Source organism: Cinclus cinclus, chromosome 2, assembly GCF_963662255.1.
Source record: "Cinclus cinclus chromosome 2, bCinCin1.1, whole genome shotgun sequence".
NCBI lineage: Eukaryota > Metazoa > Chordata > Aves > Passeriformes > Cinclidae > Cinclus > Cinclus cinclus.
Window position 1 is genome coordinate 88,466,111 of NC_085047.1, and position 72,089 is coordinate 88,538,199.

General features: G+C 38.6%; 2 protein-coding genes across 2 annotated transcripts; both read left to right on the plus strand.

The window, feature by feature from the left end:
- The first annotated feature begins 10,182 nt into the window (after positions 1-10,182).
- Positions 10,183-26,334, plus strand: LOC134057994 (interleukin-1 receptor-like 1). Its single transcript, XM_062515043.1, has 10 exons — positions 10,183-10,252; positions 12,449-12,650; positions 12,917-13,085; positions 13,166-13,328; positions 15,522-15,590; positions 17,461-17,593; positions 17,686-17,843; positions 21,915-22,058; positions 24,058-24,216; positions 25,988-26,334. Exons 1-10 carry the CDS (start codon positions 10,186-10,188, stop codon positions 26,332-26,334), a joined length of 1,611 nt encoding a protein of 536 aa, XP_062371027.1. The 5' UTR covers positions 10,183-10,185.
- Positions 26,335-37,074: 10,740 nt separating this feature from the next.
- Positions 37,075-52,407, plus strand: LOC134057995 (interleukin-18 receptor 1-like). The gene is made up of 10 exons (XM_062515044.1): positions 37,075-37,123; positions 38,154-38,394; positions 44,051-44,228; positions 45,144-45,297; positions 45,806-45,868; positions 47,829-47,985; positions 48,164-48,297; positions 49,159-49,320; positions 50,267-50,425; positions 52,040-52,407. The coding sequence occupies exons 1-10, from the start codon at positions 37,075-37,077 to the stop codon at positions 52,405-52,407; spliced, it is 1,665 nt and encodes a 554-aa protein (XP_062371028.1).
- Positions 52,408-72,089: the final 19,682 nt, after the last annotated feature.

Consider the following 72,089-nt stretch of genomic DNA (forward strand, 5'->3'; position numbering starts at 1 on the left):
TATTGTAATGCCTACATCCTATGGGGAAAGCACATGGGGTCGAGTTTCTACTGTGTCTTTCCTTCAATGTCTGCTTCTTACTGGCAGGACAAATTTTTGAACAAAGACTCACAGATCTGTGAAGTAGTCCTGGTGAAGACCTGCCTATGTTTGTAACAAGCCATAGCTACATATAGGTTCTTTTCCATGTAGAATCCTACAGAAATTAGGATTTTGGCTTGGTTGACAGTGGCAAAGTGAGTAATTGATACACCAAGACCATGTTATGCAGTGGTAGTAGCATGGTGACTATGGATAAGAATAAATAGCACATTTTATATTGATGGGAAAAGAAGATTGGCTCCTGGAACAGCTCATCTCCCAAGAAAACTTGCAGTAAATCACATGGAAAACTGTAAGAAGGCTTTTGATAAATTAAGGATTTTTGGATAGTGAGGGAGAGCAAAACAGATTGAGTTTCTATTCTCATGATGGAGAAACAAGCCTGAAATTTGGGGTAATGGGTGCTTAAAGGCACTCTGCATGCTATTTGGTTTGGTCTTCTGTTTGCAGAGGTAGGCAACAGTCTATATTCTCAGAATTTCCTAAAGCTGGCAAAACTGGGAACATAGAGTACAATCAACAGCCCATTTTCTGACATAGTCTATCCTAATTTTCATGTGAATAGCTGCTGAGAGCCAGGCCCAGAGAAAGCTTTCAAGTTTATACCCCTCCCTGTCTTGACAGGTACTCTAAGCTCTAAGAATTAAGTGCCCTAAGAATTTCTGAACTCTAACAGAGTCCTTGGTGTTTGGTTGTCTGGCTCTTCAACTGTAGAAAAACTAACAAATACACTGATTTTTTGATTATAGAAACAAATAACTTGGGTGATCTTTCACTTTTATGAGAAGGCATTTTTTCTTTCCAAAGTACTTTAAACTTTCAGGGAATGCAAATTCCAAGTTGCAGCCAGATCTGATAAATGCAGTAAGATAATATTAAAGAGAAAAATGTTCTTCCAAAAACCCAGTTCATAGCCTAGAGAAAAAAAAAAGACATTTTCCTAATTAGTGGTATCATAATGGGTTTTTATAACTAAAGCTCTGCTTTTGCATGCTGTCAGTATGTCATGACCCTCTTTATTGGTAAGACATTAACTTGCAGTGATTCATAACATTATGGAACAAGCAAGACTATTTAGTAAGAAGTTTTTATAAACAATATAATTTCTCAACAGATTATCTTCAGTGACTCTCCAGAGAACAGAAATTCATTTTAGTTGTGTAAATTAATAAGAATTGTGTCTTATGCATCCAGGTTATGATTTCCAGAATGCTGTGTATTTGCACATGTATCTTCCTAAGAAATTGTGTAGAAAAAAACTTCTTTGTTTTCAGGGAAGAAGTCAGATAGGAGCAACAATGATATGCTAAATAATTGTTTCCAGGGTGAAAAAAAAAAAAAAAAGGAGTGGGGCTGCGTGGAAGGAAGTTACCTTTCCATTCCCTCTGAAGGGAGTGTTGGCTGTAAGGACCTGGGATGTCTGGAATGAGTCTATGATGCTGCACCAAGAGCTGGCCTCTTTAAGTTAAAATTTGGAAGATTTCACTTAGGATGTCTTTCTGCCCTGAAGTTATTCAGACATGAGAGTGGTGGTTACTTCAGTGTTTTTTTTGTATATAAACTTAGGATAGGATTGTTGTCCAAAGATAATTGCCTGTTCAGACTCATCCTCACCACTGTACTGTAAGGCATTCTCGTATCTAAGGACAGGGCCACCTGTGGGAATGGAAGATTCTGGAGACTCAGCAAAGTGTTTTAATTTCTGTAAGAGCAACAGATGTGCTGCACAGATCCTCTCTCTGGTGGGCTTTGTGGTCTCCCCGTGGGGATCCTGCTGGTGGCCTGGTGACATTCAGCCATGCAGAACAGCTGCTGTTTTCATTCTGGCTGGCTGGCTGTATCCAGACCCTGTGGGATGGCAGTGCAGCTGCTTTCCTTTTGGGGTAAGGCATGGAGCAGAGAAATTTAGAATTTCTTTAGAAAGGGAAACTTGTTTTAAGATACAAAGGCTTTGTTAGTGATGTTATGGTTTTTTGTTTGAATACTGTCCTTGTCCTGACAAGCATAACTATCACTGTTAGATCTTCTATAAATTGCTGGTGATAAAGGAAATATTTGCCATCCACATAAAGTGCAGATATGATTCTGGTTACTTTAGCTGATTGCTTCCTTCAAGATAATCACCTCTACACTATCTGGCATTTACAGTGGATTTGAAAACCTTATAATATACTTAATATTTCTGGCTTTGTGGGATGAAAGAGCGAGATGAGTAGGGTGAAAATACTGATGGCTGTGTAAAACTTAAATTCTTATTAATCCTTTGCTGTCTACATGCATGCCCTCACTGCTGTGTGGGAGCCTGCCATGTCAGTTGACCTTGCCTGGCCACGATGGCCCCACCAAGCTGCTCTATTGCCTCCCTCAATAGGACGGGGGAGGAAATACTAAGAAAAGTCCATGGGTTGAGAAAAGGACAGGTGGATGACTTACCAATTACCATAACAGGCAAATCAGACTCAACTTGGGGAAATTATTTTAATTTGACAATTATTAACAGAGTAGGATAGTGAGAAGAAACCCCAAACTAATCCCATCCTCTCCCAGCCCCTACCTTCTTCACAGGCTCAATTTCTCTCCCAAGTCTCTTACCTCCTCCTCCCAAGTGACACGGGAGGGATGGAGAACAGGGGTTGCAGTCAGTTCATAACATTTTGTTTCTGTTTCTTCTTCCTTCTCACACTATTCCCCTACTGCAAAGGAGGTGTCCCTCTCTTAGGAGACATTTTACAAATTTCTCCAGTGTGGGCCTTCCCATGGGTTAGAGTTCTTCACAAACAGCTCTAGTGTGGGTCTTTACATGGGCTGCAGCCCTCAGGAACAGACTGCTCCAGTGTGTGTCACTTTCCAGAAAACCTGCTCTTACATCGGCTCGCCTGTGGCCTCAGTTCCTGCCAGGAACCTGCTCCAGCATGAACTCTCCATGGACTACAGCTTCCTTCAGGTCATATCCACCTGCTCCAGTATAGCATCCTCCATGGGCTGCAGGAGGACAAACTGTGTCATGATGATTTTTCCCACGGTCTGAAAGAGAATCTTTGCTCCAGCACCTGGAGCACCTCCTCTCCCTCCTTGTTCACTATAGGCTTGTCTCAGCCCTCACTCACAGTTGCTGTGGAGCAGTTTTTACCTTTTCTTAAATATGTTCCCATGGAGTATTTGCCAGTGTTGCAGATGAGCTCAGCTGTGGCCAGCATGGGTCTCTTCTGGAGCTGGCTGGAACTGGCTCTGTTCAACGTGGGGGCAGCTCCTGGTGTCTTCTCACAGAAGTCACCTCTGTACCCTCCGAAGTTTTGCCAAACCCAATACACTCTGGTTAGGAATGTGTCCACCAACAGTGTCTTCTCGGAGTAACTGTCTCAAACTCCTCAATGAAAGGAACCATCAGAACTATTTGGGGACCAGCCCCTTCCTCAACCACAATGTGAGTGGTACTAGGGCTGCGTGATCAATGATAAAGACTAGGGAAAATTTTTTCCTTGGAAAAAGTCCCTCTGTATTAGAATACTATAGACCTTGAAATTTTTTTCTGATTTCCCTTTTACACAATCCATGAGATGCCTTTGCTAGCCACAAGAAGGGCACCATGACACAGAGGAACGGGAAGAACACTGCAGCCTCAGAAGGGTGGATCCCCACCAGCTAAAAAACATTAGACCTAACACAGATGCAGGCACACCCATCAACAGCTTCCCCTGCCATCCCACCATTTGCCAATTCCATCAGAGTTCCATGGGTTGGCCTCGATATATGTAGATAGTGAAACCTTTCCTGGAAGGGTCACTTTTGTCTGAATGTTTCCCTACTGTGTCCACTGTCAGTCTGCAAGGAGGGTGCAAAAATGGTACCCAGCAAATATTTCCTAGCTAATAGAGTGAGGTATTAGGAAAGCAGGGCTAATGTGCTGCTAGTCCAAGCACTGCTTCTTGGAGCAAAGTGAACTCTGATGTTGCAAAATTTCTGTTTCCCTATCTCTGCTTTTTATCTCAGGACTTTAATTGTCATCATTTTTCCTCTTGCATGCTTGAACTCCTAACTCTTAAGATATCAGTAACTTCATTCAGTCTGGGTTTTCATTTTTTGCATCTGGTGTGGCTTTAGCTTGTATATTTTTCACAGCCTAGAAGTAGTTTTGCAGCATATTTGAGTTAAGTTCATGCACTCATGCTGTGCCAAAACAGTCATTGAATCCCTGATGATTGAATCTCTGGATCATTGACTCCTAGGACCTGTGGGGCCAGCTACTTTATCTTGATGCCAATACTAAATTGTTCTTTAACACTGAGTGGCAGCTCCACTAGGTTCCCAGCATATTTTCAGTGCTTCACTACCTTACCTTTTAAAAAGATTTTTCTGCTGTCTTCTTTAACTATTCCCTGCTTCAGTTGAAACCTATTACTTATCTCTTTGCTTTGAGAACAGATGATTGCCTTGCTTACTGTAGTGCTATGCATACAGGCTGCCAAGGGAGCAATTAACCCCTCAAAGAAATCTTTTGAGGTATTTCTGTAAGCTCTTTCTTTACATGAACTTATCAGTGGGATTTTGTTTTAGAAGATGGGCCCAGGGTTATGAGGCATTCAGCATTGATTTTAGTTTCTTACGAAAGCTGAAGAATGGCTTTTGCTCAGCTGGCAACTATCCTCTTTAGCCAGGAGCTGTTTCCTATCTGCACCATGACCTTGGAACAGCCTGGGCATGGGGAACAGACTACAGGATTAAGGGCTCTTCTGAGGTATGGGGCAACACTATGAGCACCTCTGATCTAAGTTTCAGTGGACTTTGTGATAGAATTACCTTTCATGTGTCCAGGCTTTAGAAGTTAGCTTTACCTGAATATATTTAATTTTCCCTAGGTGAACTTGCTTGTCCTGGTTAGAGGATACTGAACCCACCACTGAATGAAGAAAATTACTCCAGAATTTTTCTTCAGTCTCTCACATCAGGAAATGAGGAAGACCTTGAATCTGATGAAAAACAAACTTGAACAGGGAGCTCTAATTTGTGAACTTTTGAAGGTAGGAGTCTCAACTGTTCGACCAAACATACTGCAATTTTGTTGTTGCAGGTTGGTTGGCTTATTTTTTAAGCTCTTTTTTTTTTTTTTTTTTTTTTTGTTCATATGGGAAGTGCAACCCCCAGACCACTTCAAAGGAAGTGTTACACCAAGACCTGGGAAGATGATGGGTATGACACAGGTAAGGTTTTTGCATACTGGCATATGATTGCTGCAACTTTGTGTATTGATGTGGACTTACTGCATGCTGACATTAGAGTCCCAGGAACACTGTAAGGAACAAATGGGATTCACAACTCTGCCAGGGAAGGGAAACAAAAGTTTGAATGGCCATAGGATAAAATCTTCTTTCACTCAGAGACTTAATTTAACTGATGGTGCAGGTAACTGGTTTTTCAGCACCTTCTTTGATCAGCTTAGCTTCAGTGAAGCAGTTTCCTTCATTAAAAACTGTTCCTGATTCTCTAGAGACTTTTCAAGCTATTCTCAGGGAGCTGCTGCTTTCCTAGACCACGCAAGGCTCTTACTTGTTTTCAAGAAATATCTGTTTCAAATTGCCTTCTGCCATCTGAATGTCCTCTCTCTGTGCTCCCCAGCCAGTAGATTTATTGCACTATAATTGTGCTAAAAAGGAGTAACTTGCAACAAAGGAAAATCTTGCTAGTGGTAAAAGATGTCTGATTAACTGGAATTATAAGATGATATCTCTTTTAGGTACTTAAAGTAAATTGCTACAGTAATTTCCATGTTCTGCTCTATTCAGTGGGAGGTGTCTCAGAATGAAGTTGTGTAGCTTGCTGCTACAGATATGAACTGCCCAAGCCAGATAAGAAGAGCTCACAGTAATATCTGGTACAAGCTAAGCACAGAAATCTCTGCAAAAGACCCATCCACAGAGAACAAGCCACTTTTCTGATTTCTACATTTTCCAAATGGTAGGTCAAATTTTTATATTGTCATTTAACCAGAAATAATAGAAGCATTTGATAAGAAAGTTTACTTCAGTTGACTTATGTTCTTCTTTTTCTTGAGAAATAATAATAGATTAAAATAGTGGGTATGCTTCCATGATAGACAAATAGTGTAGGGACTAACATAAAAATTTACCTTGTAGTGAAGTGTATTTAGAAATGGATTTTGCCATCAGTTTCCTGGCATGTATTTTTACCATTTAGTCAAAGACAGAGAAAATCTTTACTCTGCAGTTGATTTTTCAGAGTTTAGCATATTTATGTATTTTTTGTTTAAAAATATTTTTTAATAATAATGTGTACATCAATTCTAGAAATTCCATGCTTTAATACTATGATTCCTAAATTTTACACCTACACTTGTAATTAGTGTAATTGTTACCTCTTGTGAATGCTATTTCTGGAGTAAGTTCAGTTTTACTGTTGCAGTTTTAATAGGATATTTTCAATCAGAATGGATTTTATGTTTTGATAGAAGAACGAAAATCACTTCCAAAAAGTGTGTGGGTTGAATATATCAATTAAAAAATCCCATTAAACTGCTCTTTCGTGATATGTTTACATTGTGAAGTCTGTTAAGTTTTTTGGACAGAAATTGCAGTACTATTTCCAGATTTTGTTAGTGTGTTAGAGGTAATATTTGTCACTTATGTAAACAGTATTATAAACTTCTTGTTGGAAAATAAAATTTTTGAAAGAAAATCAGAAATATGTTACAAACACAGTTGCCTCCAGAGAAGTAATGTGTTAAGCCCCACAGACCATTGCTTTTGTAATATGCACAGTGGGTTCCCTCTTCTCTCACCTTACCTTGGTAGTGGATCATTAGGAACTAGGTTTTGACCTACTCAGATAGTTATCCCAAATTTTGGATCCAGTGCTTTTTCAGCACCACACTGAAGTTTTTGTTTACAGAGCTTAGGCTTACACTCGTACCATGCAGTCCTTCTAAGCTATAGGAAGAAGCTGTAAGGCACTGCAGAACCGGTCCTTCTCTTGCTGTTTTCTGTCTGGACCTGCCACCACTATTTCCCTTCATATTGGGGTAGTTTGATGTTTACTGCTGACTTTGGAAAATGCAAACAGAATCACACTTTAATTGCATGAGCTCTTTGAATTTTCAGGAAGCATTCCTCTTTTATTAGAACCCTCTATATTGCATACATTCACACACACAAGCCCCAAACCCTACTTGAACTGCTGCTGGTACACCACAACTTAATAATGGAGGGAAAATCAGTAAAGTAATAATCAAATTTGGTGGGGATCATCTCAGCTCAAATATTTTGCATTCTTTTGGTGCAGGTTGGTAGCCCAGTATGTGTAAGGTCTCTAAAAGGCATTTTTTTTTTCAGTAATCAGAAGGCTAATTGCAACAACTGCCAAGTATGAAGATAGGAAATTATGAATTTCTTACTCCTGAATCATTCTGGCACTTGTTAGAAAAGTTGGTGAGAGTAAGTAATTTGCTATCTCCCTTCCTGGACAAAGTTGTATCTCAAAAATGGTGAAATCACATCTTGAAACTTTCTGGTGATCACCAGTCTTTCATTTCTAGGGCTGCAATAGCACTGTCAATAAGTGGTATTACCTGTGGCTAAACTCTTAACAAACACTTACAAGTAAAATATCAAATGAGGAAAAACCCCTTCATTTCAGAAAGACTCCAAACTTAGTCTGTGACGTGATTTTTCTTTAAAAATCAATCAGTTTAGTTTCTGTCATCTTGCTGCATTATCACTCACTTAAACAAGAGAGGTCTAAAAAACAGAAGGTCAAGGGACTTGACTTGAGGGGGAAACACTCCCAGTAGAGAAGGAATATTCTGGATATTTTTGCTCCCTGCTAGTGATGCCTTGAGAGGCTACCTGGAAGAGAGGATAGACAGTGTTAAAGGAATAAAGTAGGTATTTATTAAAAGGCCTTCAAAGGATACACCCTGGGCAGTAAAAGAGCCTGGCTGTGGCTCCACCCAAGATGGATGCCAGGTCATGAGTTTTCACACTTTTATAAGTTTTGGTCCATTCACATATTGGGGTTAATTGTCCAGTTACAGCTTCAGGTTATGAAGTCCCATCCTCCCAGTTTGCTCTCTTCAATTCACTGTTGTTTACACTTTTTGGGCCTGATTCTGCAATGGTGTCCTTGATTCTCAGGCTGGAAAAGGATTGTTTTGTCCAACTAAACCGCGAAGAGAGCTTGCTAACACTCTGTGAAATTCAGAGTTATATACTAATACAGTACAGAATCTGAAAAATATGAAAGCTAAAACTTAAGGCATCACTAGTGTTAGAAATAACATCTAGGAACAAGCCTCATGTTCTAAATGATGAACAAAGCTGGATGCTTTGCTGTGCTAGTGCTGTGAATTTCATTGTGCCATTTTGTGAGGTATCTTCTTCTCCTAAGGGTCTGTCCAGTCCCAGGTCACTCATGAACCCTGTTCTGGGCCACCTTCTTCTTTCCTTCCAGGGCAAAACTGTTGAGGTTAGTGTTGGAAAGTACCCCCTAAAAATCTGTTCAGCTGGCCTAAGGTTTCCTTAAAATTAAAGATGTCAATAGATTTGCATTTGTATGAGGTGCTTTCCTCCAACAATAATGAAAGCAAGTAGATCCTCACAAATAATATTTCTCCAGACTGGTCACTCCCTGTAGAAGTCATGGCATCAGCTTTGTTGTGACATTAATGCTGAGATGCTGCTTTTTTGGTCTAAACCTCATCTTTCCTGTGATTTGTGAATATCCCTGCACAATTAAATTCTCACACTTTTCTAACACTAAATTTTGTTATTGTTTCTTCAGAGTTTAAGAATAAACCTCTGGATAATATTAAACCTTCTAAAAGAGGAAACTTTCCATATCGATACAAAGTTGATGGTATTTCTGAAAGCTCAAAACTGAATTTACTCTGAATTTCAGACTTGGCAAAAATGTAGGACTTGAAAATTCTTGTCAATGTTTATTTAGTCTGGAAGTTTTTGGCACTGAAATAAAAGTTCCTTGCAGTAAGTGTGACGACAGCACTTACATTTTTGCCTGTTTTTCACTTCTCCCCTTGTGCTCACTATCTGCAAGATAGATTATATTTCCTTTCTAATTTGATTTCACTTGAAAACAACTTGTCTACAGTCTGTAGGACCCTGTGACTGCTGCTTACTCATACACCACAACAGAACCCACTGCTCTGTGATCTGCAGTGAAGAAGTGCGTTCAAAGCTTCTTAATGGTAAGTAGAATGCTTATGGCCATGTATTATAGCTGGATTGCATGCCTGCTGTCTTCTGAGATATTCCTGGATTAGGTCAATTTACTGCCCAAGATCAAAAGGTCAGTTTTCTTAAATGAAGGGGTTTTCTGGAGGGTTCTCAAGCCACACCATGTGGTGTGAATTTCAGCGGGTGTGTATCAGTTAGACATAAATGAAAACAGTGAGATACAGGATCTGCCCTGCTGCTGTTAGCTAAGTAAAAGACTACGCTCCTTTATCTAGCTTACCAGTCCATTTCTTCAGTTCCCCTTCAGCACTGTTTGTGACGCCAATCTGGTTTTGGTCTTACTGCTAAACACTTAGCTAAAGAATGTGTTAGTGAAGATAACTCCCCTTTCATAAAAAGATAAAAAAGTATTGTGCTCCTAAGCAATTGATTGGATGTAACCTTGATTCAAAACCAGAGTATACATTTTCAAACCCAGGATCTGTCCTTTTCTAAGTTGAGGTACAGTTTCTCTGCGCTTAGAAAAAAGAGCGAAGAGAATGTGAAGAGGATGCCAATGTACATTTATCTTCCTTTAAAAAAAAGCAAGCAAGTTAAAGAGGCTTCTGCCTGAGGAGCACCATGACAGAGGAATTAATGACTCCCACTAAACTAAGTCATAACTGTAGTTTCAATGATGATAGAACAAATAAAATCACGTCAAAGCTGTGAAACCACTGCTATGTACACACACACAGTGTACAGAGAAGCTCACGTGATGCAGTTTATCACTGCATAATATAATTTTCTGTTCAATTGACTAATGTACACTGATACAGCATTTCTGGTCCACTTAGAGTGTGTTCTAAGATATCAACGTTTTTCTTCTTAGTTTAGAAATATGATGTGGAGTATAGATTTGATCTTCCTTTCTACCTTCCTCTCTGTTTCCATGACATCTGAAACATGTAAGTAATGTTTTAAAAATACTTTCTGATAAGGTTTGTTCTGTAGAAATGCGTAGGCTGTTTCCAAATTGGTGGTTTTATTTTAAGCCTAAAGTTAGTGAGTTCACCTCAAGCCAAAATTCACAACATAAAATCTAGTTTTTAATGTATATTAAAATGCACCAAACACTGTCCATTTCTATGACAGCAAGTTTAGGTTCAGCTTCTGCCACTTGGCACCTCTGCAAGCAGAAGGAAAATAATCTTCTTGAAAGAATTTGAGAGTAGCTGGTGCTCCATGTCCCAGCTGGGTACAAACTCCCAGAGCATGCTTTAATTGCACTGAGCAGTGTATATGCATATACACCCTGCTGAGTCAGGGTTGTAAATGGGTGCTGTCCTCCATAGAAATGCTCTTCAATGTCCTGAATTTGGGGGTGTTAATTGAAAAATGCAGTGTAACAGTGATGTTTCCCCACACAGGGGGGATGTCCAGAACAGTAAACTATTTGTGATGGACCAGGTCTACTGACTCAGCTATATAATGCTGACCAGTGACACAGTGTGGCACAGAACTCATGTACTTCTGTTCTCTAGCTGAGATGCTAATTTGTCTGAAAAATTCTGGAAGATGTAATCTCTAAATATTTGTCCATATTGTCAATTTTACAATAGGAGTGCTAAGATTCAAGCAAATTAGATTTATTAAGATGCCAAATTTTGCTGAAGAATTTGCAAAGATGATTTTAATGGATGCCATTGAATATAGATGAGGCTTTTCTTTTTCAATATCTTTCCCCTCCACACTGTTTTTACTCAAAGAAATCTGTATTTCCAATGTGTTCCACCTTTGGTGGGGCAATACTGCCTTTTCTGACCCCCCGATATGTCCCAGTGTCTTTGCAAGGCTTGTGGGTGGGAAAACTGTTAAAATGATGGGGTTGGGGTTACTCATACTCATACCTGACTTATTTAGGAGTCCCAAATTACTAAGCAAGATGACAATATCAGTGGAGATGGACTACTTCTTTAGAAAGAACCAGAGCAGAAGTGTTCATCATGTGGAGACTCTCACCTCCTGATTTGTGCACCTACATGCCTAAAGCCATTGCTGCAAAGTGTCATTTTTGATAGACACTGTCTATTTTGGTTAGTTGTTTGGTTATCTACTCTCGAATTCATGCTCCTTTATCTATTGCAATTCCTCTGCCAATCTCTGTCCTGTCACCATCCTTACTCATACTCCATCTTTTTTTTCATTGAATGCAATTTAATTTTCAGATCCATGTTTGTTTTCTGTGGCCAGTGCACTATTCAGGTACCTGAGCACTTAAGTATTTATCAAAATTACTTGATTCTAGTTTCTCTGGACCAATTTCAGTATTCAAAAGTAGAAGTAAACTCAGTTAAAAAAAAAATAAAATGCAGTATTTTACTCCCAAATTTTCTTATGTGTGACCATATGTGGTTTATTTTTCTAAGCTTCTTATTTGTCTCAATTATTTTTGGTATCTTTTCACCTTCCCACTTTCTCATCAGATTCTTCTTTTCAGGCTATCACATTACTTTCATTATTTCCCACCCCATTTTAATGAAATTCAGAGAGAAGCTGTTTTATTTTATTTTATTCTTCCTAAGGATCTCATCTACAGATTTCCTTCTTCTGTGATTTTTTTATTCCAGGAAAAATAAAAATAATTTTCATTTCTCTATATTAGAAAGGCAGAAAAAAAGCACTCATCTATTGCATAAATAAATATTCATTATACTGAAGTAAGGGAAGATAACTACATTAAAGTCAGTATTTTTCTCTGTGTTTTAATTCATGATTTGAATAGAAACAGTATTTGAGACAAAGATTTACATAATAGGCTCATTGTAAGAAATCCTTATTTTTTAAATTAAGTCCTCTTGTTTTTTACCATGTGTCTGCTTAGAACATAGGGATTTATTTATTTATTTGTTTGTTTGTTTGTTTGTCCCCCCCATTAGTCCATTAGTTACTGGTTTTGGAAACAAATGGCTCTATAACGCAAGGTAAACACAATTTTTATTGAAAAACAGTCTAGTGAAAATAAGCTTGCTGTGTATCATCTCTGAAAGCTCAAGGAGGCTAGAGGGATGTGATTGGCCTACTGATCCAGGAACGCCAAGTTCTCTGTCTCAGTGGACAAAGGCTTAATTTATCTGAGATTTTAATATTTTGCTCATTTGCAGTTCATCCTGTGGAAGGTGAGGCTTTAGTCATAAAATGTCCCAAATGGAGTTCATCTGTCAAAGTCACCTGGTATCACATGGAAACTCACAAAATAATTCCTGTGGAAGAGGAGGGATCACGAGTGTTCTCAATAGAAAAATTTCTTTGGTTTCTGCCGACTTCTAGAGAGGATTCTGGAAACTACACTTGTGTAACACATTTGTAAGTGCCACATGGAAAGTGGAAGTTGTAAGACTGGCAAGAATATGTATTTTGATAATATATTCTAATGATAATTTGTGGAAATGATGACTTTTTCATAAGTTTTCACCCTGCAACTGATATTTTTATTGCAGATCATTAAAATCAAGCTGTGACTGAAATAACAATAATCATCCACATTTATAGAATGACACACATTTGTTATAAGCATTAATATATTCAGTATAAAAATGCAATCACTGACATACCTTATTCCATTTTTAAAGTTCAAGTAATCGCACAAAGTCATACAATGTGAGTGTGCAAGTGCATTCATTCAGGCCAGGAGGATGTTTCCCAAGTCGGACTCATTACCCAAATGACACTGGAAGAGGAAGAGTTACTTGTCCTACCATTGATAACTATAAGAATGCTACTATTGTCCAGTGGTATAAGGTAAATAAAACCCTGATGATGCCAGTGTAGGTCAGAATACTGAAAAGCTCTTTGCAACAAAACACATTTTTCTTTTCCAGGACTGCAAACCTCTTCAGGGACAGAGATACTTGAAGAAAGAAAAATATATTTATATTGAGAATCCAAGAAGGGAGGATGATGGTTATTATACTTGTCAATTTATTTATACCCATAAAGGAAATGTGTTTAATGTATCAGCAACGAGAATTTTCATAAGTGAGGGTAAGACAGTAATTATGTATCTTGTTAAGATAAAAAAGACTAAGGTCAACTTAGAGCAAAGGAAATGCCTTTTGTACATTAAAAAGAGTTTTGGTTGGTTTGTTTTATCATCTTATTTAAGATTTAGATCAGCTTTATTAGATTAATTTTTTGGATGGTCATCCACATAGAGCAAGATGGGATAAAATCAGACCTGCTCTCATTCAGTTCTTTGTTTAAAATATTCTGATAATTCTGGTTAGGTGCTGTGGTAGGTAGAGCTCTCTGATAGCACATTTCTGAAATGAAAGGTCTCCTCAGTGGGATTCCACAATGCTCTGCTTTCTATTTTTTAAGGGCAGCAGAATTTGTGGCTAGTGAGGATTGTCTGGTGATCATTAGATCAATCATGTGTTGGTGGTCTACAGCTTAATGCCTCTTGGTCCATGCCAACATCTAACATTTATTTGATAGTAGGACTGAAAAAAACTTCAAAATTTGTCTTGAATGAGACAGAATGAACTATATATATATATATATAAATAGAAGATGGATGGATCTCAGTGATTACCATGTCTCTGTGATTTCAAACACTGCCTATATGACTGAGGAGTGGATCTGGGGTTACCTCTAGGATGCAGTCTCCTCAGGGAGGCTTTGTATTTGGATGGTGGTCAGGAAAGGTCACACAGCAATTTGCAGTTTCAGATTGCATCAACTTGCAAAACTTCAAAATGAGTCTCCAGTTCTGCAATCAGATCAGTAGAAAAATAGTCAGCAATGTCTTTTCTTGAGGGGTGGTAGAGGGCTTGAATTTGGCTCATGTGGTTGTTTTGTTGCTGTTTAGTTAGTTAGTTAGTTAGTAAGTTTGTTTGTTTCTTTGTTTTTAAAAATTAATGTCTATTTGCAGACTGAACATCAGGCCTTTTTGATCTGGGGAGGCACACAGCTTGTGAGCAGAATGCAGACTTGGAGCATGGGAGCCTTGGATGCAGTTTTTGCTTCTGTGCCCAGATCTCAGTAGCAGAGTTTGTTCTGATTATTCTGAGCAGGACAGAAGACAGATTTGAGCATACACCTAGTTCAGTAGCTGAGAAATGTGCTTTTCCTCCTTTTCTGCCTGTTGCTCTACATGATCATGATCATGCTTTGCATGATACTTCTCTGCCTAACAATTTTTGTTTGAATGTACTTCCATCAAAACATCTCTAACTGTTCTGGAATACTGTTCTTCCTGGGTTACAACAAAAATTTCTGGATTTTATTTGGCCCAAAGGCGTTCAAATTTACAAAAGACTTTGTTACATCCAGGCAGATCTTGAAGTTATCTAACTTTCTTTTGAAATCTGTGCAGAAAGAAGAGATTGCAACCTAACGTGAAATCTGGGCTGGGTCTGGTATGTCTGCTCCAGGCTTTGCTAAACTGAAAGTACTTAATGACAACTTCTTTGATTTTTTTATAAGACCTTATCAGATGAGTGGAGCCGTTCTGTTTTGTTTATATTAGAGCACTATGATATACATTCCTGTTGCCTTGCAGATCCACACTGATCCAGAGAATGCTGGCAGCTAAGAACTTAGCATAGTCAGATAGCTGGGAAGTTACTGGCTCTCTCCTGACTTCTAGTTTATCATATCCAGTCAGTCTGGGAAGCAGGGACTGAAATGTGTTCCTACAGATTTTTCTGGGTTTCACAGAGGTGCCTTGACATGGAAAAGCTTAATGAGGAAAGGGTTAGAAAGCAATATATTTGGAGTTCAGATACTGCATAAAACCACATATTAGCTATTTAATATAATGGATATGAGTATTTTCTCAAATGTCACTTAAAAAAACCCCAAAACAGCTGGGAAAACACACAAGCTTATAATAGCATTTGCTTTTCTCTCCCCCTCAGCTATAACAGTACTTCAAAAACTTTCCCCCCTTACTTTGTATGTACAAAGGTAAAAATTGCATAGATAGGGAGAAAATACTGAAAATATTGACAGTATATTGACATATATTGACAGTATATTGACATATACTCCCCAGAGATATTTGGTTGTAGTAATAAAAGCAGATGATCCCAACAGGTATGTGAAACACTGTTAGTTTGCAATTCTGTTTTGTGATCATAAAATATTAATTGAACAGATTACAAACCTTATCTTACAAAATGCATTTTCACAACTTGCTAATGCATGCTTTATTTTCCTCTTTAATTTCTAAAGTGAAATACTCACCTCTACCACCTCAAATCATATTTCCAAAGAATAAAGATGTAGTAGAAGCAGAGCTTGGTGAGTACAAATTTAAATTTGTTTTTAAGTTAACATCTTGTAATATCTAGGAAACATGGGCATTTTCAAGAAGATATAATGATTGAACTTTTCATCACAGTTTTGCACCATAATATTTACCAGGTTTAATTCCCTCCAGGCCCAGGGGTGTGAAGTTAAATATAACTGATGGGTTATTTAGACATTAAGTGAAGTTTAAGGAGATTTAAATAACTTGTTCTACTCTCACTGGGATAGGCTAGGATTATTCACAAAGTGAATCATTACATCTCAGATGAGAGGTGACAGCTTCCATCCACTTCAAAAAGGGCTGTGACTAAATTCCTGGAAACTGCTTGATGATATTCCTGAGGGAAGGATGGACTATTCTTGTGGCTAGAGCTACTCCTTGCTGCTTTCAGTCCCCATGTGAAGACAGTGCCTGTGTCTCTGCTGAGGGTTGAAGGAGAGCAAGGAACTGGCTGCTGGCCCTGAGACTGAGGAGCACTGCCTGTCTCATACCCATGTTGGCTAGCAGTGGTCAGACCAGTCTGCTTAGAAGATACTGGGAGGGCTGAAGGACAGGACCAAGCAGTGAATTTAGACAGAGCTGGTTGGATGGCTCCTGATGTGGAGCTTGTTCCTGGCTCTCCTCTGTTCAGGGCTATAGATGTTCTCAGGGATTCAGGTTCATTCTGGGTAACTTGCACCATCAGGACAAGGTGTTTCTGGTAGGAGTGATAGTTGTCTGGGGTTTGTGTGTAGTCAGTGGAGAAAGGTGGAGCTCTCCAGCAAGAAACTAAACTCATCTGAAATCTAAATAGGTAATCCAGGATGCCTGTCTCCCAGGGCAAGTGGGATGAAGCTGGCCCAGTGGGAGAAGGGATTGGAGCTACCACTCCTCTGTTTCTGTCCTACAGCAAGCCTGCCCTTGCAGTACCAGATACTGCAGGGGTCCACAGCCCTCTTTGTGCCACATGCTGGGGATCAGAGACTTGTTAGTTGACTCACATTCCCATTATTTTTTTCCTCTTTCCCCCAGCTGTCTTGTTGCTCAGAAATTATATGGTCTCAGCTTGAGGACAAGCTTTCTCTAGTAAGATGGTCAGTTCCTAGTGCTCTGTGAGCTCTGCCTATCACTCTGGCACTGCTTACATGGAACAAATTCACTTTACATTTAAAACCCAATTGCTGCACAGGTTCTATTTTCTCTCGTTTGCAGAAATGAAGGCATTTCTCCAAGCCTCCTAATACCAGTTCATGATCTAACTGTAAGATTTGATTATCTTATCCAAGACCTGCTTAGATGCAGACTTACATGGAAACAATTTTACATGTTTTAATTATGCTTTCTTTTGGTGCAATGGTGACCCTTACTTTGGAAGAAATATTTCCTAATGGGAAATATTTAATAAGTAATTTCCTGGTTTAGTTTTGCTTGGACTGGTTTACTTTACTTTTGTCCAACTTGAATAAAATCCAAGATAAGGCTGCACACGAGTCTTAAGCAAAATAATATATACTGAAATTTAATTAGGTTATTTCTGTGTACATTTGTGTGTCAACCACCATATCCTTTCTGTGTTCCTCACTAGCTGATTACATGTGTCAAGCATCGCATATAAAGGGTACATTGCCTTCATCATAATAAATATAAATAATTCCTTTTGTAATCCCTGGTGTGTTATTAGCTCATTTGTTGAAAAATTAATTTTACTATTTCTTTTTGTCCCTTCTGTGTATCATTTTGTCAGCAGTAGTTCAGAAAATATGTCAAAATTGTTAGGACAAATTACACAAGTTTTATGAAGATTTGTAGAAAAAGATGTGATGAGGAGAATAAAATTATATTTTTCATCAAAGAGTGTTTATATCTCTGTATCTTGATTAGGTGCTCCTTTGTCTCTGAAATGTCAGGCCCGCCTGGGGATTAAGAAAGAGCCACTGGCTGCTGTCAGATGGGATGTGGATAACATCCCTGTGGAAAGCCTTGTTTTTTCAAGATTTCATGAAGAAACTAATTTGTAAGTGCACATAACACAGAACAATCTTTCTTCTATGCAAACTGTGCCTAGCTAGTGAAACTAATGGTGCCAGCTCTTTCTCTTTCTATTAGTTTTGATGGACATGAGCAAGTATACTATGAAGAGACGACTTTGAATATTACTGAAGTAACAAAGGAGGATCTGCAGTCAAATTTCACATGTATCGCCTTGAACACAATGTACAACACAAGAGTCACGGTGACATTACAACTCAAAGTGCAATCTGAGAGTAGGACTTTTTGATTCTTTATACTTTGCACTTAGTTTGAAATATGTTGGTGAGTTTATTATTTGTTTCAGATAGTAAAAGAGTTTTAGTTAATAAGAAGCAAAACCAGCCTACTTCTTCACTACATGTTCAAGTAAATTGCAAAATTCTCATGGCCAAGTCCTTGGGGTTGGGGAGAGGGGGGACATTATTCAACAGTAGGAGCAAGAGATGAAATATGCAGACCGTGACTGTATCACCCCTGTGATAAGAGTATCCTGTTTCTAGGATATTTCTCCACTGTGACAAATCAAACCATTTGATTTGTTTCTATTGTAAAAGCATGGCAGAAAATAGGTGAGCTTTAAAAACAAGGGTTTCAGCTGCTGGTTTGCCAGTTTGTTTGCCTTCCTTACTGTACTGCATCCATTGTAGTGCCCTTTTTGGACTGAATGTTTTGTGAATCACCTCTTCAAAATCCCTCTTCCTCTTCTCTGAGTGCCACTGTGCTCCATCTATGTGCCACACAGAGGTGTGAGTAGTGCTTCAAAGGCTTTCCCTTTTTTTTTTTTTAAATTCCTGGTTCTAGTAGTACCTGAAAGAGAAGGAAAATTCAGGGCAGTAAATGATGAGGACAGGAATAATCCTTAGCTCATATAGGAATTTTCTTTTTTTACAGGAATAGCCAGATCCCTAGGCACTGTTCCCAGCACCTTTGAATCAGATTCCTATGGCAGAAAATGCTGTTTTGTCTATAAAGGCTCAGGAAGCAGCTGTGATCAATCATTTCCTTTTTCATCCCTTCACATATGCTGAACTGCCAAGAATCATGGAATCACAGAATGGTTTGGGTTGGAAGGGACCTTAAAGATTATTTAGTTCCAAACCCCCGGCCAAGAACAGGGACACCTTCCATTAGACCAGGTTGCCAGAGCTCCGTCCGTCCAACCTGGCTTTGAACACTTCCAGGGATGGGGCATCCACAATTTCTCTGGGCAACTTGTGCCAGTGCCTCACTGCCCTCACAGGAAAAAAATTCTTCCTAATATTCTTCCTAATATATCTTCCCAATGTAATCTAAAACTACGATCTTTTCTCAAGGACTTTGGAAGCAAATGTCAAGAACTTTAACGAGGATTGGTTTTCTATGAAAGAGTGGTGGGAAGAGTAAAATCAAATTTACTATGATCATAGGGTGTGCACAGACCCAAGTCCTGCTGGGTTCTTGACTGCTCATTACTTTCTCCAGGATCATGGTGTAAAAGCCTAAACAAATTTCCTTGCTTGTAGCTTAAACTAGAAGGGATGTAGGTGAATTGTAACAGCAGAATGGCACCCAGCAGGAAGATGGCAGGAGATGATTTGGTTGGATAAGTGAGTTTGTGTGCAACATCACTCAGGACACTGGAAGCACCCTAGCTCTGAACTGAAGTACTTGAGTGTGGGAGTGTATTTGCAATAAGAAGGAATGAAGCTGAATAACAGTCTCTGCTCACTAGTTTATCAATACAAGTCCCTTGTTGGCCCCATATTACAGACTAGATGAAGGAGAGCACGTAGCATTTCCTGTATTCATCCCTTGAATCATTGAATATAATTTCTGTTATAAACAAATCTTACTTCGCTTTTTATTCATAGGTCTTCAGTAAATGTGCATGGAAGCTCTTGTCTGTGACCCTGCTTTCACTGCTGCCTTTTTTGTATGGATATCTGTGCCCTTGTCCTTGTTGCTGCTGTTGACAAGGTGCCTGCTTCTGTTCCTCAGCACTGTTGGTGTCAGCAATGCTATGTCCAGAAGTGGCTGTGCTCTGTCTGCTTTAGTTTTCTTCGCTCAGTCCTCACGCAGCTCTGCAATATTTCTGCTAAAGCAATGGTGCGTGTTTCTCAGAATAATAGAAGTTCTATAGGATTTGCTTGTGCCTCTCATACTGTAAATATGTAATTAACATAGGCACACTTTTTTGTGTTTTGTTTGTGTGTTTGTATTTAATAGGAAAAAAATTTCCAAATATATGATTGCTCCTTATTGTTTCCCACAGCACAATTTGTGTCTGCTGGCTTTTATCCTGTTAATGTTTTTTTTACACAGTCATTTAAAGTAAAGTTCAGCCCAAAGCATCAGCTCTTCCTCAAAGATGTTTAATGCTAAAGCTAACATTTTGGGTCATGTTTTGTAGATTGACGTGGACAGGAATTCTAGACCCAGATCTCTGCCTTCATTGTCTGGAAGTACATCCACCTTAGAAACCAGAAAAGATAGAAAAAACTCCTGCTCTTCTGCAGTTTGTCTGGAGCTCCTTCAAAAGTTGTTTTCTGACATGTTTTCTCTGGCTTTTCCAATAGTAATCCTTGTGAGCTAATACTTGTCTTCCCATTACTCTTGAATATAAGTAGAAGATGGCTTACTCATGAGCTCAGCTGCTAAATGGTGCAATAAAGTTAAATGGAACAACAGTATCTATTCAACCTAGTTCAGGGGCTTGTGGCACCTGCCCCCATTGTGCTGAATGTTCACTAGCAAGTAAAATTAGTGAAAATTCATTAGTTTATTCCAGAGAAATGAGAGGCTAAACCAGCATTACTGGGAATTGAACCTGCTCTTCCAGGAAGGCACCTGTGTGGAGCTCTTGTCTGTACATTACAAGCTGCACAGGCACATGGTTTATTTTCCAGCCTTGGTCTAATCAGTGCAAACCGAAATATAAGCAGCGTTTTTTAGGTTTTAGGTAATTGCAAAAGTTGATGTTGAAACCTGTTTCTTCTCTGGATGTATATAGAGACATAATGTAATACACCAGTAATTGTAATGTTATAATGAGCATGCTGTCAGCAAATGCATCAGTAAGAAACAACATTGCACTGATGCTTAGGTCAGCCCCTCTGTGTAGGGAAAGGGATTTCCTTACTTTGTGTGTGTTTGTGTACTGACCAGGAAAATGGATCAAATACTAAAATTTGAAGGGGTAAACAAGGATGAAGTTCCTGCATAGGCATCTTGTGACACTGTTAAAAATATCGTGTAACTTCACTTTAGAATGAACTGGTTGCTTTCTTGCCCTATCTTATTGGAAGGTGTTTCTTCCTGGTCTAGTTCTGGTGAGGTAGGCTTCATCACAAGCCTAATATTTCTTTTTCCCTTTAAATGACAAAGAAAGAAATGTAAAGAGTGTGCAAATCTTAAGAAGTTTACGTCACATCCTACCAGAGGAAAGGGAAAATGTATTTGTAAACTCTTCATTTATATACCTTTTCAGCAGAATTTCTCAGGCACACCATCCACTAGACCAAATCTCTCCACACTCCATCCAAGCTGTTCTGGAAGACTTCCAGGGATGGAGCATGCACAGTTTTTCTGGGCAATCTGTTCCAGTGTTTTACCACCCTCAATGTAAAAAATGTCTTCCATATATCTAGCCTTAATCTATTATCTTTGATAAGTCTTAATCTCTGAGGTAAAGGTGGACAGATTCCAGAGCTCTTCTGTGAGGGAAACTGGAACTAAAGTGGGTGGCTCCTTTCTATCCCAATTTTTGTTACTTATCATTGCTATTACGTGCTCCTTGACCCTCTTGAATGGAAAAGGCAGGAGAAAACATCATCTGGCTTCAGCTTAGTTTATTTTATTTTTGTGACTGGTACATGTTCTGTTTTCCTGCTTGTCTAATGCTATCTTAGTTCTTATCTTGCAGATCTCATTACTTGCACATGCTCTTTGTATCCTATTTGTGCAATCATGCCAGAAGCCTCCATGTGTCCTTCTGTGGATTTTCATGCATAGGCTTAGATGTTTCACGAAATGGTTGTGTTGTTACCAGTTTTCAAAAGTTACAAAATACTTAAACATCATTGTCAGCTATGGTTTTTAGCAGAAGTAGGTCTGGATTCAACAAAGTGAATATTAATGATATACTGCATAATATGCTTCTAGTTCAGGGGTCTATGTGTTGGCTATGCCAGGCTGGAGAAGGAAGAAGCTTTGTCATATCTGTTTTGAGTTCCTGAAAGCTGTAACAGAATTAAGAAGATGAGGCTAGAGCTTCAGTACACGGGTTAAGTTCTCTGTGGCTAACAATATATTCTTCTACTTTACAGAGGTTCTTCCTAATGTCCTCCTGATCACAGGATCTCTGGTTCTGCTAGGTGTAATAGCAATCTCAGTTATCCTTTACCAGTCTTTCCGAGTTGATATCGTCCTGTTGTATCGGGAGATATTCCAGCCCCACTCAGTCAAGGATGGTAAGTAAGATTTGAGAAAGAAAATTTTAAAAAAGGAAAATAACAAATCATAGAGAAAATAATTTATTTGATAGCTGCTAACTCATAACACCTGAGCCTGATTCTTCTCTTTCTTACACCTCTGGTAAAAAGAAATCATACATGGCTCTACAAGTGCTTTACATCCCCTTGTTTCCTGCGTTTTGTAGTGCTGAATTACATAAAAGAGAGATTCAGTCCTGGTTTTGTAGATTTTAAAATGAACGTATTTGCCATAAAGTACTGAATGATGTTGACAATCTGACTAACAGTTCTATTAACTATATTTATTATGTGCTCTCTAATGCAAAGGAACAAACCTGATGGCTAACATGTTAAAAGCGCATGTTAGAGCAACACAGTTTTTGTAGGCCAAAAAGAAAGATACCAATAGTGTGGAAGACATTTCTGGAGGAATATATCCCATCTAACTTTATTGCTTGCTTTCAGCTCAAAATTCACACCTCTGCATTTAGTTGTATGAGTTCAAAGTGCACACATGCAAGGTTCCATCTTAGACATGAAACCTGGAGATCTGTGGCCAGATCCAGCCGTATAACCATAAGCAGTTGGTGCTGTTGGGGCTGCCTTAGGGCTTAAGTGAGACCTGAACCCCTCTGCAGGGGGCAGCTGAAGGGCAGGCAGTGCCTAATGACAGGATGAGGTACATGTTTTTAAGAGACCAACTCTAGATAAATGGACAATTCTATGATCTGAAGCTGACTCTTACCCCAGATGTCTGCATGGTAGATATCTACAGCTAATCTAGTTTCTTACCTCCCCATTAAAGAGGAAAGAAATATGCTTTTTAGGACAGTTTCCATAATAAGTATATTTTATGATGAAATTAATCAAACTCTGGAAATGGACATTCATTATTATTACAGAATCACAAAGCCACAGATTCACAGAATCAATGAGGACCTCTGTGATCATTGAGTCCAATCTATGACCAAACACAACCATTGTCAGCTAGACCATGGCATTCAGCACCATTTCCAACCTTTCCTTAAACACCTCCAGGGATGGTGACTCCAACACCACCCTGGGCAGCCCATTCCAATCCCTAGTCATCTTTTCTACAAAGAAATTCTTCCTAATGTCCAGCCTAAACCTACCCTGGTCCAGTTTAGCACTGTGTCCTCTTGTCCTGTCACTGGTTGCCTGGGGGAAGATGCTGAACCCCCCACCCCCACCGCTGGCTACAACCTCCTTTTGGGTCATTATGGAGAGCAATAGGGTCAAACCTGAGCCTTCTCTTCTCCAGGCTAGATAACCCCAGCTTCCTCAGCTGCTCCTCATAAGATCTGTTTTTAGAATGCTTTGAGCAAGAACCTCAGCAGCAAAAGAAAGGATATGGTCATTTCCACCAGGAAGAAAGAAACATTTGGGATTAGAATAAAAATGCTGTAATGGAAAACTTACTTTAGAGAAACGAAACAAGGGATTAAATAAATACTTGACTTTGTACTTGGTTCTGATTGTAAGAGTTTTTCCTAAGTAGTGGGATTTTCACTCAGGAGTGCAATATGTTGTGGGAATGATGAATAAAATCTTCAAGATGGAAGAATTTAAATGGAATATCTTGTATTGAGAGACAAAGCCTGTTAATAGTGAATTGTATCACTGAAATAACAAATGCTGAGCTTCATCACTATATCCTGCTAATATGCATCAATCAGTTGAAATCTTACTGCATATACTTTGGAATACAGCCTTCACAATACAGAGGCCAGGTTCTCCAAAGCTACAAACACACAGGACAAAACAATTGAACATGGAAAACACCAAATATGCAGTCTTTACTTTCCAAACACATGCTAGATGATATATGTCATTCAGATTGGCCAGAACTTTTTCTTAGATCCATTTCAATGACTGATATTTTTTATTTCTCTCCTACTTTTTGCAATAAGCTTTTTTTGCAATAAGCTCTAATCCATGTTAACACAATACTCCTTCCTCTTGTTTTGCCTTATAGATGAAAAGATATACGATGCATATGTTATCTACCCCAAAAACCACACCAGTGAAGCAAATTTTGTGGAATATTTTGTTTACCAAGTCATGCCAGATATTCTAGAAAATAAATGTGGATATAAATTGTGTATTTATGGGAGAGATATATATCCTGGAGAAGGTAAGTTTCAGATCTTGTCAAGCTTGAGCAAGTTGTGATTTTAGTCCCTTTTAGGAGGTCACTCTGTGTTCCTCACCTTGAAGCTCATCTCAGCAGCCATCTGTCTGCTCTTTCAGGCCAGGTGTCACAAGGGCACTCAGTGCTTTCCAGTGTGCTAGGAAAAGCAAGCTACAAGGAAGGGGCACAGACTTATCTTCTTGGAATGCACAAGAAACATGACCCTGAGTGTGACTCTTTTAAACATACACTTACTCTTTGGAAAGTCAAACTCTGCACAGCCATTATCTGGGCAAAGCCACAACCAAACTGTGTGTGAGCTGGCTTGGCTGACTATGAGACAAGGAAGAGGAGAAACCCACAAACTCAGCTGAGGAAACACCTTTGCTGTTATCACTCAGGAGTTTCCAACCTTTTATGAAGGGTGTTAGAATCACAAGAAGTTCAGATCCATTTTCCCTTCACACAATTCCAAGCATTAGTTCAGGAGAGAATTGCTTTATTCCTGCTTTCTTGTCTTTCAGGGTGAAATTTCCATATAGACACCCTCCACACTACTGTGTATGATTGCTGCCACCTAGGTGCTATCTGCTCTCCTCCAGAGCAGACTTGTCTTGTTTATCTTGTGCTCTGGTTCTTCTCTAGACAGGATCTTCTCTCTCTGTCAGTGAGCAGGCAGGAAGCCTAAGCTGGTGCATTTTCTGTTACACATTTCTGAAATCAATCTGCATTGGGCCAGGTGTCATTCATCTGCCCCGAGCTGAGGCTGAGATCTTTGATGTCCTTCTGTTCTGGAAAGTTGTAAAAGGGCTGCCTGGCCTTAGGAAAAATGAAGGTAAAGAAAAGCTGCAAAAGCTGTTGAGCCAGACCATTCCTAGATCCAGCACAAGGAGCAACAGTAGTTCACAAAACTGCCAGTGGCAAAAACTTACACCACTTGCAGTGGCCAGGCAGCCCCCAGCAAAGGTAAAGAGAGTACATTATGGAGCTGTCTGATGGTTCTGCAAATCAGCTGGTTTGTTAAATAATTGGTGCGTGGATTTTCCTTAGCTGGGCTCTCACTTTCTTTTGGCCCAGCATCACAGTGACAGTAGCATTGACATGGCAGTGGGAAATTCAAACACCTTCAGTTGTTCGACACACAGATGCCCTGAGAGTCTGGATCCACCCCTGCAGGGTGAAGGTCAACACAATGCACAGATTAGTGCATAAATTAGCACACTTAACTCAGGACAATTAACTGTAATTAACTCTAACCCCACCTGGAAGTAGGCCTCTTAGAAGCAAGTCACCCAAAAGTCTCCTTATGACTAGTTTCCATGGGTAAGTATTGCAAGATCATCTCTAAGGCATTAAACTTGGTACAACACAATTCCTTACATGGAGACTGTTGATGAAACACAATTTTGATACAGTCGGATCTACTGAGCTTGACCCTAGGTCACTGGACTAGAAATTCCTAACAATACTTAAAAGCAATGAAAATATTAATGTTTCAACAACAAAAAAAAGCATTTGAAATTAAAGCTTTGTGTTTTGGGCTTTTTGCTTTTCTCTCCCCCTGCCTCATCCCCTTCAGTTGGTGGTTGGGGTTTTTTTTGTCTTTTTGAGGGATTTAGAGGATAGAGTCTTTTTCTAATAAATAAACAAACTGTATCAGACTGAAGTGAGACAGAAATTATGTCTGGTTACAAAGCAATGAAAATGGAGTTTCCAATCTCAAAAGAATTTTAAACAAATATCAGTGTCTCATAATTTTCTTGTACGTTGCTAGATGCAGCCAGTGCAATTGAGAAGAGGATGCAGAAGAGCAGACGGTTGATCATTCTCCTGACACACCAGCTGATTAATTCCAAAGAAGATGCTTATGATCAACACATTGCTTTATACAATGCGCTCATTCAGAATGACACAAAAGTGATCCTTCTGGAAATGGAGACAATTGGGACTTATGGGAAGCTTCAGGAATCTCTTAGGTTTATTATTAAGCAGCAAGGTACCATCAAATGGAAAGAGGAGCACACGGTGCACCCGCAGTCACCCAATTCTAAGTTCTGGAAACAGGTGAGGTACCATATGCCACTGGCACACAGGGCCTCACACTCAGCTAACACCAGGTGAATTCTTGGAAAACAGTGCTGCACTATCAGGGCAGACTACAAACCCACAGCTGTTATGCCTTTCAGGAGGTACATTTCTTTCAGAAGGTCTGGAAGGCTGGCTGTGGTTTTTGTTAACTTTATTCAGTCCTTCAATTGAGTAACGATGGGGTAAATTGATGGAAGAGGTCTAGGAAATGGAGGGAACATTTTGTAGGTGTGAGAGTTCTGTAAAAAAATAACTCTAGATTGTGCAGAGAATTTTGCATATTACAGGAAACCAAATGTACCTATGCTCTTTCTATATATAGTTGTATATATAACAGAAAGTTATGATTGTGAATAACTGAATGCCTTGCAGGTTTACTTCATCTTTCTAATGCAGCTGATAAAACATAAATGCCTCCTGTATTATTTGACTAAAAAGTATAATGTGTATTTTGCAACTAGAAAGTATAATGTTATGCTTTTGTTAACTTTTTTTTCTGACACTTGTTCCTTTTTGATTTAATAGTGATGCTCACAAGGTGAAATTTTATTTTTCTTTAGTATAGATGCCTCACTAAAGGGCCTTTTGAGACTGATGTGAATACAGCAGTAAAAAATAATGCAGTGTTAAGGGAAATAAATGCACTGCTATATCTGTATATCTACAAATCTATATATCTATCTCTATATCTATATCTATCGAAATATAATATGCATTGGTACAGGAAACAAATGCACTGCTATATACATATATATATTACATGCATTGTTAAGAGAAATGAATGCACTGATACATATAAAGTTTTTTATATATCCATTAAAATGGATCTCACACAGAAGGGAAATTTTAAATCTTTCAGGTACAATAATCATGCTGTTACTGTATTTATTATCTCCAGATAGAAATAACATTAAAATTTAGGATGTTCTTTTGATACAGTGACAATATTCCTTTAAGTTACTCAAAAATAGACTGCTTTTTATAACAAGAATTATCCACCTTTTTTCATGCTTTCATGCCTCATGTGTAGTTGTACTTTCTGACAGGAAATTACCTTAGATGCAAAGGTCAGAGCCAAATCTTCTAGTTCATGGGAACAGGAACAAGATGTATTCTTGTACAGGTGTCCCTGCAAACTTTAATCTTTTTAGATTTTCAAACCCAGGAAATTCTTGCTGTCAGAGAAGGCTTAGTTTTCAGCTTTAGACTTGCTACAGAATGGACTTAAAAAGTGAAAATTAGATGCAGAACACTTATTGCGACCAAGTCCAGGATTACAAACAGGCAAGTTCTTTCCTTTTACTCCAAGTTTTTATTGAATATGGATCTTCAGACTTATAGTTAGCTATTTGGAGTAGAAAAAATGTGCATGAAACATATACAGGTGTTTTTCAGCATTCAGTAAAAAGATCTATGGCAAACTAGACAGCTTTTCATTTATGAGTTGTACTGTCAAGTGTTTGCTCACTCATTGCTCACTTCGCCACAACTATAGAGCATCAAATGCTGCATTTTGTTATTACCTCATTAGATTTTGTGCAGTGTTGGGTCCTGTTCCTAAAGATACCTCTGGATAAACCTTATGTCTCCGTGGAGGCCCCAAAAGATGGGTTCATGCCAGTGTGAGACTTGGTTTATTCCTACAGTACCATTTCTTCCCACAGAGAGCATACTAAGACTAAAGCATGTGTAAGCAGGACAGCCTGCTGCTATAAACTATGAAGATATTTCACATAAGCTACTGAGCAAGACAGTATACAAACTTCCAAGATTATATTAGGATAAGTTTTTAATACATTGAGTCCTGGGCTTGTAATGAACTAGAAAGGATGATAAGAGAGTATCTTGGAAATGAAAAGTCTAGGATGGCTTTTGAAGCTGGAAAGAGACGAGAAGGTCCAATGAGGAAGTGCACATGATCAGCAATGAACCAAATTACTCTAAAACATACTGATGTGTCACTGACTTTTCTTAGCCAGGCATGTAGTTATGGTGGTGAAAAACAAACTCACTACATGGCTCTTTTAGTGATGATATTTTTTTTCAAGTTTCATGGTCAACCCAGAATAAAGAAATAAATAGGAAAATAATTCTTATTGTTGTTTGCCAGCAGTGAACAAAATGGCTTTGACAGAAAGAAAAGGGGCAAATTTAGAGAGCGGCAAAGACCATTTACAGTATCAAGGGTGAGTAGTAATGTAACTGTAATAATGACTAAAAAATGCTACAGTTGTCACAGTTTTTTTTTTTGTTATTTCCTAGTGTTTTGTAAAGAAATGTGAGATATACATTAAAATGGATATCTTCTACAGGTGTTATCATATTTGTAATGTTAGAGAGAAAGCACAGAAAGAACTGTGGAATACTTTTACAGCATCATTAAAATATCAGCACCCCTGAGGCTGCATCAGGAGTTCTGCATTCAGTTCTGGGCTCCTCAGTAGGAGTGAGACATGGGCATTCTGGAGTGAGTACAGCAAAGGGCCATGAGGTTGGTGAAAGAACTGGAGCATCTTACCTATGAAGAGAAGCAGTGAGAGCTGGGACTCTTTAGCCTGGTGAAGTCCCTCATCTGAAGAGAGGGTACAAAGAAGAGAGAGTCAGGCTCATCTCAGTGATGCCCAGTGACAGGACCAGTGGCAATGGATGAAAATCTAAAAACAGGAGGTTCCCTCTTAACATCAGAAGGGTTTTTTTTTTTGTTTTTTTTTTTTTGTTTTTTTAATGAGGGTGACCCAGCACTAGCACAGGATGCCCAGGGAAGTTGTGAGTCTCTAGCTTTGGAGATACTAAAAACCCTTCAGGGCTTGATTTTGGCCAATCTTGAACAGGTGATTTGACTAGGTAACTTCAGAGGTGTCTTGCACCCTCAATTGTTCTATAATATGCAACTTACAAAAAACCTAGATTTTCAAAAACTTTTTAAAATTAAAATGGGCATTTTTTACACTAGGAAGGCTGCCTTCATGGAATAACAGAATGACAGTCTGCCCTGCCCCTCCCCCCCCCCCAAAAGTATTATTTCAACATAGAAATAAATAAACATAGAAATAATAACATAGTAATAAATGTAGGACGCTTATAGAAGATTCAGTTTGGATGCTTTAAGCTTAAACTAAACAGCACCAAGACAATTTTGTTGCTGAATTATATCGTCCACAAAGAGTTTAAATGTTATTTAGTTTCTGCCCTGTGCTTCTGTGGTTTTGGCACCTCAAGGGACTCTGGAGAGCAGATTTGCTTTCACTTCCTAATGAGCAGAGTCATCCTGCCCTCTCGTGCATGAACAGGCACCCAGAGATTCTGACCAGCTAGAAATCCTATAGGGTTGAGTTTTGATGTTCCTGCAGCTCACATAGTTGTGAAGCCCAAGAGACTGACCACTTAAAGAAAGATTTTAGAAGTTGTCAGGAGTTTTTTTGTAGCAAGCTATTATTTGTAGGATATGCTACATTAATATCTTACAGCACTGGACAAAGCCTGTTTGGAATATGATGTGTAAATTTGATAGTCTATCAAATTGAATTGTACAGCTGTTATGTTCCTGACTCTTGCAAGGGTTGTAAAAATACAGCTGTTGTTTTAGACACAAATCTTGATATCCAGCTGTGTTTTGGACAGTGGGAGGACACTGGATGCTGCATATATTGTATTGAGCAAGGTCCTTGGCACTATCTCTGCTAGACAGACAAATCCACAAAAGTGATCAGAAAAACAGTGGGACCAAAGTCCCTGTGGGACAAACAGGTTGTGACCAGCATACAAACTTCAGATCACAGCTAATCACTAGAAGCACTCCTCAGGGAGTGAAATAGGTACCATCAGTGCTTAGCATCCTTATTGATGACATTGACAATGGTACAGACTATACAACCAATGAATTTTCAGACAGAAAATCAAATTGGGGAGGGATAGTTGACCCACTGGAGCACAGGGCTGCTGTTTTGGACAGCAGCAGGCTGAAGAAATGGACTGATGAGAAACTCATAAAGTTCAATCCAATGTATGTTCATCTGAGATGGAATAAACCCATTCAGCAACGTAGCCTGGAGGTCAGCTTAGGGCAAAATAGCTTTGTAGAAATAGACTGGAAGTCCTGGTTGGCACTAAAGTGAATACAACTCAGCAGTGTGTTTTTGTGACTAAGATCAGTCTGCATCTTACTAATGAGAATGTAGTTGTGGAAAGTGATTATTCCCCTGAATGCAACATTTGTGAGATTTTCTCTGGGGCACGATGTCAAATTTTGGGCTCCCAAGTACAAGTGAGGTGCTGACATATTGAAGTCCAGGGGAGGACCACCAAGAGCACAGATCATACAAGGAGAGAAAAAGAGGCCATATTTCTACCTACAGTAATATACTGAAAAGACAGAGAGAATGGATGGAACAAGACTCTTCTCAAATGAGCCCAGAGATGGGACAAAAGAGTAATGGCACTAGGTAAAATATAGGAAATTAATATTACATATTAGGAAAAAAAAAAAATCACCATATGCATGTTCCAAAGCCAGAATGTGCCCAGAGAAACTGTGGAAGCCCCATCCCTGTAAGTGTTCAGGTCTCATTTGTGTGCACCCTGAGGAGGGGCTGGACCTGAGGACTCCCAGAGGTCCCTTCGAACCTGAATTATCCTGTGATGCTGTGATGCAGAGGAAAGTTTGAAAGCGTCCAACTTCTGTAGTTTGAAATTTCTGAGAAACATATGAGGCTCTAATAGGCACCTTATCAGTTTGTAAACTGCTTTTTTGACATTTTGACAGGGGAAAATAATGCTGAAAAACTATTGAGTATGACTTAACATCTACTAAGAATTAATATAAATTGTATATAGAGATAATAGATGTTGTTTAAGAGGGACTGTTGCCACCTAACAGCAAAGAGGTCTGACATGTGTTTACAGGAGTTAGATGAGTTGCAATTTATGATGGAAATCGTTTCTGTTTTTCAGTTAGTGTCTCAGTATAGTTTATGTTGGATGGAAAAAAATGTGAAAACCTGTGTGAAATAACTGGTCTTCTCTAACTGATTGTCAGCTGGTCAGGTTGTCAGAGCTTCATTCAAAAATATGTTTTCTAATATTAGTGCAAACTTTCATGTTTGTCGTGACATTTTCAAAATTAAAATCTAAGTTGTAGCTATTTTTAGTCAAGTTACTTATCAATTACCAGACTATGACTTCTCCATTAAAATTGTATTAGTCTGAGAACTAAAAAGTGTGAAGTATATTCTCCTTTCATATATGTTCACATATCACAGAGCTAGCTATGATATTATTTGAAAGGACCAATTGAACACAGCACATTCTGCAGTGCAGAATAGAGTTCAAAAATGAGAGTATTTCAAAAGAATATGAAAGCAAATGAATGTGAGAAAAGCTCATGGAAAATATTGCTGTGAAAGATAGAGTCAAAAAAAGAAGTTTCCGAACAGTCACTATGAAGACAGTCAGTGAAAGTAAAAAGCTGATGACATTTTACTTTACCATTTTATTTGCTGGTTACTATGTAGTTTCCAGACTCTCAGGTAAAATCATTCTCATCTTTATGATACCTGCTTTCTTTTAGGTTTTAAAATCAGGTACTACATCATAAAACCAAAAGCACTGCAAAGCATCTTCTGCACATTTTTAAAGCAGTTATAGTTAGTTAGATCCTTAGCTTACTTTCCTGGAATTGTGCTGACTTAGATTATCTAAAGGTCTAAGTGTTGTTATATTGTTTCATTCTGTGATAAGGAAAACAAATGAGATGAGACAGTAAAACATTCTAAGGTTTCTTTGCTTCATCTCTGCAATGAAAATATGCAAGAAAGCCAGCTCTGTGTAATCCTTCCCTCTTTTTAAGTGTAACCTGTTGTTTTACCTCTAAACTGTCCCCTCCTGTTGAAATGGGGAACTTTTGCATTAGCAGTTGTCCTGGTAAAAAACCCAAAAGGTAGCTGTCACCAAGCAAATTTCTGAAGATGAAAAGGAAGATATGCAAATGAAAGGATTCCTGAGGGAATGATCTTTTTCATTCTGTTATCGAACTAACTTTATTTAGAAGTATGGTGAATCATTGCACAGTACTTAGCAGATAAAGCATTCATGGAATTAACAACAGCAAGCGTGCATTTAGGAACAGGACTCAAGAAATATGCCTGGTGGAACCACAGTTCCAATATACCAACATTTGGCTAATAAGCAAACTGATGGCATGATGGCTTACTTAGATGTGAATACATGCACTCTGCAGCAACGGAGCTACAAAATGTTTCATGTCTTGAAAGTTTCCCTTATTCTCCCCTTGAAGGGGGATGGGAGCACAGAAAAAAAATAGCACTGAAACGGGGGCACTTCTCATAAAAAACAGTGTAGAATCATATCTTTTCCCTGGTCTCTTTTCCTGAACACCATAGTTTGTAATTCTTTTGCTCTCTGTCCTGCCTACACCACACTCCTGGTAAGAGTCCTACAGTGCGCGTTCAGCGGAAAAGCGAAGGAAGAGGCGTTTCGGCGAAAGACATCGGAACACATCTCCTCCTTACGCCTTTTCTTCCCCGGAAAGGTTGTGAGAGGGAAGAGACACACACACCCCACCCCTTTCCGCCTCCTAAAAAAGTCGCTCATCACTCGCCGTGCTCTCGGGGCGCTCCTCTGTGTTTGGGGGCCGGGGGCAGGCGCAGCCCCCTCTCCCGGCCGGGCAGCACCGCGGCTGCTCCGCCCCGCTCCTCCGGCCGGGCTGCAGCCAGGTATGGCCGGGCACGGGCAGCGGCACCGGGCAGCCAGAGCCGGGCGCGGACAGCTCCTTCTGCCCCCGCTCCGAGCAGCCGAGCGCCGGCCCCGCTCAGGGCATCCCTTGCGGCTGTGCGGGGGCCGCCCTTGCTGGCCGGGGACCTCTCCGGGGACCAACCGGACCCTTCTCCCGATCCCATCCCTGCCCGTCCCCATCCCTGCCCATCCCCAGCCCTGCCCTATCCCATCCCTGCCCGTCCCCATCCCTGCCCATCCCTGCCCGATCACATCCCTGCCCGTCCCCAGCCCTGCCCTATCCCATCCCTGCCCGATCCCAGCCCTGCCCGTCTCCAACACTGCCCGTCCCCATCCCTGCCCATCCCTGCCCATCCCCATCCCTGCCTGATCCCATCTCTACCCGTCCCTATCCCTGCCCATCCCCAGCCCTGCCTGTCCCCATCCCTGCCCGATCCCATCCCTGCCCGATCCCATCCCTGCCCGTCCCCATCCCTGCCCGATTCCATCCCTGCCCATCCCTGCCCGATCACATCCCTGCCCGTCCCCAGCCCTGCCCTATCCCATCCCTGCCCGATCCCAGCCCTGCCCGTCTCCAACACTGCCCGTCCCCATCCCTGCCCATCCCTGCCCATCCCCAGCCCTGCCCATCCCCAGCCCTGCCTGTCCCCATCCCTGCCCGATTCCATCCCTGCCCATCCCTGCCCGATCCCATCCCTGCCCGATCCCATCCCTGCCCGTCCCCATCCCTGCCCGATTCCATCCCTGCCCATCCCTGCCCATCCCCATCCCTGCCCATCCCCAGCCCTGTCTCTCTCCCACCCTGCTGCTCTTCCCCATCCGCAGCACTGCTCACCGCTCCCCAGTGCTGCTCCTCTCCTGCACCTCTGTCCATGTTGTACTTTGTCCTTATTACCTCGCTGTCATAAAGAGTTTAGCCCTGAAAATGGCTTATTTCACATACAGCCCCTGTTGCCATCTCTGGGCTGTCTGCATCCCTTTCCCTCACACCTGGGTGCCTTTGGAGGAGGATGGGCTCCTTCAGTGCTGTTGTAAGTTGTAGGACCAAAAGATTATGCCTAAAACATTTGTGTACCAGATCTCAAATTCGTCATTTAGAAAAAAAAAAAAAAATTAAGGACTTGCTATTAGCTTTCCATTAATGTTAGCAGAAATTAATTTCTCACATCTCCTATTTCCATTTTCCTTCCTGCAATCAACAGTTCTCTTTTCCTTTTTCAGGAGGTTTTTCAAACTGAAATATCTATGTATTGACTCACTTGCTGAGAGAGACAAGTCTCTGTTTCAGTGATGAATGAGATTCAGGAGAGTTGCAAGTTCAAGTTGTAACTCTCTGGAGTTTGGAATACTTCCTCCCCATCCGCTTTCCATCTGGCAAGACTTGCATAGTAAATTAACAGCTTTGCTTATGTTTTTTGAAATTAAGACAGATTTTCATTTTTACCAAGAAATCTCAATCCTGGCGGAATGATGCATTGGTCTAGTAAGGTTGTTAAATATTTTTGTTTTCTTCATCAATGCTGAGCAAATTATGACACTGTGTGGTAATATTTTAAAAATACTTAAATTCCACGAGAAGCCCTTCCTAAAGAGGAAAGACTAGTGCTTTCCTTCCTCAACCCCAAGATGATAGTTAGAACAATCTCATGTTCAGAAGAACCTGTTGTGTTTTGTTTTTTTTAAAAAAGGAAGCCACAACCCTTCAGGATCAAATAGAGTTTTCGAAAGTGTTGTTCAAAATTAGCTACTTCTCCAAAACTGAGGATCAATCACTTCTATGTATCAACCCCATTTCATTCCAAAATATTCTGGTGATTCTAGAAAACTGGGGAATAATTTTAATGGTGCACAATTTTCTAATTCATGAGACATTGGTAATTCACATTACAGAATTTAGACTTTTAGTTTGTTTAAAGTTTTTGGTTGGTTTCACTGTGGCACAAGCATTTTTAAGAACCATATTTTATTATTAAAACTCCATCAATAGCTTAAAACAAGTATAAAACTTAAAAGAATGCTTAAAGCTATTGTCACTTTTGACCTTATAGACAACTTGTAATTTAATTAATTTTCATTGAAAAACTGTAATTTCATTCTATTGCCTTAGCATCTTGCCCATTAGTATTTCTGTAGTCATTTATTAGGCAGAGAATTTTTGCTTCTACTTTAAAATAACTCTCCATTTTTTTCCCGGAAATTAAAAATCTTACTCTATTTCTCAAGAATTCTCTTTGTATTAGCTGCTTTTCACTAAAAGCACTTTTCTTTTTTTCACCTTCTCCCCTCTCACTTTTCATTAAAGAGTACTCCAACTGAATGGCTCAAATGTAAAGACTTTTAGCTTATAGTAGAACAATTTTAGACAAATTGATCAGGTTCAACAGCAATGAGAGAGTAAGATAAAGGTCCTGTTTCTTGATTTTTAGTAGTCATGAATCTCAAACCTGGTCATTACTAAGTTTCTTCCATTATATTGGTGCATTTGACCAACCTTCCACTGTGTGTTGATGTGATATACCAAAAAAGAAGTGGATTTAGAATTAAAAATCTGGTGTTAAATAATTCTATCTTTATGTAGTGGATCACATTAGTCTCTAACAGCTGTATTTCTTCTGAATGTGAATGGATAGAAAAAAAAAGCAAAATTCAAGAAATCAAAGAGAGGCCCTTTTTTTCTTAGGAGGTGTAGGAGTTTGAATCTCCATGTGTAATAAGGAACTGAAACTGCTTGTTGCAGAACTCAGCATCCAGATTCTTTTAGCTTTCTAAATCTGGATCTGCCTACCAGGCTGTCTGAAAAAAGGGATGTGAAACACTTCCTTAATTTCATTACAGTGTTTTTAAGGGATGGTGGCACACTTGTAAAGAAGTGAGAAGAAAGGTGAGAGAGGGAAAACAGCTACACAGTTTGGTGTCCTGGAATACTGATGGAAATGCAGTAGCCTCCTGCCTCCAGACTCTTCAGGTCACAGGAACTTTCTGACTCTGAATCTTAGGGCAGTCTCTTGAAGTTTGGGCTTTCTCAATTGCAACAGGTTTACTTAATAAAAAAGAAATGAATTGCTAATGAGATTTCTTTTGGCAGATCTCTTAGATCTCTGAAATATGTCTTGTGTGTGTGTGTGTGTGTGTCATTTGTCCATCCATGTTTGGGTCACACTAAGCAAGGTTATCTGTTTTGGATTCAGGGGTTGAACTGAGCTGATTGTGTATCTCACCTGTCTTTTTTGTGAGCAAAACTGAGGCAGAGTCTCAGGAGTAGCTCTGTCTTTGGTTGTCAGTTAACCTGTTGTTCTGAGAAATCTCAGATGATGCTGCAAGCTGGTCTTATTTAGTGGTGTTTTTATCACTTGCCTTTGAAATCAGCTGACTACACATGAAGAAATTGAGTATAGGCTGCTTCATGTCCTCCCACCTCCGTGGAAATTCTAGCACTCTCAGCTGGAACTTATTTCCCCCATAGACCAAATTGAAAGAAATTAGATGTCTCATTGTTTTCCAACGGTGTCAAAGTTAACCATCAACATATCCAATCTACAACATTATGCTTTCCTCACTGAAGGCAAGGGAAGTTTCCACTAGCTGTTTCTACAAGGTCCAGTCTTGCAAAGTTTATCCTCTTTGTGAATAAAAAAAAAGCACTGTACCTGTCCTGTGGTAGGTATCTACTGGCTCGGGATTTGAGTGCCGTTGTAATACTGCAAAATGCATCTATTAAATAAGAAAATGGAAGAAGGAAATCTTGCAGCACTTTCTGATTTTGAAATGAATTTGCAAAGAAAAATCTAGATACATTACCAGATGTATGAAAATAGCTGTTATGATAAAAATATATAACTTCCCATTTGGAAAGCCCTCTTCAGCAGCAGGCAATAATTACACTGCTCACATGCTCAAAGGAACCTGTTTCACTGCACTTGTGCTGAATTGTGAATCTGCTTTTTTTTCTTAGGATTTCAGAACAAGCAGGAGCAATTTAGTTTCATTTTTTTTTGGAGAAGAAGTGAGAAGTAACTCAAGAAAATGACTCTGATGATTTTTTTGGTAATGTTGATCATGGAATCTGCCACTGGTAAGCAAAAGTCTTCAATTCAATACCAGATGCTTCAAAGTGTGCCAGCTTCTTGACAGTTGCTTGGAGTAGGACAAGTTTTGTGTTTTATGGCCAAGAACAAAAACTTAAAGGTTTGACAGTTACAGTCCAGATGCAGACTTGGGAAATTTGGTCCTAAACACCAAAGTTATGAAATGAAAAAGTAAGGATGCTACCTGGAGAAACCTGATGATGTTGTATGTGACCATGATGGTATGAAGAGACATAGTAGGCAAGAGAAGGAGTCTGCTTCTTTTTGTGCCATTCAGAAGTGTGGTCACAATAGTTGCTAAACAACAATAATCTCTAAGAACCTCAGGAGAAAGAGAGATTAAAGGCTCATTTTATTTTAGACTCTTAATCCTACATCATCATTCCTTTTCTGTACTTTTAATAACTTCTGTATACAAAAGTAAATTTGGGAAATTTGTTTGGAAAGGCAGACTTGAAGACTAAATTTTAAACACATAACCTCATTCCAAGGCAGCTTTCCAAAGACATTTGAAGTTTTTCAGAAATAAATCCATGTAATGATTCAGTTTTAATTAAGAAGATAAGGAAATGCAAATGTTAATTTATAGGATCTGTGTTTTTATCTCAGACATATTTGTCAAGTCAAACCATAGGTGAAGAATTTCTCCTTTCCTCTTGCATTTGTGGCAGCTGCTTCACTGTAGAGTGAGGCCAGGTTCTGCCCTTTGAGCCAATTTGATTCTGACACTGTGGAACTCATGTGAAAGAAACACAGATATAGGGAAATGTCCTTTTATTTTCAGCCCCCATTTGCTTCTGGCGTTGCTTTTATAAGATAAAGGCTTAGAAAACTGATTTTTTTCAGTAAATATAACAGGAATAAATAAATAAAAAACTGTTTCCTGACCATTTTGCTGAAAGAAGTATTTTTATAAAATACCAGCAGCACAGGAAATCACTTTAAAGTCAGACTAATGCAATTTTCTGAAATAAGTACTTTGCTTCCTAATGTATCTTTTTAATCCTTTCTCTGAAGAGAAGCTGTGCCCCCTTCGTGCCTCCATTGATGTTCTAGAAGGGGAATATTTTTTCCTTTGTTATCTTGAGTCAACGCAAGAACATTTTCAGGAAGAAGCATACACAATAAACTGGTACAAAGAAAGTGCTGGAAAGCAGCAACTGATAAAGGAAACACACAGAATTGTTTCACAAATGAATTTTCTGGAGTTTTGGCCAGCTGAACTCAGTGACTCTGGGAATTACTCTGTCATTCACAGGTGGGTACACAACACAATGGGTAAATGTCTTGCCTGTGCACATGTCTATGATAAAGATAATTTCTTTGTCTTGTTTTCAATAGCTAGTGGCATCCATATAAAGGGGATTGGGGAACTGCATTAACTGCAGTGTCATTTCCAACTTTGTTTCACAATAACTATCAAGGTGGACCTGTAATATTTCTAAATATCTGCAAGGAGTTTCAGACTTTAAAATGTTCTGTAAACCTTTTGATAAGCTAGGTAGCATTTTTTTCTGGCTTGTGATTAATTACCTAAGCAAACTGAGTGTCAGGCAACCCTTCTGTCCACTGCCAAGAAAAAGGAAAAATTTGCTTGTCTCCTTCCCCAGACTTCTTGCTTGCTGTGCTGAGTGGATCTCATGCTACAATGCTTGCCAAATCATCTGACTGTGTAGTGAAGGTTAAACATAGCATAGCTGAACTCTGCTTTCTGTGCAAACCTTTGCCTGCATGGAGCCATTCAAAGAACAGATGAAATAATTGGATTTGATTTCTAACTGCTGTAGAACATCATGGGTTAAAAGGAGAAGTAAGGGTCGACCTCCATTATTTGGTTGCAATCTTCACTGGAACACCAGGAAAGACTAAAGGATTAAATCAAGGGTTTGCTGCACAGAGTTCTTATGACTAACTTGCACCTAACCCATAATTCAGCATTTACAGTTGAAACACCAGTTAATTTGAAGCAGATTACCTTGCATGTAATGATTTGTGCTGTGCTCCAAGTAATACTTTAAAGGTTCTAGTCAGGTTTGTAAAGGCTGTGGGACTGTGGATACTAAAAAATGCTCTCCATGTTTTTCCAGAAATATTGCAGCCTGAAGTTTGATAGTTTACAGCTCTAAACTAGACTTCAGCTGTTAAATTCCAAGTCAACTTGGAAGCTGAAAATGTCTTTTCTTTAAAATTTATCTTTCTATGTATCATTACTGTTATCTCCTTATTGATATTATTTTGAAAAACACTACTCATGGTACCTGAAATGTGAAATAATTTTAATTTTAGGGTAAATATTGATAAAAATTTTATTAATCTATGTTAAATTCAAGAGGATTGTCTTTAAGGATGATTAATATGGTAGTTTGTCTAGTTTTGTTGTGTTGATCAGTTGCCTATACGGTCACTTCACAAAAAAGCTATTAAATCTATAAACTTGCTCTAATGCCACCTAATCAGCAGCACAAAATGCAGACTGACTAATTTAGGCATGGGGAAAGATAGGTGGAGATGATACATGAATTTCCAGGCTACTGAAGGAGACTGCCATGAGTCTAAAACACAGGACAAAAAAGAAGAGAGTTATGAGAACCTCAGCCTTAATTCACGATCATTGTGGTCTTCTGATTATTTTAAGGACTTGGGCTAATGACAGGAAATTCACAGTAAATCACAAGCATTCTATAAAATGAGTATGAAACAGTATGAACCTGAAAACTGAAGGGAACAGCCTTACATATAGAAGAAGGATGATGACAGGAAAATAAGTAAAACTATTAGAATGAAGTTTGTTAAAATAAATAATTGTTGGAAAACATAGAAATGTCAGAATCGTTATGAACTGACTTAATTTACTCATTTGCTTAAGAGAGAAACTCAGAAAAAAGTTTTGATTACATCAAAGATTTCATTTGGAATTGAGAATTTTGATTTTCTGCCTTTTCCTCTTGTCTTCTAGAGCTATGTTAGCTGCTACATTTTAAAAATCAGTTTTGAAAGAAAGGATTTTTGGGGAAAGATATTCTTACTCTGAAACTTTTTTTTTTAAATTTCTTTCTGTTAAGCCTATATGAATACTCATTATTCCATTATTCTGTTAGAATCAGAATGATGCCAGAATCTTGCTGCAGTACTCCTGTGGGAACTCTTCACAGGTCTCACTGCTGGAACAATAGTCATAAGGGGAATTTTTTCATGGGATTTTAATGGGATCTTGGCCTTAGTTTATATGATGATTCTCACTATTAGCAGGCATATTAAATGAATTACATTTCAGTAAATACAGAAGATTATTGCAAAAATTGATTTCTGCAGAGACAGAGGACTTTTAGAACTCTCTATAGGGCAAAATTGTGGGCTATTGTGGACTGCTGAACTTGTTTAAGATTTAATAAGAATGACCAAGTGGAATTACTTTAATTTCAGAGTATTTATGTTAGGTAAAAAGTTTAACTTTTGGAAGAAGATATGTTAGTATATTATTATTGATCTTTTAAATTTTCAACTATTTAAAGTAGAGACAGGTATTTGTAAGCTATATGGGAAATAATTAATAAAATACTTATAACTGTTTAGGCAGTTTCAGGGAACAATGTGACAATATCCTGCAGATTACAATGTTATATATCCTGCAGATTTTCAAGAAAAGAAGACATGTTGACAGGTTTTGCAAACTAAGTAAATGTAAGAATTTCTTTTTCTGATGTGTTGCAAAGAGGCAAAAGTGGCGTAACAATATTTTTATGATATTTTAAGCACTTATTTTTTGCTTAAAGAGGAATCAGGAGCTTTACAATTAAACCAGAAGTGTCCTGCTGAGACATACATAGATAGCTGCAGTGTGCCTATATGTTTGTTGATGTGTTCACATTTGTTTGTTAGTGCACTAGACTTAGGATACAAATTCAAGAATCGATGGACATCACCTATAGGCATGAATGTGTCCTCAGCGACATTCTTGAAAATAGAAATTAAATGTGTACTTGTAGTAAATGTGGTAAGCAGCAAAAACTGTGTCACAGATCTTTGGAAAGATATGTAATTTGTATGGTTTTGGTGTTTTTTTTTTTTTTTTTCGGTTCAGTTTTATTTTGGTTAATAGCCTGTATCCTGTGGTTGTCAAAGAGAAAAACAGAATTAAAAAAAGCAGGTCATCAGGTTGCTCTGTTTTGGTGACCTTGAAACAGAGAGAACTTAGAGATTCCTGGAAAAAAACAAAAACTACAGAGAACCATGATAAACAAATGATAATTTTTAAAATCCTAATATTGCTTTATTTTTCAATATGCTGAGAACAATTGAAAGCTGTGGGAACATACATATAGAGTTAATACTGCCATTTGGAAAGTAGAGTGACAGTTTCTGCAGAGGATTCTAACATCAAGATAACACTGCCTTGTTGCAGTAAAATAGCTAAGGGATTACTTAGAATTGGCTGTGTAACCACTAAACTTGGTTTATATTCTCTAAGGGCTTTCACTTCCCTGTATCATCCTCTGAGTCAAGCTAGATTCTGTTGTTCCTTCTTGGTGGGTTTGCTGGGGGAAGATTGAAAAGCTGTTAAACCAGAAATGGTTTTGTTCCTGACAGAGTATCACTGAAGACTCTCAACAAGTGGAAACCAAGATAAAAATATGTAACAGTTAAGACACTGGCAGTTTACAAAATTGAACTAAATTATTTTTTGTGTGTGTTTTGAAAACCATTCTATATGGCAGACAACTAGAAATTTTGTATGAAAAAATTCATTTTTGTTTGTATGGTTTCAATACCTTCCAGGGACATTTTCCTTGGAATTCCAAGGACAATCTCCTCAGATGCTGGCCCATCAGGTAGAATATCTTGATCCACTTTGAGTGATTTCCCCAAACAGGATGACAGAAGTAATGCCCTGTGGAGTAACAATGCTGGGGAGAACATGTGGCTTTATGGACCCCTTTCTTCCATCTGCCAAATCTAGAGAGTAAAATCATTTGCATTACCTGGCTAGATCTGTAATTAATTCTCCAACAGTATTCAGATTAGTAGAGTGATGCCTGAAGAAACACACAGACTCTGGAATTAATTGGAATTAATGTTTATGTCCACACCTAAACTTAGGTACCTTTGCTGTTAAGGAGAGAGAGGCCTTTCTGAGTCACAGATTATCTTGTCCTAAACAAAAAATGTAAAATAGGTTATATAAAGTGCACTGTAACCACTGACTGCAGTTCCACTGCTGACTGTGATTAGTAGCTCTGATTTAAATGTGTAAATAAGTTGTTGAAGAGTAGGTGAGAAGATTTCCACCCACTGTGAATACCCCTGTGAGCTCATCTCTGATGGAAAACCTTTGGTAAGGCTTTTCCTGTTTTTTAACAGCATAGTTAGCTGATTAACCAAACCCACAATGTGTTGTTTTAAAGAGTCAAGCAATTAGGAGTAAGGAACATCTCAAGTGAGTAAGGAGAGCCTGTGTAGCTTGAGAAAGGGCTACAATGCAAAGAGGGTGAACAGAATACATAAATATATTTATTTGGGGAGCTTAAAAAGCAGAAAAGAAACAACCCAAGACTTGGTCTAAATTAATCATAAAAATCATGTCCTAATAGCTCTTCTGAACCTTTTGCACTCAAAAGGTATATCAAGAATAATGTTCAAGGTGAAGTACTAATCAGGGATGCTTCTCCATTTGAACTCCTTTGTCCTCCCAGGCTTTCTCATTGAAACAATTCTTGAGTAGTTGCAGTTGTGGAAGAAATTTGTTTTTCTTTTATTAGAGGGAGAAAGGTTCAAACATATTTATAAAGATATGACTGACATTGGAGGGAAGTGCTCTGTGGTTGCTGCTTTTCCTTTGTCAGGCCCTGCTTGTTCAGAAAACAAATGAGAGCTTTATGCAGTAATTGCAAAATCTCACCCATTAACTGGCAGAATCTCACCCACTAACTGACAGCAACATATGGTTTCTCTTAAGTTCTAACTGTGCCAAATTTAAATCAAAAGTCATCCAGGTTCTTTTCTCTTGGTAGTCATGTTTTTGGGTATATCAGTGAAATAACAGCTATAATCTGATTCTTTCAAAGATTATATGGATAGAACTTAGTAGATTTCTACATGAAAATGTTCAGCTCCTAGATACTCAAAGGAAGTATTTTTTGAGCATATTTGTATGGTCTTTTATAGACACTACATGGTATGTGATGACTCTGCTGCAGAAGTGATAGTTCTGCCTCTTTCAGTCAGCCTGGGGTGCTCAGTTGCTGTAGATCTCTGTTCAGTGCAGACGCAAAGACAAAGAGAAGCATCTTTTCCAAAGTGCCTTGTTTTGCTGACATGCTTGAATCACAATAATGCTGTAATTCATGAAACTTGTAGAGTTTAGAAATATTTCCAAAATACCGCTGAATTCCAAAAATACTCCAAAATACCTGCAGAGTATCAAACAGTTAATAATTGATTAATGTTGCTTTGTGAACAGTACCAGACTTGCCTATCTTATTTCTAATTTTACAAATATACTTTTCTGTCATGGCTTTTAACTTAAGCAACACATAGGAAATTAAGCCTGCAAAATCTTTAGCTGATTCAAGGACGCAAAATTCTTGGATGATCTCATGTAACTATGGGTGATGTCAGAGATTGCTTTATCCTTGTTCAGGTCAATGTAGCATACATTGTCATGGTCCATAGATATAATTGAATTGTCAAATGTTTTGTGGCAGTGCATTTAGTTTAGGTAACCTGTTTGGTTAAAGGAAATTACACTTATTTGGGAGTGGGAAAGGGATAAAGGGGACTGAAAATAATTGGATCACTGTAGATGTACTGTCTACCTAACAGATGTATTTGAGAATTTATTTGTATTTTATAACTCACTAAGCTGCATTATTTAAAAAAGCTCCTAAAACTGATTTTTCTATGGTTTTTTTTCTTAGCAATGGAAAACAAAATTTCACAATTCAGAAGTGGACTTTGAATGTACTTGGAAGAAATAAAAGCAGCTGTTTCAATGAAAATCATTTAACTACAGAAATTAAAAGTGCTGGAATTGGTCATTCACTGAAATGCAGTGATTTGTCTGTCTATGAAAATGACAGCATAACATGGTACAAGGTAATTACTGAAACAGTGTCACTCAAATCATTGGCTGCAGAAACAAAACATCTGATTGCAGGAAATATTAATTGCAAACAGATTTTTAGAAGCATCTACAAACTTTGTAAAGCTTTAATTTCTCATGGGATTATGGGGAAAAACTTTAGACGGATACAGAAAACAAAGCTTTTGTCTGCTCTTGGATTTGTTAAAAAATATACCTGTTCCAGAAGTTATTAAACTAGTAGTTTGGAATGATAAAAGATCTGATGTGCATGTCTGTTTGCTGATTTAGGCAGCAGCTGGTTTAGCCAGCTGCTACTTTGCTGATACAGATATTGTACTGATGCTAAATGAGGTGCCAAGATTTTTATTTTACTGTTAGCACGTACTTGTAAAGTAATTGCAAACCTTTTTAATTTTGCTGTTTCTGAACAGTTTTAAAATGTGTAACAGATTCAGTTCTGTTCATTTATGGCAAGTCATTTTTTTGAGCAGTGCTCCTTATTCCTCTCAGGTCTCCTGGCTGGAGTAATAGACTCTGTTCACTCCAAGATCAATCAGTTTCAGGAAGGGATTTTGTCTGATTTAGTACAGGGATCTGGAGTAGCCTGGCAAGAATGAGCTGCAGCCCTGTTCTCCTGTCCTTCGGGGTCTGGGGGGGTGGGACCATTGATGGATAGAGCCATCGCTTATTATGTTTTCGCCAACTGCAGTGTTCTCAACTTCTAATGGGGTAAATGTTCAAATGTTGCATTTAAGTGACCATGAGTGAAAATTTGGCCTGCATCTCTTTTGGGTCAGGCACATGTCAATGAGATAGTGAAAAGGTGACGGTGACACTTTGGTTTTTTTTTAAAAAAATCTTAATTTCTTTAATGTTTTGAATGCATGTTTGCTACAGAATAGTATTTTCTGGTTTTATTGATGCAGGACTGTAAGAATTATGAGTATGAAACCGAGAGGGAACTAAATTTTAGAACCTTGACAGTACAGAACTCTGGGATATATACCTGTAAAATTTTAATCAGTCATGAAGGAATGATATACTACAGCACAAATACAATTAAACTTGTAGTAGAAGAAGGTAAGAAAGCTTTGTATAATTTTGAAGCGTACTTTTTCGTTCACTTTACTATGGAGATTTTTCACTGAAGTTCTTATTTGATAAATATATACCGGGGGAACAAGTCTGGTAATCTGAACTACTTCAGAATAATTTGAGAAGTAAAAAAAGCAGAAGTTAAGACAAAATATTACCAGATTTGGAAAATGTATTTAGTATGTTTTCCCTGCAGTTTTATTAGTTTCAAAATAGCTACTCTAAGTAAGTCATATAAATTTACTAAGAATTTTGCACAAGAGCCTTTCCAAGCGTTGCAAATTGTACTCTGTATATATGTGTATATGTGAAAAAAATTCATCAAGACATACTGGGTTTTAAGCTGCTCAGTAATGCCAAATCCACATATTGTTCTGTGAATTAAATGGAATGTTTGTGCATTATTTTATATCAGGAGCAATTAAGCAGAGTAACTTTTACTGTGGAAGAATGTAAGTAAGGTGTTACTTCAATAGCAATACTTCTATTTTAGATGCACCAGAGGCTTTCACTTTGGAGATAGTTGGACATCATGAAGAAATTGAAACAGAAATAGGTATGAAATTAATACAAAAATCTTTGAGGTAGTTACTCTACCTACATGCTTTTGTTCTGATTTCTTTGCTATTGATGGTCTGGATAAGTGTAATTAAACTGTGCATCCTCCTGTATGTGGTCTAACTTCACATCTGGTAGTGTTTTGCCTAGTGCATTACATGATTTATACACGAGTACACTAAAAGTATCCTTTCACAGAGGCAGAAGCTGCTTCTTTCTCTTGCTACAACCTGCAAAAGAAAGTGCTGGTGCCTTTCTTTCTTCATGGCTTTCTTTTGTAGACAGTAAACCCTATGAAGCAATGTGTAAAAGATGTATAGTTTACTCAGTGAACAGCAGTAACAAGTAATCCCACTGGTACCTGATGTGGCTGAGGATGTTATTCTTCAGGGAAACGAGGAGTGCGAGGTGTGACAGTCCTGGCAATGTGTGCAGGAACATCTGTATTGTCAAGAGACCCTACCTGTGCTTCTAGCTGGAAGTAGGTTAGATAAAATGATCTGCAGGCTTCATATGGTCTTGGACAGGATCCAGGATTTTGTGATTGAGGCTGTAATTAATTTTAAAAACAGAAATTTACCTGTCTCTCTCCTCCCCTCTCCTCCTTCTCTCTTCTGGTTACCTAATCCTTCCTTTCCAAGTCTTGCCTCCTCTGTGGCTCAGACCTGTATCTCATTTACTCATCTAGGACCTCAGATGCTAATTTTCCTTCCTTCCTACCAACATTGTTTGGTAAGTCCTTTTCCCAGTCGGAGTACCCCAATCCTATGATGCCTCATTTAGGATGAGCCAGGTCCATGATCTTTAAAACCTATCATTGCCTAGGATGGTGCCTATATTTGCCTCCAAATAAGTGTTGTGTATGGTGAAAACGCTAGAGCTGCACATCCAGTGACAATAGGTTAGGTCTGTGCAACTGTAATTTGGATTTCTAAGATCTGAATCTACAGTTGTCAGTTTTTCAGCTGGATCTTGCTTTGAAGGTTACAGAAGCATCAGATAAATCTTGAGAAGTCAGCTTTGTGTGCTCTTAGAGGATTGCTGGGTAGGCCTTGCTTACTGGAAAGTATTTGTTCATGACGGTCTGAAGAAGGACTAACATGCACTTTTCCTGGCTTAACAAAGAGCCTTCTGGATGTGATCCCTGGAAATGATGCTGCAATAGCCTAGAAACTGTGGTTGCAGCTAAGTTCAGGTCAAGCTTCCCATGACAGAATTAAAAAAAAATCTCACACTCCAGAGCTGCAGTCTTCCACCCTTATTTTTTCCAAATGTACAGTTGTCCTTTTACTTTTGCAATTTCTTAAAACTATAGGAACTTTATGGGGTGGTTGCTGTCAGTTACAGTTAGTGCTTTGAAATGGGACAGGTAGCAAACTGAGTAAATGACTTGCATGTGTATTCAGGAATTTCCAATTGTGATACTGAGATAAGAATTTATTCTGTGCATGTTCAGCAGGGGCTTTGGTTTCGTTGAATAATTGTATGTAGTTTCCCTATTATAATTAGTTGGTTGTAATTCCCTTTACCAGTTACTTACTTTTACCTGGCCCTGGAGCACTGCTGATAGGTTTTCCTCTTCTGTTCTCAGCTTGCAGAGCACAGTCTAGTTTATAGAATCATAGAATATCTCAAGTAGAAGGGACCCATAAGGATCATCAAGTCCAATTCCTGTATTTCCTAAAGCCTGAAACTCTCAGGTTTATTTAAACCCTCCTGGCTGTGATGATTTTTCTGAAAGAAAGCAATGGATGGCTGTCACTCTGCAACAGTGCATGGTTGCTGAAGCCACCAAAAGTACAGGTGTAACACCTATAAAACATTGAGCAAGGGCTGCAAAATTCACAAAGAAGCACAGCTTATAGGGTATGTTTCCTGGAAAGATGATACTTTTTACTGCACTGTGTACATGAGTCCTACTTCTCACTAAATCTTCCCATGTTATGCTTTTTTTGTAGGTAAAGAAGAGGTACTCAATTGCACAGGTTTCTTTGGTTTTTATATGCAAGAAGATGCCAGCCTCTACTGGTTAATTAACCAAACGTTTCCAGAACAATGCACAGGTATCCCTGAGAATGAACCTTCAGTATGTGAAGAAGAACTCAAAAAACTACAGTAGGTTTCCTGAAAATGGTGCATTTAATATGTGATAATTTCCTACACTTTGTGGAACTGCAAATTCAGTAGAAACCACAGTCTGAGTTTTTTCTAGAACCTTTTCCTCAAAATCTGCCTCTCAGGTGGTTGTAGGTTTCTGTACAGACAGTATTGCTAACACCATTCCTTGTTGCAGGTTGGGAAACAAGTTCTATATGACAAGGCTACTACGGATTAAAAAAGTAAGAGATGAGGACATGCATAATAATTTCACCTGCATGTTGCAAGCTGATGAAAGCACACAAATGAAAATAGTAAAACTGAAGAAAGGTATGGCATAATCTAGAACTAATTTATTAATCAGCCTTCTCAATCCTGAGGGCATTTCAAAACACTGCTCCAAATATGTCTGTCTGCTTATGAAGGCCCTCACACATCAAGTGCTGGACCTGACAATCCCTGGGTGATTCTTCCTGCTCTCAGACAGGGGCAGAAGGTGTGCAAAGCAAAAGAAATAGACTACAATAAGCATGTGTTGAGAGTGCCTTCATAGAAACTTCAGAAAATTTAAGTGTTCAAAATCTGTATTTGGAACAAAAAACCCCCAAGTTTATTATTATTATTATTATTATTATTATTATCATTATCATTATCATTATCATTATCATGATTATCATGATTATTATTATTCTCAATAATATTAATAATGAAGAAAAACCTGAAGAAGACTAGAGCAAAAAATAAAAAAATCTCAGCCAAAGAGGTTAAAGGGCACATTAAGAACTTATGGATAGGACAGAGAGAAGGGTAAAAGGCAGATAATAAGAGGAAATAATAAAAAAACCTGAAGGAAACTCATCACAGAAGTGAGTGACCATCATTTTGGGATGCTGTATGTCTATGAGGAGCCATAATATCAGTCTTGATCTCACATACCCTGCACACACATAAATGAACTCTGTGTGGTTGTATCCAAGATTGCTTCTCCTGTTTTTACAGTAAAACATGTTTTGTAGTTTATCTCAGGACCAGTGGCATGCATATGTGCTTGAAGCATTAGCAGGAAAGGATTCCCATCAATACTGTGATTTTTTTGAGGTGATTGTTAGGTGCCATCAGTATTTGATACAGTAATCTTTTCATATAATACTCTTCATTAAAGCTGTATTTTGCTTTATTTCTCTTTTACAGGGAAGACTCAAGACCTGCCTGTGCACATATTTACCACTGGAATGGTCCTCACTCTGCTATTTCCATTTGTTGCTGTAGCTGTGGTGTTTGTGTTTGTGATGTTTAGAGTCGACTTCATTCTGTTTTACAGAAGTATATGCAGGAGAGATGATACTGCTGGAGGTATGGCTTTGCTAATGCTGACATTGAAATAAGGGTACTGATGTAAAATATTTTCTGGCAGATTCTATGAAATAATCAGCTTTAACGAAGATAAAAAATTATCTTAAATCCAAGAGTCGTGTGAGAAGAAACAAAGAATGTATAAAAGAGAACTTGATGGTCAGGTGCTAATATGTGTTTGTAACATATGTGTGGCAATGACAGCAGATGAACATGGTGAAGAAGCTGCCCCTGGAGCAGGCAGTGGGAGGGATGTGGTTGGATGCTGTTCAGATGAGCTCTCTTCTGACATATTCTTCATCACAGAAGTTGATGGGATGGAGAGGTTTGCAGTTGTCTATTGCAGTGTGCTTCTTGTTAATGGTATGTGTGCTGGTCTATCAATCCTGATAATTGGATCAGGACTGTGTCAGTGTGGTGGACCTGGGTCTGGATTGGTCTTTGATTTTTCTGTTTATAAATTAGTGCACACACCATGACCAGACATGGCATACTCTCATAACAAAAATAATTAACTGGTTTGCTCTCTCTTTTGCTGGTATGCCTTCCTCTAGATACTCTTAGACACAATGTACAATAAATGTTGAAATCTGCAATATCAATTAAATAATTTTTCAGGTTACAGACACATTTTTTGCTTCCCTTCATATCTTGATCTTCACAGATGTGACATTAAATTAATCTAATTTTATTTTAAAAGCACTTTAATATAGAAAGGAAATACTTTCAATGCAACTAGAATCTTTTTTATCAACCTTAAATTTCTTCAGTACATTTTTTGAATATGATGAAGAGTGTTTGAAGACTGTTCAGAGTCTTCAGAAGGAAGATCAGGAGTTTCTAGCTTTACTATTGAGACACTAAGATTGAAAACCAGAATGGTGAATCAGATAATAGTGGTTTCTAGTGGTTAATAACAAGACAACAATTGTTGTTTCATTTTCAGATGGAAAAGAATATGATGCGTTTGTGTCTTACCTGAAAGACTGTGTTTCTCCTACTGAAGAAGAGAGAGAATTTGCTTTGAAGATATTGCCCATGATATTAGAAGAAAACTTTGGGTACAAGTTATGTATATTTGAGAGGGATGTATTCGCTGGAGGAGGTAAGTGTACTGAATGTTCTTGTCATTAAATATGCTAATTGTTTTCCTACAAAGGCAAAAGTCTATAATTAGAAGGAATTCCTTCACGTGTTGTACACTGAAAGGATACATTTTTCATTTAATCTGGACCGCGTGCATGCAAAGTTTGCTTGCAAACATTTTACATGTTTTGTAGTTATGTTTATTAATTCATATACACTTACACATGCACAGATATATCACTAATTACAAAGAACTGAGATGAAAAGATCAAAGAGCAAGCATCAAGAAGGTTAAGGTGAGGACACAGAAGATATCAGATATTTCACAGTAATAGTTCTTTTGCTCTGCTTTTGCTGAGGACCAATGAATGACCTCACATTTACTGCACAGAGCAGCAGGTGACTCTGGTACTTGTTATTCTTAGATAAATTGTATGTTTGCTGTATCTTTAGTGTGGTGGCTGAAATCATTTTCTGAATGAAATGGGTGCCATAACAAAATAGAAATAAAAAATGGAATTTGGTTTGGCCTATGGATGACCTTGCATCTGCCTTATGCTTGGATAAAAGGTACCATGAGTTTCAATTTAGTCCAGAGATCCAGATGAGAAATGGAATTTAATTGTTCAAACCACAGAACAACAAGATGAGTCAGCCTCCTTCATTAAGCAGGATCTTATCTCTTTATATCCATTCCTGACAAATCTTTCTAACCTGAGGGGAGTCACAGCTTGTCCAAGCAGTTTTTTTGTTATCTATTATCTTTCTTTAAGTATTAAAAAAAATGTTTACTGAAGTGTGCACTCTGATGCTTTCAATAGTTCTAGCTTATTTCCTTTTCTCTTTTGTGATCCACTGTGAACATGTAAAATAGAATATTTCCTTCTTTGTACAGGTGCCTTTGATGTTATAATACCCTTATCAGCCTCCTTTCACCCTCTAGTTTTCTCTTCATTAGGTTAGTTCTGCAGTTTGCTTTGCCTTTCTCTACAAGTCGTGTTTTCTAGATCTCTGGTTTATGTAGATTTTGTCCCATGGTGCTAAAGCAAGCACTGGAAGCTGTGAATGAAAAATCAATTTGATATTTAAAGGGTATCACCATACACTTTCATCACTTTTCATGCCAAAAGTCATCAATCTGAAACACAGTTGGAACTCCTTCTGTCATCACATGCTGGATTTCTGGAAATAGATTTGGGTGTTTGGTGTCATAAAGGAAGGTATAACCCAGGGTTACAGAATATTTGGAGAGAGGTTGCTGTTTGTGCCTTTCTGTGGAATCACTCCAGTGGTATCTATTAGGAAAGAGCAAAGATGTGTCTTGTTGGAGGAAAGTTAAATTTTGCTGTAACCTTCTGTCCATGTGACTACTGCCAGACAGCAGTCTAGGGTAGATGGAGATTATAAGTAGGTTTATGTCTGCTCTAGAGAAAAAGCTTTGACCAAATCTGAGTTAATTTTCAGTGACTCTGAATCTTTAACACGTATTAAACTCTTCATAAGGATAGGATGCTTACATGCTATAACTTTATAAGAGGGACGTTTTTGGTACATATATGGATTTAAAAGATAAGTTTATTCGGTGCCTATCCTTTCAGTTTAATGTAACAATAAATGTATCTTTAATTTGCAGCGTTTGTTGATGATATCCATTCATTCATTGATAAAAGCAGAAGATTAATCATTATACTGAGCCAGAACTACATTTCTGACAGAGCCATATACGAACTTGAGAGTGGACTGCATAAAGCTCTAGTTGAAAGAAAAACTAAGATCATATTAATTGAATATATGCCTATAAGTGACTACAATTTCTTGCCAGAATCACTGTCACTTTTACCATCAAAGAGGGTGGTGAAGTGGAAAAAAGATAAATCTCTTCCTGTGAATTCCAGATTTTGGAAGAACCTTCGGTACCTGATGCCAGCAAAGCCTATCAAGATAAAGACCAGAGGGCACTATAATAATCTTGTCTTAGGCTCAAAAGCTGCTCAACCCTGAACTGAGGGCGGTGACTTTAATGCAGTCATATAACAATTCTGGAGACAGAAGATGTAGCAGAAAACTGTATGTTTTGCTAACTAATAGAAGTAAATTAACTAATATTTTGGGAAATAGTGTTGATTAAGAGGCCAGCTCTGAGATCCGAGAAGAATGCAGAAGTTACTGCAGTGGCCAGGATGATGCTGACCCCAATTACTAAATCCTATCCCAGAGAAGGTTTCCTCAGCAGCTGTACAAGCAGCAGAAGTTTCATTCTGCTTAAGACTTACCACATGGCATGAAGCACAATGAAAAATATTTTTATTTCACAGTTTTCAGTGATGTTGAATGATACTAGTTTTACTTGTATATACTTTCTAGGCTTTTCAATAAATAAATCAGTACTTGCAATCTCTTATTATTGTTTAGATGCTCTTTGTTTTTATTTTGGTGTTTTCTAAGGTTTCTGATTGTAAGCAGACCCAAACAGCTCCTGCCTTAAAGAGCTTGGCATGCAGGCTTTGGACAATATCAAGTAGAAAAAAAACCCAAACCAACAGAGAAAAGGGAGGTTAGAAAGAGTAGGGCAGTTTTAGGTGATTTAACAGTATTTACTACTGAACTGTACATGGTCTACAACTGGGAATCATTTAAAGGAATGGTAAAGACTGCTTACATCCTGTTTCACTGAGAAGATGGTAAATGCTCATTTTGACAGGGAGAAGAGGGGGTTGCGATAGAAATAATGGTATTTTGTTCATGGTTGCTGATACCACACTGGAACCAACTGCCCAGAGAGGGTGTGGAGTCTCCCTCACTGGAGATATTCAGGAGCTGAGTGGACACAATCCTGTGCCATGTGCTCTGGGATGACCCTGCTTGAGCAGGAGGCTGGACCAAATGTTCCACTGTGGTCTCTTCCAAGCTGACTCATTCTGTGATTTTGTGATTCTGTGATACCCTGAGCTGCCTTCAGCTGTTGCATGTAAAGGATTTAGGTGAAAATGAGGTCGTTGGTGTGTATATACACTCCTAACCCTTTGGTACTCTTGTCTTATTATTATTTTTTAAAACAAAGTTAGTAGTGCTATTAAAAGCTTTGCTAATCCTCTTGTATTATTAGCTGTCTGACAGAAGATACCTGTCTGACATAAATTCCTGAATAAAATGGAACCATATTTCTTCCTAGCATCAGTGGGGAGAATTCAAGGGAGAATAATTTTGTAAGATCTTTTGTCAGGTTGCTAGGAGGTTATCAAGGCTCTTCCCACTCTTGCAATTGTCTTACATGGCATAGCTGCTGGTTTTGAGAAGGCATCTCTTTTACACTGAAACTTAATTCACACGTGGAGGAGCTGCATTACCTTCTCAGTGCACTTAAAAACACAGTTGGAGTGCTGGGTGACGTGACAATGGGTGACGTCTCAAGTTTCATGGGAATGAAACGTTGTTTATCAAATATCCTTTAATCATGCATAGTTTCAGGAAGATGTTTAGATAAAAGAAAAGGCTAAGTATAGATTTCCAAAATGGAAACAACACTGTTGCCAGATTAACAGGTGGGTGGAAAGGAACAAAGGAATAAGGCAAACATCTGTAGTGACTTCAGCTATAGGAGGTCTCCTTTCTATCAGACAACTAAAGAGCTATATAAATGTGGTTCATAGGCAAAAGCCATTCTCTGGTGTAAGCTTTTACTGAAGAGTATCTCTCCTCTGTAGTTCTGTGCCTTTACATTTCCAAATCTCAAATCTTTTTCAATGTTCAGTTCTTCTCTACTAGTGTTTCCTGTGTTTTTCAGTCACAGGCAGTTTTTAACATTCTCTGTCAGCACAGAAATGCCATCAGACATACTAAGCACATTCATTTCCTGGCCAAACCTCTTACAGAAATGTTAGTAACTTTCCCAGTACTTACCTGAGGTATTAAACTTTCTCCTCAGCAGCATAGTTTTTCATATACTGTCATCAATTTATTGCCTAGCAAATTAAAGGTCAAATGGGTTTTACTGTAGATGTGGCTATGGATAGTGCACATGGTTTGTTAATAGCTCTGGACCAAGCCTACCCTCTATGAGAATCCGCTACTATAAATTGAAACTGAATTTGGCATGGATGCCCCTTCACCTCAGCTTGGAGTGACAATGTGACTGCCATATACCTGCTACACCTCGTGAAAATGTACCCTGAAACCTGTGACACTATACAGAATTTGACTGCCCTGAGATTTCACAGAGTAACAGAGGATTATACGTAAGGAAGGTTGAAAGCTAAATGACATTAATTCCCAAGTTGTTTGAATGCCAGAAAAGCAGACACACATTGAATGACTCAGCATCTGTAAAAGGGAAGTACTTTTGCACAGAAAGGTATCATGACACAGTCACTTTAGAGGTGATACTCACTGCCCATAATGCAGTGGTAAAGGGGGATAAGGGAAATCAAGGATATGCATGTTCATACTAAGGCCAGATTCTTATTGCTCTTATATCCTGAATTACTGACATTAATCAGACCTTGGAAATGCCTGCTTTTTTTTCTTGGCAGTCCATAGGGAAAAGGAACTGCTAATATTACTTTTATAGACTGGAGCTGTGATGATTTGCCTGATCATGTATATGTAAATGCATAAGTGAATTCACATGATAGCTGGTTTGAGGTAATGGGTCATTCCAGTGATTTATACTGTGGATTTTGTTCACTTTTTCACTTAATTAAACTATATTTCTCCATCTCTACATCCGTGGATTCCATTTTGCTGCAGCTAGACAGAAGTAATATTGTGAATGAGTGTTTTAAGGTCACTTATAGAATCACTGACCTATGTAGTGGCAAAAGCAGGTTTAATATAACAGTGAAATGGAGAAAAATTTCATTGGTAAGGTGTACTGGTTTGAACAGCAAAACTAGTGAGACTTCAAGTCAGTAATGCAATTTTTAATAGGGAAGAGGAAAAAAAAAAGAAAAAAAACCCAAAATACATGCAATAATAAAAATAAAACCACTGACAGAGTCAGAATACAACCTGATACCCTGTCAGTCAGGGTGCTGGTGCAGTTTTCCTCCAAAGGGTCCAGCGATGATATGGATAAAAACCTGGTTCTTCCTCTGGAATCCAGTGGGAAAAGGCTGCCTTTGGCGTTCTAAACCTCAGTTTTTATCTAGGTAGGAAAGGCTTGGCTCATCCTCCTGGCTGGAGCATCTCCCAATGGGATGATGTAATCTTATCAGTTATACAGTAGGACTCAATGGCCCATTAACAGAAGACATTTCCCACAGAGATAAGGATGATCACCCTTATCAGTTATGGCCCATCAACAGAAGACATTTCCCACAGAGATAAGGATGATCACCCTTCTCAGATGGCAATAGAATATATATCTTGTATTGTAAACCAGGACATAAGGTTCACTCTACTACTTACCAGATGGCTAAAGCGCACAGACAAGAATCAGGCTAAGACCTAAAATCAATCAATCTAACCCCAAAGTCAACCCAAAAAATATTTATGAGAAGGCTGGAGGGGGAGTGGGAAGAAGAAAAGAGTTAGGGTAGGAAAAGGTTAGGATGAAAACAGAGTAAGGAAGATCCAGTTAGGCACAAGTTTCAGAACCACAACTAAACTGAGCCAGTCTTGACCAACAGTTTAGGCCTAAATATTTTAACAGCACTTAACAGCACTTAATCGATAACTTAAGTTAAACAGTTTAACAAAGGATTAATATAGAATTTACTACAGTGCAACAGTAACTCACAGGTCTAGCTTACAAATTTAAGTTTTTTAGGAGAGCAACATTCATAGTACATTTGCTACAGTATACTCACTCTCTTATGTACATGGACCTAGGGAAGTATATATCAGGTATACCTGTGAAAAATGCCCCTTGAATTCAGTGAAGTGCTCCCACCAGATGATTTTGCATCTTCTCAAAGGACAAAGGGTTGAGCCTGGAGCAGTGGCGCTGTCAGCCCAGGACCTGCTGCTGTCTGGTGATCCTCCAAGTAGGAGAGGTGGTGGGGAGAGATGCACCACCACAACTAGGTGTCAAAAATCAGGCTTAGGGTATGAGGAAAAAATGCAAGGAAAGCAAATGTGGTTAGATCACAAGCAATGGATGTCTCATTTGTAATTTAGGAAGATTAAAACAAAGCCAAACCCACATACTGAAATATGAAATTTTCCTGAGAAGGACACAGATGGGATCATTAAGGAGACAGCTGTTGCAAGGCACTGGTCTTGAAATTTCTTCTCTCTCTTGCTATGTACTGTAGCATAGTAACTGGCTGTGAGAACATGGTCTGTGTCGGCATTATTTTAGTGTTTCTGGTTGACTGATTTCTACCAGACACAATATGGGCCGGAAGCAAAACAGTATCAAGGAACTCTTCTTGTCTGTTGATAATTGTAACACAAATGTAGGAAGAATTAGGATTATTGTATACAGTATCATTGCTGCAGAATAATACAGTATAAGGGCTGAGAACTGCTAAGGTTTGCCAGTTAGAGGGGCTTTTTCCTGCTGTAAGTACCTGTGGTCCTTCAAGATCATTTGCATTCTTTGGAGACATTGGAGAGGTAGAACTTGTGAATCTGGAGTAAATTCCCCATAAGGACAAATCCTATCAATTCCACCACTCTCCAGATTGTAATGAAAGCAGGAGATTTGCAGAAGGGCTGGACAGAGGAAATCTTAAGATTTGCTGGTTCTGTTGCAGAGCAACGGATGATGCCCTCAGAAGCAAGTTGTTACCAGTGTGTTTACTGAGCTGGAAGTTAAACATAGAGGTTGCAGTCAGCAGTCACAAAAAAGGAGAGTATCAATAAGGATGCTCCAACAGATTTTGGGAACACAACTCCTGTATGTGCAGGGCAAAATTAGTGTTCACTGGACATCTCAGACCTTAAGGGAGTACATAGTTAATTTATGCAAAATGGTCCAGGATTGTATGTGTCACATCCAGAATTCAGTATATTGATTCCTCAGGTAATTAAAAATGGTATAAAAATAGAGATTAACAGTTGTGAAGTTACATGTGTGTATCTGGCCTGGAAGGTTACTCTAGAATTGTGATTTTACATTGAAGTTGTCCTTTTCTATCTTGATTTCTCAGAGAAAGTTAAAAATGTTACTTTCTTTTAAGAGACAGCTATTGTCTGTCTTGCAGACTTTAAGAATGTTTGAAACGTTGCATTTCCTAATGAGATGCTTGTGATGTACTTGAAAAGCATTCAATATTTTGAAAAAGAAAATGTGAGTGCAATTTTGAGAAATAATTTTCTGAACTAGAATTAGATGGGGTGTCTGGGTGAAGCAGCAGTTACCAAGCTTTCTGCAGTATCCACAACTTACAGCTTCCTGTAGTTCAGCAATCCAAATTTTCTGAATTTCAGCAAAAGCAGCTGCAAATAGGCCACAATAGTATTTTTTGTTTGTTTGTTTTGTCAGCTAAATATATAAAAAAGTCATCACAGGGTTTTGTCTCTTTTTGTTTGATCTCCCATCTGGCCTCTATTGGTGAGAAATAGTGTGTACATCAGCAAGACAGCCCAGTGTAATAGATGTATTGCTTATAACCTATCAAATCCAAAAATAATAGAGTTCATTACATTGATGCCTTAAGGTATTTCTGAAAGATAATCGAATAGATTAATGGGTTATTGCTCTATTGCTTTTGGCCACTACCATAGGTAAACCAATTTCAGTGGTGTGCTGGAGACCTCATTCTACTATATGGCTACAAAACTGGTTTTTACTCATTGCAGGAAAATTATAGCTGTTTCAGGGGTTTTGACTATGATGAAGAAATGCTGTTCCATAAGAGGTTCCAAAATGACATTCAATGCTGTACAAATCCAACTTTTTAAAAGCAGCTGGGCAAATTCTGAAGTGACTGTGTCTAGTCTTGAAGGGCTGGCAGTATATACTAAGAATTATCTGAATATCACTAGCAAGACGATCTTTTGGCGGCTTCATTACGAGACCTCATTTATGGATTTTGGCTTTTCTGGAGACTTGAAAGTAAATATTTACCTCTCAGCTGTGATAGCAATGTCTATTTGTGCATGCTGGCTTGATAAGCAGTACATTAGGCATATTTATTTATGTAATACATAAGGAAGACACTGCCTTTATGAACTAGCAACAAAAATTCATCTACAAGAAAGGAGCTCATATATTGGAAATGAAAATGTGACAATCTCAGGAGTGTCTCCAGCTTCCAGCATGATGAAGGAATGACAAATACCACTGAATTGCTTCCAGTGAAACAAGACCTTGAAACCTGTGAGGCAGAGCCATAAGGATCAGCAGGGGAACCATGAAAAGGGGTTCTAGAAGAGTTTAATTGCCTAGGTTGGTAAAATGACCAAGAAAAGGAATAGGAGCGTTGTCACCAAATGCAAACAGGAAAAGAAAAGCATTAGAATGAAGAGCTGTTCAAGATAAGGAATTATATGCATACAAGGATGTGCCTTTGAATAAATGTATAATGGACATCAAAGCCTTTAAAAGAGTAAGGTCTCCCGTGAGAGTAAAGGAGAAACTACTCTGACCTACTTTTAAGCTGGATTACAGTAAATTTCTCAGAGAATACCAGAAATTCAGCAGTGGTCATCCCTGTCAGGTCTATGTTTCTTGGCTTGCGGCAAGCAGTCTGGACTATCAAGGAAGACAAGAAAGAATTGTCATGGAATTTGAGGTGCTAGACAATCTTTTCTAATTAACTGCTAAGAATTGTGAGATTTAAAAGTTTTGAAAGGCTTGCATGGTGAGATTTTGCTTTGCTCTTTCTCTGTTGCATGTGGCTATTCAGTTATTAGTATATTCAAAGTACCTCTGAGCTCTAGACATGTTAATCCCTGATACCCAAGGCAGAATTAATTGTAGTGCAGCAAATTGATGGTGGGTAACACCACCTTCCTTTATTTCACAGAGAATCACCCACAAGCCCCAGAAGCCACCTGTGACTGTATGCCTTTTTACTGAGTGCATAAACTAGTACAAAATGGACAGACGTTCATGTTTAGATATTGTTCAGACACCTCCTGTAACAGCAGAACCAGCACCATTGACTCAGTGTAGAAGATAATTGGAGTGGAAAATTTCTTACCCATGGAGTGTTTACCATAGCTGGGCAGAGGAGGAGGTGATGTTGAGACAGAATAGTGCCAGAATATTACCAGAATAGTTAAAAACTTTAATCCTCTCAGCACTGTAAGACTACACTGTGTACACACTGAGATGGTATTGAGCAGAAGTGAGATGGACAAGGTAAGATAAAATTTTCTGGAGATGTAGCATAAATATGCTAAATTTTGGCAGAGTAGGAGGGTAAATAATTAAAGGGGAGGAGAGGGTGGGGAGAGAGGGGAAGCAGGGAGGATATTCTGGAGTGGTCCTTTACCCTCTTCTTTATACACTTTGCCTAGCAGTCAAAGATAAATATGAATCTTGGAAGTGCAAGTGTGTGAGGCTGCTTTTTTAGTGCTTTTTAAACTATACTACTTTTACAGAAGATGAAGGGGAGAATTGGAGCAGAGTCTTAGTCAAATATTTGGTACTACATACAAGATATTCATCCAGTGTGGTAACCTGTATGACATTCCACTCAGACTTCTGGTAGCATGGCTTTCAAAACTCTATGTGACTGGTGCTTCTGTTGTATTTCTAAAATACACTTCTGATATGATAGTTGGACTGTTATGCTTAATTTTTTGGTTATGTTAAGCCTTATTACTTGGACACTACAACAATTTATACTTAAAATGAATAAAGTATATTTCATGTCTCAAAGATGCATCTCTGTGAAAGAACCATTTTTTCTGATAATGAGTTTGAAAGAAGGGCTTTGAGTTCAGCTGTGTTGCACTCTGTAATTCTTTTAAGTGAAGAAGGAGCTGAAGTGTTTTTTTTTTTTTTCTAGTCAGACAGGACACCTTCAAAAGCTTAATTGTTTAGACTGAAATTTTGAGGGATAAACTGAAGCCTTTTGTAAGTTGTAAATCAAACATGTATTTTGCAATGGAGCAAAACATTGAATATAGGAGACAATCACCAAGGCTGCTCATCAGTGACTTCAGGTCTGGAATAAGCAGAGAGCTAAAAACATTGGTGGAAATTGAGAATACAAATTCTTTATTTCAAAATGCTCAGAACCCAACAGCATTAATACTGGTCATTGCATGAAAGAATGTGTACAGAGAAAAAGGCAACATTAAAATCCCTTGTTATGTAATAACCAACCTTTTTTTTGTAGGGAAAAAGAAAAAAAAAAAGGAAATATTACTCTTGTTAAATTAAGCAAACTAAAAAATCCATCTCATTTTTGCACACAATGCAAATAGAAGATTTTAGAGCCCAAGAGGCTTTGATATCTTACTAAGAGGTGTTTCCCCTGCTCTTTTTACAAGAAAGTGACCCGGAAATTTTCAACATAATGCAACTAAACTGAGAAAGGAAGGGATGATGACAGTGAGGTAGAGGAAATTCCTGTAAAGACTCAGCACAGTGCACTGCTAGAACTAACCACAATTCTTATCATGTTGCGTAGGATGTGCAAGTAAGATTTTGAGATAATTTTTTAAAAATTGTGTTTTAGCTTCAAATTTTAGACCGCCCTACCCTGTCTACTTGAAGGTGAGTTTATTACTTTTGAATATGCATTTTGAAGTAAATTGTCTTTTACTGCTTGGTCAGGAAAACAGTAGTGTCTTAATAAGTAGCTTCATTAAATATCCTTTTCCATTTAGTAGACGTGGTAAAGCTTTTCTTGTCTCCTTTGTGGCTATTGCTAATCTTAGTCCTAGAATCAGATTATGCTTGCCTTTCCGTTGATATAAGTTGAATACATGACACAGGAATTGATAGCTTTAACAGCTAAGTGATTTTCATCAGAATCGGAATTGTATTATGGTAGTGATTGTGGTATGCCACTCTTTACTAGACTTCAGACACAACATGAAACTTGGCACAGCTCTCAAGAAACTGATTTTGATTTCTTTGGTTATATTTTACATAAAAAGATGAAGAAGAAGAGAGAGAGAGAGAGAAGACCTCATCACAGTGTGCAACTGATGTCTTCATTGTGGTGACCAGTGACAGGACCCAGGGGTATGGCCTGAAGTTGTGTCAGGGGAGGTTTGGGCTGGATCTTAAAAAATGGTTTTTCACCCAGAGAGGGGCTGGGCACTGAAATGGGGTCCCCAGGGAAGTGGTCACAGCACCAAGCCTGTCTGAGTTCAAGAAGTGTTTGGACAACACTCTCAAGCACATGATGGGATTCTTGGGGTGTCCTGTGAAGGGTCAGCAGTTGGACTCAATGATCCTGATGGGTCCCTTCCAGCTCAGCTTATTCTATGATCTATTTCTCTGTCCTCTGCACTCCACTCTCTCTTGACCCCAGGAAAATGGTCCAGTCTCTCTCCTGTGACAGCTCTGGGCCTTCCTGGTGGCTCACTAAGCTGTTAAGCCACCAGAAGCTGTTTGAAGAGTGCCTGATTTGTCACAAGACAAGCCATGGAAGCGTTTACTTCCCAGCTTCCCATTTGTGTGTAACTGGGGACATACAGGCCACATGTAATAAAACTACATGATGTGATCATTCAGAAAGCATTTAATAATGCCAGTGAGGTATAATCTCTTTGTTCTGCAATTTGCTGCCATACTAATGATACCTTCTTTAAGCTCCAAAAGGTCACCACAAATGGAAAAGAAGTGCCAAAGGGAAGGTTGACTAGTGAATGTTACAGCTTTGGTTAGCAATCTTTTAAATTTTTCTGTTGTCTTTAGCTAGGTATGGGAAAATACACCACTGCTGGTTGTTTGTTTGTTTGCTTATTTGTTTTTTTCTTATTTTTTTGGGGGGGGAAAGGGTGGTCTGTCGTTGTTTTCTTTTGGCTTTTAAAAAGCATGGTAGGATGTGAAATTAATAATTATCATCTTGCAAGTGTGCTTGACAGGAACAGGGAAAGTCACAGCAGAAGTAGACAGCAATCACCATTCAGGTGTATTTGCACTGAAGGTGGACTCAGGAGATTCGGTGACTTGGTTTACTCAAGGACTTATTTCTCTTTATCAGCATCTACCAGAGAAAGGAAGGACACTTCTGCAGGCAACTTATCATCAAAGGTCTCTCTACAGGCCCTGTACACAGCCATAATATCATATCCTTAGTCCAGGGAATTAGGGTGACACTTAATTGGAAAGTGTCGTATATACAAAAGAAATTAACGTGGTCTTCACATAATATTTTGTGGTAAAAAATGCAAGTGAAAAATAGGAATTTCATTATATTGCCTATATTTCAACTCTTAAAGGACAGTTAGAAGAAAAATTTCTATATCATAGAGTTTTCACAGTATCACAGAATAAGCTAATTTGGAAGGGACCTATAAGGATCATCGAGTCAAACTGATATCCAAGCTGAACTTCCCCTGACACAGCTTCATGCTGTCTCCATGAGTCATGTCAGTGGTCATGAGAATGAAGAGATCTGTGCTTGCTCCTCTGTTTTTGACAACAGCAACACCTGCTCACCTGATCAAGGGACTACATCACTGAACCACACAAAAGGCCCTTGGGTCTTGATTGCTACTGGCACCAGCTTGCCTTTGTCATGTGGACTGTAGGATGACATAACTCAAAACACCATTCTTGGTTTTATACAGAATTATCATGGCTAGAGATGCAGCCTCAATGAATGCCTTGAGCAAGGTCTTCACAGGTGTCATAAACCCAGATTTGAGAGTTAGGATCCATTTCTCTTTTTGCAGTGAATAAAAATGTTGGAAAAACTTATGGATGGCTTTTTCTAAGTGCTGCTAGCAAATTCACTTTATTCAGACATCCACAGAGGCTTGGAGTTTCAGGATGATTTTAAAGGATATGTGGGGCGATGACAGTTGGCTGCCAGCCTGTAACAAAGCACCAGGATGGGGTCAGACAAATGAGTTAACTTACTTACTGTGACCTCTGAGCATAAAAATAGATCATTCCATTCACTTGCAAGAAATAGAGACATTCTGAAGAGAATAGTGACTAAAAGTGCTCCCCTCTACACAAAATGGAAAAATGCTGTGTGGGAGTTCTCATCACCTCTCTCTCTAGGTCAGAGTGCACTGGATGCTCTGTTGGTGGTAACCAGTATGAGTAGTGTCTGATTTGCATGAAATGCCAATTGACAAAGGACTAGCCTTTGCCCAAACTCTCTGCTTTTTCCTTGGGTTGACTCAGTGCCTCTCGGACAACATTGCAAATGCAGAGTCATTCTGACCAAAGGAAAGAAAAAAACCCCTGAGGGCTCTGTTGCACAATGCATAGCTGTGCAAATTGAACAGCAGCAAACTACATGCCCTTTGATCCTGAACCAGGCACTCCAGACATATCAGTCATAGGACATAGGATATGTCCTTACTAAATATGCAGACTAAGCCATGGCTGTTGAATTTGCACACTGGGCAGCCTGCAGCTGAGAAGGTTATGGGATGCAGATCAGACGTCTGTTAGAAGAGGCAATATATAACAATATGGTTTGGGTTTTCACCTTATACAGGGTAGTGTCATATAGGGGCCTGGACACACCTGAGTGCTTTGTGGACCTGCTCCAAATCCCCTGGGTGTTCCCAGTCCCAGCTGACAGAGGACAGCCCACAGAGCTGGTCCCTTACAGGGGTGTGGGTGTTATCCTGCTCAGCAGGGCTCTGCCACGGTGGTTCAAGCAGTGCAGCACAGCACTGTAGTGCAGAAGTGAGGCCTGATGCTGCTCACCCAGGTACACCACAGAGGCATGCTTTGAGGGCTTTTCTTCTGCAGAGTTCTCCAGTCTCATGGACTCAATGCCATTTGCAGCTGCAGCACATCTTCAGATTTGGTTTAACCCCAAAGGAATCCAATCAACTCACACTGGGCCTGTTGACCTTCAAACTAGAACAGTGCTCCATGGATTTTTGGTGCCATTCATGCCTGTCTCAGTCCGTTGCTGATTGGCATCATGAGCTGAAGGCTGGCGATATCTGGTATCCTACCTCTCATCTTAGAGAACATGCTCCTATCAAAGGAGGAAGGATGTGAATTTCCACTCCAGAGGTGGAATTCTGCATTGCTGTGTGTATGACTTGGAAATCCATCTGTAAGCAATTCTATGCAAGGTGTATTTAGAGAGACCGTTGCATAATCTTTAGTATTATTCATCCTGTATTTCTGTGAAATAGTGTGAGCAGGAAAAGTGCAATACACAGGAAGCAGTGTTTGCAAACATTTATAGAGGTACATGATGAAATATGCAATTATCTATTTTACTGGACTTTTATGTACAAAAAAACCCCTCTGTTTTCCTTTTCTACAGAATGCAAGATGATTCCTAAAGAAAATTTCTAAGAATATCAACGAAAACTGATAAAGAAAATAATGCTCACTTTGTGCTGGCTACTAGCATTGTTTATCAGTGGGGTGGAAGTTAGAGAGATTAACTTGCCAGGTAAGAACCTGCTCCAGTGATATTTGATGTTTCTGGTGCTTTCTGAAAAATTAGAAAAGAAGATTTTTATTTTTCCTTGCCGTTGTGAATTTTTCCTGCACAAGTCCATGCTTGAATCAGACAAATAGCCTTTCTGCAAGCATCTGAAGTATTGGTAATAAAATCTACCCTTAATTTGACTCAAAAATCAGTTCCCCAGTGAAAAGGATAATTGTAAAGGAGAATCTCTGAGGCCCAAATGGAACAAATGAATTGCTTCTGTGACTTAGGTCTCCAGCATCTGGTATAGTGAGGCAGGGACTGGGGAGAAGGAAGACAAAAAGAGAAAGAGACTGATTTATCAAAGTTTTCCACACACACAATATATCTGGAGGAGTTTGATCCAATTTAACGTGCAGAGAGAAGATGAAACTGTAGAGTTTCCCAGGTGGACAGGTGAGGAACACATTTCATGACCTCCCTTCTGCTAGGGTGAAATCCTGCCATACTTTCAAAGGTCACAACAGCCTGACTGGCAGGAGGGGCATTAGGATGGCTGACCACACCTTTCAGGAAAAAAAAAAAGTGTAATTTTTGTGACACTAACCAAAACATGGATAAATATTTCAAAGCAGCAAGACAATAATGTTTGTCAATTTTACCTTAAATAGGGCATGTGGTGAGGAGGTTCTGCTTCCTCAGGCTTGTGTCAGTCCCTTTTCCATTAATACAAGGAGATCGAGAAGAGCTGCATCTGCTTTTCTACAGAGTTGAGGTTTAACAGGTCAGCACTCATGCAAAAGTCTACACATCACTAAAACTCTTCACATTAAGCTTTTGAAAACAGGCCTGATAAGCCTTTGGAAACCTTTGAATAAATTTTCAAGAACACTGGCAAATTACATATTCAAGAAAACTTATTTTTTATTAGTCCATCTTTTAATCACGTAAAGAAATATTCAACACATGAAAGATAAGGTTCTGTTTTTGTAGTGTTCCTAATTTTTATTTTGAATTTTTTCACCATGGCTCTGCATTCCTTCAGATAGTACTAATATCTTACTGTCTTGCTTTTCAGGCTGTTCCCATGTTGAACCTCAATTATGGTATCGTGCAATTAATGGTGAGGAGTTTGTTCTACAATGTGCTTTACCAGATAGAAATGCTACCAACATTTATAGCAACTCACTTCTAGACCAACATAAGGTGAAATGGTTCTGGCATCAGAAAGATAAAGAGACACTGAAGGCTATCAAGGAGAGCTCAAATCTGACTTTCCAAGGGGATGCACTTTGGTTTAAACCAATAAGGGACAGTGCTTCTGGAGTGTACATCTGTAGGATATGGTAAGTAATGGAGCAAAAGAGTAAGTAATGGAGTAAAGGAGCAAAATTATTCTATTTCTAGAGGAGAATTATTGGTTTGGTGGTTTGGTTTGTGTATTAATTGTTTGATTTTTTTTTTTTTTTTTTTTTTTTTTTTTACATGACTTAGGGGAAAAATTCCATGTCTCAAAATTGTTTTGGATGTTCAAACAAAGAAGGCAGCAAAATGTTCAGGTTATGACACAAATATGCTATATCTGCTTGCTGGCAGTGGGAATACAATAACCTGTCCTGGGACAAACTGTTACAGCCACATAAAAAAGCCAGATGTGAAATGGTACAAGGTAAGAGTCAGTCTGAAGAGTGAGTACTGAGAACAGCTGAGTGGAGGTGGAACTTCAGGTCTAGTTAATGTCCATGTTCCATAGTTCTTGAACTCTTCTTGGACAGACAATGCAGCCTGAGAAATCCAACCCAAAAGTTGAATCTTGAACTGATATACATCAGGTGTTTAAGGAAGAGTTTTGAAGAAATTTGCCACACCCAAAATATTATATGAAACAGAAGCCAAGAAATGCTTTCTCTTCAGCTAAGCAATTGAAGTAATTGAGAATTAAAACAGTTTTTTTCACAAAACGGACATGATTGAAATGTAACATTTTAAGTTTTGTTTTCACATTTCAAATTTGGAACATATCCCATATACCAAAGAAAAACTGTCTTTGTTAGACACAAAATTACTTTTAGAATAATGTTTCAAATTATTCTTTCCAAGACTCCGGCTTTTAATGAAACACTATTGCACTGAACCACTGCTGACTCAGTATTTGTAAGGAGGGTAATAACATCCAAACCTGTAAAAACCAGCAAAGGAAAACTATTAAAAATTGCAATTGTGCATTTTCCTGCCTGGTATTATTTACATTATTTTATTCTTTCAAGTAGAATTATCTAGTCAAAGTTACTCTGCATTTGCTTTAAAATTTTAAATGAGGTTTATCTTTGCCTACATCTTGATCTAATGCCCACTGAAGTTAAGGAGCTTCTTCACATTTGTACCACTAGATTTTTCAGGAACTTGATTTAAAGAAAATTCTTGCTGGCCCTGATAGAATATGAATATATTAAGCTGGAAAATAGGGGTGCTTTTCAAAAATAGACCATTATCACGCTTCTAAAAGTAGTGGCAGTGTTTTCAACCTCAGACAATCCAAGCTCATGGTTTACTTCTCATAAAATTACCTGAAAATGTTTTCAAAATTATTTCTTTACAAAATAAAAAAATACCTAGTCCATCCAAAAAGTGGTCCTTTTTTGTTCCTCTTTAGTAAAAGGAGTTTAATTTAGATTAGCTTCATGATTTCATATTTTTGCATTGACCATATATTTTAAATAATTTTTGAAAAGTCAAGGTTATTTACATATTTTTCAGTATAACTGAAAAATGTCCTCACACTCCTAATGCATCCCTTTCTGGGCTTCAGTGGAAAGACTTTGGTTTAGCCCTACTGCCATGAAAATCCTGTCCAAATATATTTAAATGTAATTTAATAACAGCAACAAAAACAACAACAAGAAAAAAATACTTTAATTCATTGATATTCTTTCTTTTCATTAGGATGGTCACCAGATAAAATACAGGAAAAGCAGACCTAGTCTAAAGCTTAAGCAGAATGAAATATACTTGAATCCAACCTATGACAAAGATGCTGGAATTTATGTGTGTGATTACACTCTGCCTGACAACATTACCAAGTGGACAGTGAGAACAGCAGTAACAGTAGAAGTCACTGGTGAGTAATATAATAACTCAGAATAAAATACCTGAAGTAAAGTATGCTTTCTTTATTATGTTTATTTCTGTCTTTTGTTCAGGCTGTTGTTCTGAAAAACACATAAACTGAATTAGCTACAGGATCATTAAAATCCTCTTCCAAGTATTCTGATGGGAAGTCCAAGTATCTTGGGATGCCAGCTAGAACATCCAATAGTAATAGCAGTAGGTCCTGTAGGAAACTATAAATCTATTCTATATCCTGAACTGTATGGATACAGTATAGATGTTTCTGTATGGAAACAACACAGGACTATTCCTCAGCATCCTGGTGGAACGTAGGCCACTCTGTGAAAGGGAGAACAAGTTTTAGGGAGCAAAAGAAATGTATCAAGTGAGGTAATCTGGTTCTATGGTCTAGTGAAGACACACTCCTTTGAAATTCCATGGTCTAATGAGGATACCACTTCTCTGAAATAGGTGATCCTCTTTTCCCCAGGTATTTTTAGCATCTGGTTCTATGAATTCAAGGGAAAAATGCATCCATCCCATCAGAGCAAGAAACCATGTCTTAACAACCTGTGAGAGCTCTGTGTGGTGGCTTAAAATATCTCTTGCTCTTTCACTCTTCTTTCTGGTTTTATTCTCACAATATTCTCTGGCCAGTCTTGGACTAGCTCTGCTTCTATTCTGATCTGACTGTATTTGAGCTCACACGTTATCGTTCTCAGTTCTTTCCCCTCACTTCCTAGAGCAGCCAGAAGAACACTTAAAAGGTGCCATTTGCAACCATACAACCCCAGAACCTTGCAGGCAGAGGGGAGACCTCCTTGCACTTATAACTTCCACATGAGGGGAAGAGAAGGTGCAGGCACTGATCTCTTCTCTGTGGTGACCAGTGACAGGACTCGAGGGAATGGCCTGGAGTTATGTCAGGGGAGGTTTAGGTTGAATATTAGGAAAAGGGTTTTCACCCAGAGGGTGGCTGGGCACTGGCATAGGCTCACCAGGAAAGTGGTCACAGCACCAAGCCTGACAGAGCTCAAAGAGTGCTTGAATAATGCTCTCAGGCACATGTTGTGACTTTTGGGGATGGTCCTGTGCAGGGCTGGGTGTTGGACTCAATCCTGTGGGTCCCTTCCAACTCAGCTTGTTCTGGAATTATGGAATTCTGTGATAAGTTTCTCTGCTGTGGCTTGGTAAATAAAAAAAAAAAAAACAAAAAAAAAAACCCCACCAAAAATAAAACAAACAAACAAAAAAAAAACACCAAAAAAACCCCCACGAAAAACAAAAAAAATGAAAAACAAAAAAAAGGTGTTATGTGGCACCATTTCCTGCAGTATGGGACTTAACTAGACTATCAGAGCTGTGGGTTTTATTGTGCAGTCTGTGGGTATCATTATTTGTGCTCTTTGGCAGCCTGAGTTTTGAAAACAACATGGCTATTTTGGTACAGGCACCTGTGCTTGTGAATGAGGTGTGCATGTGCTGTTTGTTCTTACTGGGCATGAAGAGAGGTTTGATTGAAAAGAGGTTTTGATCAGGGAACTGATGTGAGGATTTCACCTCAGGGGTTTTGCTAGGGAGATTCCTAATTTTTTAATCCTAAATATTTTAATCCTAAATAATTTAAAGTGCAGACTGATCTCCCTCAGTAAGAGGACAATGCCTCAGAATTAAGGAGATAGGAGATGTTTGAATAACTACACAAGATTTTCTGTCATCTTCTTGGACTTAGGTGTCTAAATTCACCTAAAACTTGAAAAAATAAATTTGAAGTTATTTTCTTTGGTCTTCTGAACTGACAATAACTTTATACTTAATGATATTCTTGTTAATTGCAGCAAAAAACACTATTCATCCACCTCACCTTTTGTATCCCAATGGTGTTGTGATCCTTGAAGTAGAAGTTGGTAAGTTTCAATTCCTTCCCAAAAAGCAAATGAAAATATTTAAATGAGGTATTGATAAATAATGATGAATCTTGATAAAACAAACCATCTTTGCTTTCTAGGTATTTAAGAGAATAATATTCTGCAGGCATGGCTTTTCTTTGTTCCTTTCTTCCAGGCAAGCCACTTGAATTGGAGTGCCGTGTACAGTTTGGGTTTGAAAGAATTTCTCCAATGAGGGTAACATGGAAACAAAACAATGAAGAGAATGCAAGTGAGAAACTGAATCAGGAAACAAGGTGAGAACCTCCTCCCCCACCCCCCCAGTAGCCTGGTTACTACCACCACAAATAACTGTAAAAGCCCTTCTATAACAAATTTACTGAATACATTTTATTGCAAAACTTTAGAAGGTTTTCTTTTTTTCATCTAGTAACATGTATGTCCACGAGCAAGTGGCAGGCACGTGACCTTCAGAAGCACATATTGATGGCCATAAAATCAAGAACTCAAGCTCTGCATTATCTTAGCTCTTCTTAAAACTTTAGCTCATAGACAGATTCTACATGGAGGGTTCCTTGTTGTCTGTCCCTGCATCTGTTGTTCTCAAGTGTTCTTGTTTTCAAGTGTTCTTGAAGACACAGTCTCTGTTGTGCCTTGCTAGCAATTCACACAATCTGTCTTTGGAAGCTGTCTCTGAGTGGGGAATAAGTCAGATCAGCAAAACAGATCAGTACTGTGGACACAGAAAGGAATTTGTGTGTCTCAGTCATCGGGGTGTTTCAAACTAGGTCTGAGGACTTGTAGCACTGAATTTCAGGACACTGAATTCTGTGACTCCTCCCTGGTAAGAATTAACCAGTCCCTGCAGAGAAGAAACATGCAGGGGAAAGGTTTCCTGTGACCTGGGGACAACCCCTACAGTCACTGCCCTTCCCTTTCCTTCCTGTTTTCATTCACTAATGCAGTGTTCAACTTGGGCAAGCAAGAGTAGCAGCAACACACACAAGTGTGTTTCATCACACAGCCCTGAGTCAACTGCATGGGAAAACTTTCTGTACACTGGGGGAAGCAAAAGACCTGCTGTCGGTGCTTAAATCAAGTTCATAATGGAGCCATACAGGGGGAAAAAGAAGAATTGTGATATTACTCACACACACACACACACACATGCACACACTCATGAGGTAGACTGGAAATTTCATTTTCCTAACTTTAGAATATTCAGATTTGGAACATTCCTGTTGACAAGTTTTTACCTTCTTCATGGGTAGAGATTCTATTGTTTTTTCAAAATTCAAATAAATGAAATATCCCCAACATACTTTGGTTCAATCCTTCCCTATGCTCTTTCCTACATACCTTAAGGTAGCAGAAGTAGAGCCATGGGGTACTGTCATTTTGCAGTGGCATGATGTGGGATGCCTTTTAGGATGACCCAGAGATGCTTATACTTGTAGCTTTCAAACAGGAATGCTGAAACTCAAACCCTGGGTATTCTGAAGTTATTGCAGACCCAGATCTGTTTCCCATATCCTTCATTCAACCCTGAAGGGATTCCTCAGTTACCTCTTCATTTCATATACTTCTGCCCCTTATATCTATCTTATTCTCTTTGTCTATCATGTCCTCAGGCTTTTTACCCCTGTGCAAGAGGCTGAGCTGCTCAGTTTTTTGCCCATCTAGTTCTCTCTTGGGGCTCCTTTTTGAAGTTTCATTTCTCTACATTTCTGCCGGGTGAATATTTTACATTGTAAAAAACCACAAGGAATCTTATAGAAGTAAAGGGGACTATATATTGAAAACTAGGCAAGTGGTAAATATTTTGCTAAGTAGATGAATTAAGAATAAACCTTTCAGTCTTCAGTATTTTCTTAAAATGTTTGTTAGTGTTTTCTTAACATGTATAAACCAAGTGGAGGTTCCAAACCAGAATATTGCATTACTATTAAAATTAACATTCAAGATGAATGTTAAGGAGTTGCAAGCTCCTCTATTGTTGTGTTAAGATATTGAGAAATTGTGTGAATGAACAGCAAAGGTATCATGCAAGTACACATTTTTTTCCACTCTAGTGTCTATCCAAGAGGTTTGAAGGGGCACACACTTCTTCACATTGCAACTTTGAAAGAAGTTACTGAAAAGGACCTCGGAAGCAACTTCACATGCTTTGCTGAGAATTCAGTGGGGAATGCCACTGCTGTGATCCAGCTGAAAAAAAAGCAGAGAGGTAAAGCTATCAATTTGTGAATAT

Excerpts from the sequence above, each read along its gene's own strand:
- LOC134057994 (XM_062515043.1), top strand. The coding sequence starts at position 10,186 with ATGATGTGGAGTATAGATTTGATCTTCCTTTCTACCTTCCTCTCTGTT. Across the intron at positions 10,253-12,448 it reads TTCCATGACATCTGAAACAT|TTCATCCTGTGGAAGGTGAG; the intron begins GTAAGTAATGTT and ends GCTCATTTGCAG. Across the intron at positions 15,591-17,460 it reads TGTAGTAGAAGCAGAGCTTG|GTGCTCCTTTGTCTCTGAAA; the intron begins GTGAGTACAAAT and ends TATCTTGATTAG.
- LOC134057995 (XM_062515044.1), top strand. The coding sequence starts at position 37,075 with ATGACTCTGATGATTTTTTTGGTAATGTTGATCATGGAATCTGCCACT. Across the intron at positions 45,298-45,805 it reads TAAACTTGTAGTAGAAGAAG|ATGCACCAGAGGCTTTCACT; the intron begins GTAAGAAAGCTT and ends CTTCTATTTTAG. Across the intron at positions 47,986-48,163 it reads GAAGAACTCAAAAAACTACA|GTTGGGAAACAAGTTCTATA; the intron begins GTAGGTTTCCTG and ends TCCTTGTTGCAG.